The sequence below is a fragment of the Apium graveolens genome, chromosome 6 (assembly GCF_009905375.1).
Source record: "Apium graveolens cultivar Ventura chromosome 6, ASM990537v1, whole genome shotgun sequence".
NCBI classification, from domain to species: Eukaryota; Viridiplantae; Streptophyta; class Magnoliopsida; order Apiales; family Apiaceae; genus Apium; species Apium graveolens.
This window is the reverse complement of record NC_133652.1, coordinates 298,392,415-298,464,503: the sequence shown is the minus strand read 5'-3', so window position 1 is coordinate 298,464,503 and position 72,089 is coordinate 298,392,415. Positions and strand designations below refer to the sequence as shown.

The 72,089-nt window shown below is 36.0% G+C and overlaps 1 protein-coding gene, 1 non-coding gene and 1 pseudogene across 6 annotated transcripts; 2 read left to right on the top strand and 1 right to left on the bottom strand.

Annotated features, from left to right (window-relative positions):
• The first annotated feature begins 14,594 nt into the window (after nt 1–14,594).
• LOC141669715 (small nucleolar RNA R71) lies at nt 14,595–14,701 on the top strand. Its single transcript, XR_012553981.1, has one exon. It is a non-coding gene; the product is annotated as a small nucleolar RNA R71 (small nucleolar RNA).
• Nucleotides 14,702–15,278: 577 nt separating this feature from the next.
• Nucleotides 15,279–18,800, bottom strand: LOC141663546 (uncharacterized). Of its 5 annotated transcripts, none has more exons than XM_074469320.1 (8): nt 18,443–18,800; nt 18,100–18,199; nt 17,905–17,947; nt 17,441–17,527; nt 16,786–16,915; nt 16,223–16,490; nt 15,831–16,123; nt 15,279–15,610 (listed from the first exon to the last, which is right to left on the bottom strand). In XM_074469320.1, exons 2-6 carry the CDS (start codon nt 18,172–18,174, stop codon nt 16,418–16,420), a joined length of 408 nt encoding a protein of 135 aa, XP_074325421.1. In that variant the 5' UTR covers nt 18,175–18,199; nt 18,443–18,800; the 3' UTR covers nt 15,279–15,610; nt 15,831–16,123; nt 16,223–16,417. The 5 variants fall into 5 exon arrangements, 4 of the variants coding, with proteins under 4 accessions (XP_074325421.1, XP_074325420.1, XP_074325422.1 ...); XM_074469319.1 differs by having other exon boundaries at nt 15,279–15,559; XR_012551545.1 differs by having other exon boundaries at nt 15,279–16,123; nt 17,401–17,531.
• Nucleotides 18,801–34,859: 16,059 nt separating this feature from the next.
• Nucleotides 34,860–45,530, top strand: LOC141666279 (tubulin alpha-4 chain-like; annotated as a pseudogene).
• The last annotated feature ends 26,559 nt before the right edge of the window (nt 45,531–72,089 follow it).

Below are 72,089 nucleotides of genomic sequence, written 5' to 3'. Positions count from 1 at the left end.
GCAAAATCCGAGGGGAACAATTAAATTTGAAAGGAATGCAAAATCCTCCGTTTTGATATCACCAGAAAGAATTTGTATAGAAAAGGAGTTCATACACTTTTAGGAACTTAAAAGGAATATATGCTGAAATGTTGAGGACGAGAATGATACCACTGGTCACTATCCACATTGCACTTGTATTCATTTTTCGAGCTTGCTCGATCATTTCCCAATTGTATCACATAATAACTTTAGAAGTATGCTAAAATTGTCTTCGCAACTAAGCATGATGGTAGATTCTTACTTGTTAAGTCTCGCGTCTGTAATGTCGCACCTACATGTATAATACTTTAACAATTCAATCATAATGGTGTTCTTATCAGATAACTTTGAATTTCCTCTTTTTAATTTGGAATAACCATAAATCATTCAACATAGCGATCATTTTATTAATAATATTCTTCCTTTAGAAAAGTCTGAAAATTTTCTCAATCTTCTTAGATCATGCTCAGGCTTCCGTTTAATTAATGAATTCTTCGAATTCTGATAATCCCAGTAATTGGATGAATAGTTACTCCGTACGCTGGTTCTGTTGTTAATCCTATCAGATAATACTTGCACCCACTTCTTTGTAATCGCAGGTTATCTCATTCTCCGAATTAACAATACTGAATCTGAAACAACATCCTTCCAGATAATCCGGGTTCTTTAACAAACAAGAAACTCAAGTAGTAACTTGACAACCAAGGTTTAAAACTTATTTTATTCAAAAAGGCTTTTGGAAATTTTGTGAGGAAAATCTTTTTCGAAAACTTGTTCAAAATTTTGAAAATTTTGAAAATCACACCTCCGGTTGTCCTTACTGTATGAGTTGGTTGTTATCCTTCTTATGACCAGATACCAAGTCAAAGAAACAATCACTCAAGGGTCCGCACTTCTATTTATCTCCTTTCCTTCATTGGGGTCTATTATTCTCCGTAAATAAATGAAAAACTTCCGCCATCGTTGCATGTTATCTTATTCGTAGCTTCACATTAAGGCTCCCATACTGGTAGTATCCCCATTAACCACTTTGTAATCATTAAGTAGAATAGACTATCCAATAGTCAACAAGTCAGCTAATGTCGCATCATCTTGTTAGAATATATATATCATATCATTACAACACCATTTCCTAATTTCGAGAAATCTTCAGATCCCTAATCTCCTCTAACTCTCTCTCTTTAACACTTATCTACTCCATTCCACAAGCTAGTCATGAGTGGCCTAATTACCAATAGCTTCTTGTAATCTGATAACAGCCATCCTCCAGAACACTTGAATCTTCTTTCTAAACTCCTTTCTCACCTTGATTTGTATCTCAATACTCACCATTTACTGCAGCTATCGTGTCCCTTCTCGTAAATGCTGTTATTTCATTGGAAAGGTTTTTAAACTGAGGATATAGAATATAGTATATAGTAAATAGAAAAGATACATTCATGGTTGAATGTTCAAAAGAACAAGAATAAGCAAATGAAGGTTCTTGAATAGGTAGTCTCGTATCGAGAAATGATAGAATAATGCTGAATAACTTGGAGAGGCGCAACTGTCATAACAGAAAGTAATACCGCTAATACTGATGGAAGAACAAGGCACAAATCGAATCTAGGAGAAGATGATGATCCTTAAACGGAAGGCTCCAAACGATCAGTTGATGCAGGGAAATCAGGATCTGCCATTGCCGTTGCCTGGATATCACGTCGCTAGTTGAAAATCCCGAATCGCAACACGACCCATGCCGGAGACCTACTATACATTCACACTCAAACTCACGATAACCTATCTTTCTATTTCCTATTCCTAATCCTAACCCTCTACCCAATCCCGACAATCTAGGCTTGTTTCAGTGACTTATAACCTGTAGCTTTGATACCAACCTGTGACGCCCTCCAAACCCGGGTCAGAAGTTTGGGGTCCACAACACATACTCAATATATAAACCTGTATATAAATTATTATTTGCAATGACCCTGCTTTACATAACCACGGATCGCAATAGGTTAAAGTATAAAAACAAGCCACAACCTTAACTTTTATTATATCGTACCATATCCCAACTAATTTAATTTACAACTGATATGAAATTATTCTCACAACCTTACTATCTCACTACTGCAATAAGCTCCTGCTAGCTCGATCAACCATAATCTGGAATCCTAGCTCGAACATTGAACTAGGAAACCTTGCTATCAACTGTATCCTTTATAACTGTAGCATACATAAAAAAGATTTGCAAGAGTGAGCTAACTATCTCAGCAAGTCATATCATTATTCACTGAGGTTAAACAATAATAAACGAGATGATTCAAAGGAATCAAGTTTTTTGTTAAACAACCAATAGAATTGAATATTAATTTTAAGTTTTTAAAACCAAGGTTAGGCTGCTGATCAGTCACGCACTAACCCCGAGCAAAGCACACAACATTGCTCTAATTATTGGATCCAAGGCACACATTGGCCTAACTTGACCATTGATATGGTCTGACCACAAATCTGGTCTACACAAAGAAAATTATCCAATTCTTAAGTAGTTCAATACGATAAACAACAAAATTCAATAAAACCTGATCATAATCAATAACAATAAAACTTTTGTATAAAAGCATGGTAAAAATTCATGGTTACTGAAAGGGTATGTCAAAGTACATGAAAGAAGTGGCCTCCAGCCTGCAGGACAATCGGGTATTAGATGAATAATGTTTTTATAGGGTTTTAATACTTTGATGTCACAAGGTATGGTTAAGTATAAAAGTTTCCGTATGTTTAAAAAAATTTTGTTCCAGTGTTTGGTATGTGATGGTTATATATATGTGGAGTAGTATCGTATTTGTGTGGTTTAATATTTGGTAAATCAACAAGAAACGGTTCACAAAGAATAAGGCTTACAACTCAAGATCAAATGATGTGGCTCAGGTTCAAGGCTGAAGGATTCAAAGTATTTCCAATATAAAATAGAGCTATTTTGAGTATTAATAATATGTCACAAGAGAATTTAGAAATATTTGCAATATATCTCGAGAAAGGTTTAGAAGTACTTGCCTTATCATAATCGATTTCAACTTCACATGTACTTATCTACCAACTCCATTCAACAATCACTCGTCTGCTTTTCTTATGCCTCGCTTCTATTCTCTGATTACTTGCTGTATTTTTTACATAACAATTCTATTTTCTGATCACCTGCTTCCCTTTCTTACGCCTTGCTTATTCTGCTAGGCATTATAAATGTCTATCAATATTTAACTCATACGATTCTATTCGACATACACATCTATCTACCCTTCGTTTCACCCAAATCCGATTAACCGATTGAAAGTTATGCTATAAACAAGTAATCACCGAATATATAGACCGACAGTCAACCAACAAGTCACATATAACACATAGCACGTCATATAATCAATGATATATCACTTATAAAGAAGTCTCAGGTCATAAACAGGCTTTCAGGTAATAAAAGTGATTTTTAAAATATTTTTCGGAATTAAAACGGGTCGTTGGATCAATTTCAGAGTAATAAACAGGGTTCGGTTGGCCATATCTGGCTTCAAAACAATTTTATAATAATTTTTGAGCCTTAGAAATAATTTACAATAATATTTTAAATCTCGAAACAATTTTTCGGAATTTTAAAATCATTTTTAAATAATTAAATCTAATTAAATAATTAATTAAAATCAATTAATAATTAATTAAATCAATTAATCAATTAATTTTTGAATTAACTGACTAATTAATCAATTAAAAATTAACTGAAATTAATTAAATAATTAATTCAGATTTATTTTTGAATTAAAAATAATTTTTGGAATTAAAATAACGATTTTTGAAATTAAAATAATCATTTTCGGATTTTTCTGAAATTAAAAACAATTTTGAAAATAATTTATAAACAGAAATCCAAATTTTAAAAGAATTCAAAACAGGAATCTAGAATTTGTAAAATTCTGGAAACTTCAGGTACTAACTTGCAAAAATGCCAAAAATAACTTTGATTTAGGGATAATCTGGATCAAAACCGGGTTTTTAATAAAAAGAAACGGGTCAGGAACCGGGTCGCCGGGTCGGGATGAACCGCCGGACGAACCCAGAATCCGGTGACCCTTTCAGGATTCCGGTGACCTCAATCGGGGTTGAAAACAACCTCGTTTGCTCTATTTTTCAATGCAAAATCAGTCTAAGCACTTCCAGAAGCCTAACCATTCAACAATCTGTCCACAACAATCATTTAATCAATTTTTCGGCCAAAACACGAAGAACTCCGACGAGAATTTCAAACAACAACTCCGTTCAATCTAGAAATCGTGTGATAACATGTTATATATGATTAGATTGCAAATTTTAAGGGGAACAAAACCCATCCCTTTAGAACTTGTGATAATCCCTAAATAAGAAACCCCCAATTTTAATCAAGAACATTCAAACGAATATAAACCCTAATTATACAATTCGAGAATCAAACCCTAATTTGAACATGTTATTGAACTCCAAATTCGTAGTATAATATACCAAAATGATCAGGAAAACAAGCTCTACAACATACAATCATCAAATCATTCAAACAACCATCCGTACAAAAATTCATAGTTTAAATACCAAGAAATTCGAATATAAATAATTAAATAGAAAATCACCTGATGTTTCTGGGTTGAAATTGATGGAAGATTTGCATTCTAGATTTCAGTAGCTTCGTTTTGAGTATATGTACGCCAAAATCGGATATCGATAACGCCTCCGAATTTGTGTTTGATTATGAAGAACATAATATAGTTGTAGTATTTTCTCTGTAAAAACTCTGTAAATACTGTTTGCAAATGATTTCCGGTATAAAATAAAATACGATAGAGGCTATTTATAATTACGGAAAATTAGTATCCCGTTGGATCATTCTGGATATAAAACAGTACGTTTATTTATAAAAGCTGATCCAAACGGTACCGGTTTTTCGAGATAATTATCCAAATCAGTACAATTTGTACTGCGGTCTTGGTCTCAGCGCCTGGTTACACGTATTACGAGGTGATAATTATGATAGTTTAATAAAAAGCTCCCGTTTATCGAAAATACGAGTTTTATTGATTTACCGAAACGAATAATGTATCGAAAATGTTGCGCCGGGACCCGCGCAGGACAAACCGTACGCCGGATTGAAAAAGTCGAAACACGGAAAATGCTCGGAATATTGCAATTAGGTTAGGAAGGAGTTCTCGGAAGAGTTTCGGGTTCTAAAAATGTAAAAACGGATAACGGTGGTTGGTTCCCGTTTTTATAAAATAGATTTTAAATACCAGGAAAAAGATTTTATAAAATCCATATGATTCTTATAAATTCATAAATCAACATAAAAATAATTAGGAAGATATGACAATTATCTATATTTTATTTTGGACATATAAAAATTAAAATACTCAATTAATAATATTTTTAAACATCTAAACACATTTAACACTTAATAAATAATTCACAGAATAGATACTGAACACATATAATAATTATTTAATAGCAAAAATAATTACACGATATATCCCAGATATTACAGCGATCAAAACCAATACATATATTTTATTTAACTATTTATTTAATAATTACACTTTTAAATAATATAAAAGTATACGAGTCGTTATATCCTTCCCCCCTTAAAAAGATTCTGTCCTCAGAATCTGGTCTAACTATACACGAGGATATTTGTCAAGCGTATTTGACTCTAACTCCTAAGTGGACTTTTCCACTCGAGGATTCGTTCAAAGCATACTTACTATAGATTTAAATTCATTCCTAAGGATTTGCTCATGATGATCTAGGATTTGGGTCGATCATTCCACGCAGAACAATTTGGATGAGAGCCCATTGGTTCCTACTCAACAACTTGGTTCGAATCAAGAGCATATCACTTTAACAATGACATGCAGAATTTATTATAAATTGCTGCAATTGTAATGGCAATGCTAACTCATGAGTACTTCATCTATCTTCCTCGATACCTCCAACAGTTACATATATTTAGGGTTGAGCTCGCCCCTTCTAACTAAACCTAACCAATTCCTTTCAAGGTGAAATTTTATCAATACCCATGATCCTATTTTTATATCCATACTCTTTCGACGCAAATCTGTCTTCTTTCTTTGTCCATCCCAAGCTGCGTCAACCCTTTTTCGAATCAACACCACTACTGAATTTACTCAGGATCTAACAACGATTCTACTCCCACTTTCTCTCAATAAAGGGGAACTCATTCTTATTCGTCGTTTTGTTAAACTCCCGGTAATCATTACATACTCTCATAATTTCATTCTTCTTTTTAGCAACATCCTTGGTGTAAACCAAGGGACTATATCCGGTATGCTCATTTTCCTAACTAATATCTTTTACATTTATCGAACTAATTATTTCGCCCCACTGGCCTTCAAAGAGATTCCAAGGCAATTATATATTAGTCAACTTCCTCCGGCTTAAATGTTCTCAACTTCCTCCGGCTTAAATGTTTTCTTCTTCGAATCTTTATACAAGGTGGATCTACTTTATCTCTTTAGCTTATTAAGTACTTTCTTCACACAATTGGAAGAGCTTCTTATCTTGCTCCTTCCTTTAGAAACTCATCCTACTACTGACTTCCATACACTTTACTATTCGCTTCTCCTAAATTAATCTTTGTCTTATGAAAGAACAAACAATTCATTGCTAAAATCATGCCAAACTCCTCTAGCTCAAAGAGTGTCAGATCATCTGCACTATGTCCGAATTCTAAACACTTGATCTTTTGGTCACTCTGGAAGTTCTGCCTCTAACTATGCTGGATATTAGCCCTTGGGATGTAATACCTTGAGTAACCGTTCCACAACTCTTTGCAATATGCCCAACCTTCCCACATTTGTAACAAGTAACTCTTGGATTTTCTGGATTGCACTCCGACAAAAAATGACCCTTATGACCACATGTGACACATCGAATGTTCTTTGTTTCCAGGTCTGAAAATCACGTCAAAAATTGACTTACTTTAATTGGAACCGACTTCTATCTAACTAAACATTAGTTGGTACAATTAACCAACTCTTTCTTTTAATTGATTAATTGGAGTATCAACAGATACATCAGTAACACATCATAGTATACGTTGTAGCTTTAAAAGTAGGATATTTTCCAAAAATTTGGGCAGCATTTCCTCTATATTATTGACTACCAGTCGGACTGAAGCCGAAATCAACCATCAACCAACAACCATATCAACCCATCAACATCAACCAAACCACCAACAAGTATACTAACCCTCTTCCACCTCTCCACTCCACGGTTCACAATACTATGACACATACATATTAATAACCATATGTATCACTAACCAACTAATAAAACGGGGTTGGCTATTTCCGCCACAATTACCAACAAACAACCTCGCAAACTAGGTCAACTTAAGGACCTCTGATAGGCCTACTAGTCCAAGTTTCAGCCAACCATTCTTCTAAAGGCGGTTCCCTATCATTTGCCATAGACTCGCGTACCATTGAATTAACTTCTCTAAGATGAAAACCTTCGCCAATGGATTGCCAATCCTTTCTACTGTCGTTATAGCAACCGGATACAGAACTTTTATTTCTCCTAACGGTCAATTCTTCGTTTACTTTCCATAACTAGGACGGTCTGATCATAGTGGTTACCAAAGAAAAGTTATTGCCATAAAATACCAAATAAAATTCCGAAATCAAGATGATTCATTCTAAAAGAAACGTGAAGGAAATACGGATATGACTGGGAGCAACCATACAAGTACATAAGATAGCCAATCTTAGTACCCTACAGTTTACAACACATAATTCGGTGGCGTCCCACCAGACCCTTTGTCACACAGACAAATAGTCACATCATATATATTGTTTGCCCCAATAAATTGATAGAACCTCTGAGGAAAGAAATATAAGGGTTCAAGGTATAAACCCCAGTACTGATCCATATTCATTATAAGACTCGGCTGTCATGGCAGCCACTGACTATTACCCTTCCACCTGAACTTTCACGGCCAGATTCGCTTTCTCAAGAAAAAGAAACTAGAAACCTCAACTAGATCTTGCCAATGATCCCTATATATAAGGAAAACTTACTAAAACCTAGGGCAGTTCCGGCCAATCCCCAACAAACATCAGGGTTACGCCTTCGAACCCTTGACTAAACTCACAGACTCGCTCCTCTGGTTGAGTTGCTGACTCATATCTATCTTGCACTCTTCTGACTCTATTTCTAACCTAAATCAAGGACTCAAACCTGTAGCTCTGATACCAACTGTGACGACCTCAACCCCGGGGTCAGGAGTTGACGTCACCAACAACAATACTAATAAACAATATAACCCAAATTATTAATTATACATAATCTCGACCCCCTTTATCAAGACCTTTTCCAGGTTTAAGTATGACTTAGGTTACAACCGTCAAAAAACCAACTTACTAAAGACAATCCAAACAATACTATCTTTATTCAGCAACTCAACAGACCCGCTTGGGTCCAACATAACTACCTCAGAGGAGCCTGACATGGAAGGAACTGAAACTCTGCCCCGACTACCACTGAAGAATCTCCTAGGTATCTGCAATACATATATAAAACATTTTGCAAGGGTGAGCAATCAATTGCTCAGCAGTACCACTATATGAATAATAATCAAAAACAGTTTATGATAAACAATTATAGGAACAGAAATCATAACTTGCTAGAAAACAAGTAAAACATGTGTGAACTGGATATAAAAACTAGCATGCTCTGTAAAACCAAATCATTAGTTGTGTGTTGTGCATAAATATCAATTTCTATTTTAGCATGCTTCTTTCATTTTAAAATCTTCCGTCCCATCGCAGGACCCATAAACCATTTGTCCCATTACGGGGACCCAAAATCATTTGTTCCGTTACGGGAACCATAAAACTTATCCCATCACAGGATCTATAAAACTCGTCCCATCACAGGACCTATAAAACTTGTCCCATCACAGTACCTATACAATATGTTCCTCTCCGGGAACCTCAAAATCACTTGCTCAGATATAAAAGTATTGGATGATCCCTGGTGAGACAGCTGATCAGGCTATCCTATGAAACTTGTTCCGGAACTCAGAGGCTAGCTAGGTCTCTGTCACGCTGGGCTGGTGGTTATAATAGGGTGCGCAACCACTTCGCCTCTTACGCTAACTTCCAGGCCGTTACGGGCCTTCTGCGCACACTCATCCAATTATCTGATCATTTTTATCCAGTTTTCCAAATCACTTACCTATCTCTTGTCAAAACAATTATAACACAACACATTTTCCCAAAACATTTTCATTTTATTCAAAACTTAGAGATAGGTATTTTCAAAAGTTACTTTTCCCCCAAAACCAAGTTAACAAAACAATTTGAAACCTAGGGGATACGTAACTTAAATCGTTCTATTCCATTACGTAAATGTTAATCAACAATTATTCATATAGTACTGAACTGTAAAAGATTTGTCCAGGGATACTTGCCTTGCAGAGCTTTACAAATAGTATCGATTGACCTTGAGCTGACACGGACGCTTAGGCTTTAATGTCTAACCACTAGATTACCCTGGATTCGACTTGAACAATCAGGTCCTTCGATTGGAACCTTACTGAGCTCGTCGAGTGTCCACTAGACTATCTGATGCCAACTCTTGGGCCTTCCGACTAGAACCTACAAAGTCGAAATACCCTAATTTAGACCTTCGATTATGCTTGACATATCCTCGCTAACAATCTACCTGAACATTAATAAAATCCGACTCGTAACATATTCAATATTATAATACACGTATCAATTAGGGTTCACTTCTTCGAAAGTCGGTTCGGTGTTCGTTTTCAGAAAATAGGCATATTCATCCTTTTATGAAATTAGGGTTATTGATTTCAGCAAAGTATTTCATCACAACACATAATCAGATTTCGTACAAAATAGTTACATATAATCGATCGACGCTCCGATATCCATTGGGTACAGCCTTGTATTTCCGTAATTAAATTCTCCGGAAATCGGACAACACCTCCTTTGATTATCGGCTAACCCGTCGAACATCCCGACGTCAAATCAATCACAACCAATTCAAACCAAACACAATACAATTCCCAACCACCGATTCCAGTCAACACTGTCAATTCTCAAATTCACAAACACCAATTATTCATTATTATCTGCATTTTATGTCTTAACTCGCATTTTATAACTTTATTTGAAATTTGCATTTTAAATCGTATTTTGTATTTTAAATTGTAGGACTCAGAACAACGTCATCACAGTCCACCGTCGGCTCGCCGAGACTCATCGTCGACGGCAGTAAAATTTGCGGGTATCCGATTAATTTCGGACTTCCATCACAAATTTCACCGATTAATTTCTAGAATTTTCCCCGCAATAAAACATATATTTCATGAATTTAATTATATCGTTTTCTGTAGAAAATAACATAATCAATTCAATAAAATGATTCTCAAAAATCAACGCTTGTAACAACACGCACCACATAAAGAATCGAACAAAACAACGCAGAACGGGTCAAAAGGAGCAGACGACAAGGCGGCTACACGGCGGTTACACAACAGCACCCCCGCATACACCCAATGCCCACAACACGGAACACATATAAATTATGTATGTATATACATAATAATCCAACCGAAGCACATAAACACACAGTCAGGCACACACCCCACCACCGTCGCCTCACCGGTGAACCGCCAGCAACAGTCGGCGGGGAAAAGAGGAAGAACAGTAGCAATTACCACGAAAGTGGGAGTACAGGGAGCTGTAGAGAACCGAGCGGAAGAAATAGAGAGACGAGAGTGAGAGTAGAGAGAGATTCCAGTGAGAGATAAAGAGTGGGAGAGATTCAGGCGAGAGAGAGGGAGAGTAAGATCGAGAAGAGAGAGAGATAAGAGGTTTGTAGAGATTGACTCAGGAAGGGATAAACATGATCGAATATATCTGGTTTCTTTTGATTTTCATTTAAATCCGACACCGCATTCTTGAATTGAACGATACATTCTGCGGATAATACAAATCGAAATAATTACAAATAAATCTCAAAATTCCCAAAATAATTAAAATTAATAATATACGAAATTTTTATAATTTTTAAATAACTTTTGGAACGCACTTCAAACCTGCATTTTGCAAATTAACGAACAGACGTTCGGGTAATTAAAAGGCGAAAAACTTCCGAAATAATTTCAAAATTCTCAAAATATTCCAAACTTAATAAAATATAAATTTCAAAATTTTTGAAGAATTCTAGAATTAAATACGGATTTTACAAATAAAGGCACTCAGAAAATCATACAGGGCTAAATAATTGATAAAATATTGATTTCTAAATTTTAAAAAATCCCAAAAATAATTATTATAATTATAAAATCATAAAAACAATTTTAGAGACATTCCAAATATTTATGCAAATAAATTTGCACTAAATTCAATTTTAAAAGTGAAAATGATTCAATATGACTCAACAACTAATTATACAAACAACCTGGTACACCCTAATTCACACAGGGATCATAATAAAACAACACATAGCGATCAAAACCAATACATATATTTTATTTAACTATTTATTTAATAATTACACTTTTAAATAATATAAAAGTATACGAGTCGTTATATAAACACTCATCATCAAACTTGAAAGGGACATCTTTTTCTAATAAATTGCATAATGGTTTAGAGATTTTAGAGAAATCCTTGATAAACCGCCGATAGAAACCCGCATGACCAAGAAAACTCCGGATTCCCTTAACAGAAATTGGTGGAGGAAGGTTTTCGATAAGCCCCACCTTGGCTTTGTCCACCTCAAGACCTTTACTAGAGACCTTGTGCCGAAGAATGATGCTCTGTTGCACCATAAAGTGACATTTCTCCAAGTTGAGAACCAGATTGGTCTCAACCCACCTTTTAAGAACTGCGCCAAGATTTTGCAAGTACTCTTCGAAAGAATCCCCGAACACAGAAAAATCGTCCATGAACACCTCCACATTCCGACCAATCATGTCAGATAAGATGTCCATCATGCATCTCTAAAATGTGGTAGGTGCACCACATAACCCAAAAGAAACTCTTCTGAAGGCAAAAGTACCAAATAGACAAGTGAAGGTAGTCTTTTCTTGATCTTCTGGAGCAATGCAGATCTGATTATAGCCCGAATAGACGTCTAGAAGACAATAATATTCATGTCCAGCAAACCTGTCGAGCATTTAATTAATGAAAGAAAGTGGAAAATGATCCTTCCTTGTGGCTTTATTCAGCTTTTGATAATCCATGCACACTCTCCACCCCGTGACTGTTCGATTCAGGATGAGCTCACTCTTTTCATTAGCAACCACTATGATGCCTCCTTTCTTTGGCACACACTTAACTGGGCTCACCCAAGAACTGTTAGAAATAGGATAAATGATGCCTGCGTCTAGCCACTTAAGAATTTCCTTCTTCATGACCTCCTTCATAATAGGATTTAACCTCCTCTGTTGCTCAATAGTCGGCTTACTTCCTTCCTCTAACAGAATTTTATGCATGCAATAAGAAGGTATTATTCCCTTAATATCTACTATAGTCCATCCAATTACCGACTTGAACTCCCTCAGAATTCTCAAGAGCTTTTCCTCATCACTACCTGAAAGGTTAGATGCAATAATAACAGGCAAAGTAGATGCATGACCTAAAGACGCATACCTCAAGTGTTTAGGCAAAGGTTTAAGCTGGAGTGTAGGAGCTTCCTCAATAGATGGCTTGAGACACCCCTAAGCATTTTTGAGTTCTGACAATCCAAGAGATTCGAAAGGCATATCCAGCCTTCGCTTCCAAAGAGAAGCATTCAAATACTGCAACTGCTCACCACCTTCATCATCTTCACTATCTGAATCCCCCATCAAGGCTTTCTATAGGGCATCAGACCTTAGCATTTGATCAAGTTCTGAAGTAACCATAGAATCGACCAATTCCACTTTTAAGCACTCCTCTTCATCAGTAGGGAATTTTATGGCATTGTAAACATTAAAGGTCACATCCTGATCCTGTACTCACATAGTGAGCTCTCCCTTTTGCACATCAATCAAGGTTCAGCCAGTAGCCAAGAATGGTCTTCCCAAGATTATGGGAATCTTTTTATCCTCCTCGAAATCAAGAATTACAAAGTCAGCAGGAAAGATAAGTTTGTCCATCTTGACCAAGACATCCTCCACAATGCCTCATGGATATGTAATAGAATGATCGGCCAACTGCAAGGACATATATGTAGGCTTTGGATCAGGAAAACCCAACTTCTTAAGATATAAAAGGCATCAGATTGATGCTAGATCCCAAATAACATAAACACTTGTCGAACGACAAGTTTCCAATGGTGCAAGGAATAGTGAAGCTTCCAGGATCTTTAAGCTTCGGAGGCAACTTCTGTTGCAGCACAACACTGCATTCCTCCGTAAGAGAAACGGTCTCTAAGTTATCGAGCTTCACTTTCCGAGAGAGAATACCTTTCATAAACTTCGCATAGCTATCCCTCTGTTCAATTGCTTCAGCGATGGGTATGTTGATGTGAAATTTCTTGAAAACTTCCAAGAACTTAGCAAATTGCTTATCCAACTTCTGCTTCTGCAACCTTTAGGAAAAGGAGGTGGAGGATAGACCTTTTTTTCCCCTGTATTAACCTCAGGAGGAGTGTTGATAATAGCTTTTTTTCCTTGGTTCCACCTCGGCATCCTTCAGCACCTCTTCTTCAGCCACAACTTCATTTTCTAAAACTTGAGATTTTTCAGGGCTTGCAACCTTCCCAGACCTCAATGTAATTTCCTTAACCTGCTCTTTTGCTTCCCTTTTCCTGGAACTTCTGTGTCACTAGGGAGTGTACCAGGTTGTCAATTCAATAAAGCACTGACAATCTGCCCAATTTGATTCTCCAGAGTCTTGATAGAAACTGCTTGGCTCTTGCACATGAGCCTCAACTCCTCCAATTCAGATCTTTCATTAGATTGACTTGTACTTCCATGCGATAGTTGTTGAATTTGGAGTTGTTGTCTTGGTGCATATTGCGGTTGTTGAAAACCAAAAGGGTTGAATTGCTTTACTGCATACTGCTGATAAGGCTGTTACACCGCATCCTGATTGTTGCTCCAGCTGAAGTTAGGATGATTGCGATTGTTGGGATGATAAGTGGCTGGAATTGGTTGCCGCGACCTCTGAAAGTTTCTTACAAACTGAGCTGATTCACTAGAAATAGCACACTGCTCAGTTTCATGCGCACCTACACAAGGCTCACAAACACTTGTGATATGATTAACTCCATAATTAGCCAAAAAATCCACCTTCATCGTTAAAGCCTTAAGCTGAGCAGCAATAGCAGTAGCTGTATCCACCTCCAGAATTCCTGCTACCTTGCCTTGAGGTAGTCTCTGAGTTGGGTTCTGGTATTCATTAGCAGCCATCAGTTCAATTAACTCATAACCTTCATCATAGCTTTTAGCCCATAAGGCTCCACCTGATGCTGTATTGAGCATGGGTCTTGATTGTGCTCCCAAATCATTATAAAAGCAGTTGGTAATCATCCATTCAGGCATCCCATAATGAGGACACTTCCTAAGCATCTCTTTATAACATTCACAAGCTTCACATAAAGACTCTCCCGATTGCTGCGCAAATTGAGTAAGAGCGTTCCTGATTGCAGTTATCTTTGCCATATAGAATAATTTAATAAGAAACTTCTGAGCAAGATCTTCCCAAGTAGTGATAAAACCTGCTGGTAGAGAATGCAACACTACGCCATAGATTGGATTCCGCAACCCCAAGAAACCGTAACTAAAGGCCAAAAAAGCGTTGCTAAAGGCCAAAAAAAGGCTATGGCAACTCTTTTTTGGGGTTGCAATTTTAGGCGTTGCCATAGAGTTTTTTGCAACCCCGGTGACATCCTATTGCAACCCTTGTTTATCCGTTACAGAAACGTGCTATTGCAACATCAATGGGGTTGCAATAGGTCTTGAAAAGTGTTACAGTAAGGTTTGGACTATCAGTACAATATTTGTGGGCCCCACAATGGGGCCCACATGTGTGGTATCGATGCAACCTTTTTGCAACGCTTTTTAGTGTTTTTTACAACGCTTTTTTGTGTTTTTTGCAACACTTTTATTATTTTTTACAACGCTTTTTAGTGTTTTTAGCAACGTTTTTTTAGTGATTATTAGCAATACTATAAAGACCTATTGCAACGCTTTTATAAAAAAAAAATGCAAGGAACTGTTTGTAAATTGGCATGCCCATAAATAAGATCATAGTCTTAAAACCAAGACAATCAACCAATCCACTAACCATAACATAAATTATCACAAATAAACACAACTACCTTCACCATCACCGTACTACCGTCCTTATACCACCAATTGTCTACCAACCATAAAACAAAAGCGAAAGTTTTAACAAGTTAAAGTTACACACTTCAAAATATATATATCGCAGTACATGTTTTCACAGTTGACCGATATCGCCGAGAACTACCAAAGCTGCCCTGCCTCTCGTCTCACCTTTCCCTACAATCATCATCAACCTTCAATCTTTATTAACTTGGTGGAATTAATTTTCTAAAAAAATGTAAAAAAATTGATTTGGAGTTAGCAAATTAGTTATATAATCAGGAAGTGAATTACTATAAATAGCAAAGGGCCGGCCTGGTATTGTTCAACTGCTGAATAAATGAGAAATTACAAATGTGTATATTCAACGAATTATGAGTGGGGTGCCAAGTTGTTGGATGGAGTTTCAGGCCTCATTAAAATAGGGAGTGATCGAGTAGTGAGGGACCTGCAAATTTAATGTGAATATCCCCGGAAAATGAGCAGAAATTACAGGGCTGCTTTCATTTCAAGACTCCAAAAGTGACTCGAGGTTGTGAGGGCCTGTGACAGTAGAACTTCCTTCCCACATTAGCCTGGACAATTGCTGGTTAGCCATTTCACTGGGATGAGAAGAGTCAAAAAACAAATACTCGCTTCTATTGTTGCATAGTTCATACTAAATGTCTCTCATTCCACCGCAACTATTAAAGGCCTCTTATGGACCGCTGCCACAACATGCACTGTCCACGGTCTTAAAACCTTGACATAGTAAAAAAGACGTCAATTTAGGCCATAATAAAATTGTAACCACGATAAATTTTAAAAATGTGATACCATAGAGATTAGTTTCGGGGATACCATATTTCGATGGATTGATCATTCTGTCATTAAAGGCAGTGTAGAAATCAAAAAAGGAATACGTAAACCCTTCCAAGTGCTTCTCTAACTTGTGCAAGTTTACAGAAACTACTTTATTGTGTTCTTGTACTAGTGCTGTTAAATCTTCTGTGAAGAAGTCTTTGCGGGTTATTTTAATTTATGTTTTCTCCGCTTTCATGATTGGCACACTACTAAAGGCCGGTATGGTAACAAAACTGAATTTCCTTCCCCCGGTCGTGTATATTGCCTGTCAATTATCAAGAAAGTTGAATACAGTTTTAAAGGTATTTTAACAAGCTACAAATATTAAATTAAGTACATAGTTAAGCTAAGAACTTTAAGACAGAGATCAAGTTTCCTATGATCATGCTCCTATGTTGTTCAGAGTCTCTCTTGGGGGTGCTTAAGTAATCATTAATCCCACTGCTTATCATATAAACAGATTTGGAGACAAGGACTGAAGCTTGTTTATCTCCTAGTTGTTGCTTAAGTTGATCTGTCACATTCTTGAATTGATTCAACTGTGTGTTGAGGTTTATCACCTGTCAGAAGAAACAGATTTATGCATCTCAGCAAGTGTAAATGTTTTCACAGAAAGCAAAGACGTAGGCATGGCAGAAACGAGGGAGGTTGATTTTGAGCTTGTGGGGCTACTTAAGATAGACACAATTCCTGCAAGACAATAAAGATAGTAAATTAGTATAACTTGATTTGTTTATGTTTCCATGTAAGTTTGTTTTTAAAGGATTTTCTGGAAGGTTAACAGAGATACTGTTTAAACGGATCATACTTACTAACATATATACCTAGAAGTCTAGGACAATTATCTCTAATAAAATATCCAATAAGTCATATTGAAATGTATGTGGTGTTGACTGTTCAGTTCCATTTTACAACACAGGCACGTTATGACTTTGCATATGAGAAAGTTCTACTCGCTGACCATGGGAAGTTAAATATAGTGCTACAAGTTGATTATTGTAATGCATTACCACTCTGTCGCTTTCTATCTTTGTTCTGTTCATTTGTACTTCAAAGAACATTCAGATTTTATCTTGTATGGTACTTTGAAAATGTTGAATCATATTTAACAAAAGTAATAAACATACTAGAGCTCAGACATCTTAGCACTGTTTTATGTAATGTATTTAACTTACTAACAACACTGTTCCAATGGGGAGGAATTTTGTACTCTACCAGCTGCAATAACCTGGTTCTTATTAACATCAACAACAAGCGCATTTGTCAGCTTTGACTGCACTTCAGGTGTTTTATTCTTCACACCTACCTACAGAAATAGCATAACATAATGTCATAAAACACAAAACTATACTGTAGAATTATTAGCAACACATGGTTCCATTATATTAAACTCGGGATTTCCAAACGACTAAATCACAGGAGCAAACAACAGATACATAGTATGTATATTAGTTTTTTTAATCTACAATAGAATCCATATTTACAAACAACATATACACATTATTAAGCTCAAATCGTCAATCTTTCTAACACTCTCATACATAAGCAGCAACACTCAATCTGTTGTTTTTCGACTAAGAATGCATCAAATTCCTGAATTGGTTCCAACATCAGTTGAAGGATGTCAAGGTTGCACTATAAAATATAAATAAAACTCACAAATAAATCATTTAACTTACCATCTGTACCCTGGTCAATTGTAGGGTTCTTCTCGAGTAGTGCCTGTTAAATAAAATATCAGATTAATACATAGAATGGTGTGCTAAAAGCTTTTCATTTCAAGCAAACTGTAAGCATGCTTACTAATATCGAACAGAGCCTTTTCCAATGAGAAGATATAATATTTATTATTACCACACGGACCATAAACTCACCTTGCCATATCCTCCAATGGGGCAGGCCCTAGATAGTACTTGCCTCGAAGAACTCCATAATTGTCTTCTCGTCATACTCGCATTCTCTTCGCTCTATATACTGAACACGTAAAGATATAAGTAGCCTATTTAATCATGTCTGAACGCTGTGAAATTATGATCACAATGTTCAAGTACTTGTAAAGAGAAATTGATTTACTAGTTGAACACTATAGTAAAGAGGCATTGAACACTGTCCCATTCATATATACAAGGAGGTTATATAGAATTCACAATTTTAGAATACTATATATCAAATTTGAAGAAAATTGATTAATATGTTCATAACTTGAATATGACATACCTCCATTGTAGTTCTCTCTTTCTCCGGAGCACCTCGAACACAATAAGCTGCACCCCACTGAAAGAAACTCAAGTCTTAAGCAAAATGGAATTAATATGGATTAATGGATCCTTCAGCATACTCCAATGTGCAAGTTCTTGAAGGGTGCTCAGGTGTGCCTCTGTGATCAATGCAAGCTGAAATATACTAAACAAACATTAATACAGAAACCAAAATCCCTAAATCATCAACTTGAAAATACTAAATATTCAAACAGAGAGTTTTGGTTTTGCGAGAATGTGAGTTTTGGTTTTGTTAAAATTTCAGCAGAGGCGGAAAAACCGCCGCTTCCTAATTTTCACGCCCCCAGTCCCTAATTTTCAACCTGACCCAACTATTTTTGTTAGAATAAAATTAATAATTTCTTCTTTTAATAATTTGATTTTTATTATTTAATTATGAAAAATAAATTAATTCATAAATATGTTGTACTCCACTAATGATTTGTTAATTTTTAAAACCTTTAAAATTTTAATTACACCACATCTTTATTTGTTGCATAAAATAATTTATGTATTTGATATCTTTGGAATAAATATATTTATACTTTTATGAAATATTATTTATTTTCAAATTATCATTAAGTTTATTACTTTTATAAAAATTTTATTATTGACTTTAAAATCATAATATTAACTTTAAAAAATGAATAAAATATATATTTCAATTATTAATTCATTTGTATGTAAATAATTATTTAGTTAAATTAAAAATTAATAAAAAATAAATAAAAATTCATATTTACTGTATGCCATGGGTATGGTAACACAATATGACTATACCGCAACATCAAAAAAGAGGGGTTGCGATAGACATGGGTTTAGAAGGCTATTATTATACTTTTGTTTACAACCCTAGTGTGAATGGTTGCGGAATCCAATCTATGGCGTAGTGCAACCAGCACTTAGCTTTATCCCTCAGAGAGAATGGGAAAAGCCTCAGCTTAACAGTATTTTCAGAAACATTGTTCAATTTGAAAATGTTGCAGATCTCGATGAAATCTTTAATGTGCATGTTGGGATCTTCCATTGGAGAACCCCCAAACTGGACTGAATTATGCACCATCTGAATCGTGATAGATTTGATTTCAAAAGTATTAGCCGAGATGGCTGGTCTGACAATGCTAGATTGAATGTCATTAATCTTCGGTTGAGAAAAATCCATCAAAGCCTTCGAATTTGCTTGCTGGTTCTCCCATTGCAACAAAAACTTCTTCTTCAACTTTTTGCCTCAACAAAAACTTCTTCTTCAAGAACTTCTTTTCCTCATGAGATTGAGAACGCGTTCGCATACATGCTCTCTAGAGTACCTGAAACACAACAAGTACCCTTGTACGTTAGATATCCGAGTTCGTGAACTTTAACGACCGCTGATGTCAAGCACATAAACTTAATTAAACACCGAGTCCCCGGCAGCGGTGCCAAAAACTTGTTAGGACGAAAACACGCGCTAAAATTATACGCAAGTATACGCGTTCGCAAGTAGTATAAGATATAAATCAGATTCATACCCACAGAGTCTCTTTTTAGTTAACTTAAAAATATGCACCTATGCAATAATGGTATGGCTATCGCTCAATGATAATACAATAACAATTTGAGATGTTCATAACTAAGATTGAACTAACATGCAATTAACTAAGAATAAAAGTGATTGAATTAACTATATGAGACAAATATGGGATTCTAACTTCATTAAATACTTCATTCAAAGTTATTATTCTTAACCATAGCATGCAATGGTGATGACAACTAATTAAATAACACGAAACTAGTAAACGCCAACTTTTGTTGTACGAATACCCTACTACCAGAAATCCACAAAATAGATAGAAGCTGAATAGACACCAATTATGTTGAGACCCTATATATCTATAGAATTTGACAACATAAAGGTTTAATGAACAAGTTATCTATTGTGAATATATAGGGCAAGTAAGATGGTTAAAATTACCTACGAATCATGTATAATAAATACATGAACCTATGCTAGCATAACATGTTCTAAATCTCTATATTCATTGTCGCTTCAATAAAGATTAACAAACTATCTTATATGCTCGCGACGCACATAAGACAAATACGCACACCCAATACTATGATATCATACAATCACCATACACTTAGGTATTAAAATAATTAACTTTAGAAATCCATAAGTAAATCCGTTAGAACCCCATGACAATGATTAGTTCATAACCGAACTTATCGTCACCATGGGTTCCAATGAAAGCATGGTAAATAACTAAGATAAACTAGGTCTGAATAACTGAATAATTATAACAAAGTACGTTACAAGAGTATTAGGTTCAAATAACAAAGAAAACAAGCATCCAAGATTACAACTTACGCAAAGAATCATAAGTAAAAACAAGATCTTCTTTTCCTTCGTTGTATTGTGTTATTAGGTCTTCTTGCTGCTATCTCCTTGCTCTTCTATATGAAAAACATCTTTTAAAAGTCTTTAAATACCAGCCCAACAGATCAGGAGTCCAGCAAATCAATCTTATAATAGAATCAGGATTCCTGAAATTGGATATAGCGCGGCCGTCCTCAAATCCCGCGCGGCCGCCCTAAGTTTCTGACAAATGGGCGCGGCCGCTCCCAAGACTAGCGCGGCTGCCCTGACCCTCTGGAAATCCTAATTTTCTTGTTTCCTTGACTTGAATTGCTACTTTCTTTCGTCTAACTCCCGAGGCTCCATCCTAACACCCTTTTAGCATAAAAATAATGTAAAATCTAATCCTTCTTCCAAATATACCCTGAAATGCAAAACACTAAAAAACACATAAAAAACACAAATAACTTGAGTACACATCACCAATTCGAGTCTTTAAGAAGCGTTCTAAGTGGATATAAGTCCAGAGGCACGGTGCGCCCGTGCGGGAAGTGGGGCGGCCACGCCAAATTGACAGAAAGGTCGCGCGCTCGCGTGGAGTGTGGGAAGGCCGCGCCAGAGTCCTGAACCAGAATCCTGATTTGACTTGAATTTGATGATTTTGAGGGCCCAGGTCGTCCATAAGCATATATAAGCCAATACTAATTTGTTTTTAATAACAAGGAGCCAAGGGAGAGCATTGAGAAGACCTAGAGAGCACAAGAAGGCTACCGAAGAAGAAGACTTTTATATTCTTCGATATAGTTGATACTTCGGATGCTTGTATTTAAATTATCTTTAAACCCCAGTACTCTTATATTGTTTATTATCATGTTTTCATTGGAACCCATGGTGACGATGAGTTCGATTATGAACTAATCGTTGTAATGGGGTTCTAACGGAATTATTTATGGATTTCAAGTAGTTAATTGTTTTAAATCCCTTACGTGTAGGTGATTTTTGATTTCCTAGTTTGGTTGTGCTTATTCGTCTTTGATGCGTAGCAATGTCTTTAATATCGGGGTCCATTTACAAAAGAAATCTAGATTAACAGTACTAGAAATCACAGCAACAATGATAGTAGCGGAATCAACAACAGTTCAGGAAAACTAAAACACGAAGAAACTAAACACCATCGCACGACTCCTTAATATAACAGCAACTGACTAACTTCCTTTCACTACTCAATTACCACATCAACTTTAATATACTACAAGACTTGGCTGGCTAGATCAACCACCAATTACATTGAACAAACTGATAAATCAGGTCAATTTAAGGAATGCTGGGCTATTCTAGGCACCAAAGTCCAAATTTTAACCAACCATTTCTCTATAGATGATTTCTTTTCACCCACAAGCGATTCAATCAACCACTGATTTACTTTTCCCGAAGCTATAACTCCATCATTAGATCCTGAACTCTCGCAGTTACCATTATTCTTAAATAATATCCTGATATAGGACTCTCGGTCCTCCCGACAGTCACACTTATTTGCTCTCAATAACGAGGACCATCTAATCGCATAAATTCATTATCATAGAATATCAAATGAAATTTCCAAATCAAGTGAATCAAATAAGAAGATACAGTGAAGAAGATGTAGGTATGACTGAGAGCAACCATACGAGTACATAAGATGGCCAGTCTTAGTACCGCACAGTTCACAACACAAAATCGGTGGTGTCCCACCAGACCCTTTATCATACAAACAAATAGTCAAATCATATCCATTGTTTTCCCCAATCAACCGAAATAATCACTGAGGAAATATACGATGTTTAGATAGAAAATTCACAAATAGGAAGGGAAAATATGATTTATGATAAATCAACAGAACCTTAAGTCACTTGCTTCAAGTTTGACTTTCTTAGGGATAAACAAGCATCTTATTAGATGGTAAATAATTATTCTGGAAGAAAAAGGTGTCTCAAGAAATGCGTATAAGATTTAATATATAACAACAGTACTGATCCCCATACTTCACGGAACTTGGCTGTCATAGCAGCCATCGACTATTATCATATTGTCCGAACTCACCGAGGTCACACACTTGGTCCATCAACATCCCTCGATGTCGAAAATGCTATTTTTAGGGATAATATGGGTGTCTCTGTAACTAACACACCAAGGATCCGCGCAAAAGCTGAATTCTCGCGATCAGACTCGTTTTTTCTCTAGAGGAAAACTAAAAATATCTATCGAAGCTTACCAATAATACATATACGAAGGAGACGTATTCTAGGCTAGGGCAGATCCAGCCAATCCTCAATAAACGTCAGGATTATGTTTCGAAACCCTTGACTGAACTCATAGACTCGTTCCTCTGATTGAGTTGTTGACTCATATCTATATATAAACCTTCCTAAACTCTTCTGACTCTACTCCTATCCTAAATCAGAGACTCAAACCTGTAGCTTTAATACCAACTGTGACGGCCTCAACCCCGGGGTCAGGAGTTGACTGTTACTAACAACAATAATAAAAATAATATAACTCAAATCACTAGCTATACATAACCATGACCCCTTTACCAAGACCATTTCAAGGTTTATGTATGACCTAGTTTATATCTGCTATAAAAACAACCTACTACAAATAATCTGAACGATATTATCTTAATACAACAACTCAACAGACCATCCTTGGTCTAACACAACTACCTCAGAGGAGCCTAACACGGAAGGCACTGGAACTCTGCCCTGACTACCGCAGAAGAATCTCCTAGGCATCTGGAATACATATATAAAACATTCTGCAAGGGTGAACAATCAATTGATCAGCAGTACCACTATACGAATAACAAGTAAAACAGTATACTATAAAACAGTGACATGAATAGAGATTATAGCTCATTTGCAAAACCTTGTAAACATTCATAAACTAGATATTCAAAACTAGCATGCTCTGAAAAATAACAATATCAATCGTGTACTGTGTATAAATACCAGAGTTAAATCTTAGAATGCTATTTCATTCTCAAATCATTTTTCTCAACAAGTTGATTTATGAAACTAATTTTGAAAACCGAATCAATCAAATGTATTGGACGTTCAACGGGTGAAGATAGCTGATCAGTCTACCCTCACCGGACAACGACTAACGGCCATCCAGAATAAAGAAAGTGTTTCAGAACTTGGGAAAAGACTAGCTAGGTCTTTTCCCCAACGCTGGACTAATCGGTTAAACAGGGCGCCCAACCGAATTAGCCACTTACGCCTACTCAATTCCAATAGATCAACTGAATTCCCTTTTTGCCTCTTTCCAAAGTTCCACGACATAGGTGGATCAAAACATTCCACTGACAAAGGTGGATTAAAACATTTCACGACATAGGTGGATATAAACATTCTCTTTATCCAGTTTCCAAAATCACTATCACCTATCTGTTTTTAAAACCATTCTGTCACAGCGTACTATTCAAAACTTCTTTTCATTTTAATCACGTTTAGAGATAGGTGCTTTCAGAAGTTACTTTTCCCCAAAACATATTTTAACAAAATTTCCAGATACAGGGGATACATAAATTAAAACGTTTTTATTCCTTTACGAGATTAAAACATTAGTTATTCATATATACTGAACCATAAAAGAATGGTCAGGGGTACTTGCCTTGCAGAGCTTTACAACTAACACCGATTGACCTTGGACTAACTTGGACGCTCAGCTTTATCGCTTACTAGTAGACTATCCTGGATCCGATTTTAACACCCAGGTCCTTTGCTTGGGAACCTCGCTGCGCTTGCCAACTGATTACTAGGTTATCTTTAGTCCAATGTCACTTTCAGTTTCCCGACTAGAACCTACAGGGTCGAAACACTCTATGTTAGACGTCTAGGTATGCTTGACATATCTTCGCTAACAAACCTACCCATACGATATCAAATCCCGACTAGTAATTAAACATATTATTGTAATACACGCATCAGTTAGGGTTCATGTTCTCGAAAATCGGTTTGGTGTTCGTTTTCCGAAAATATGTATACTCGTCATTTTACGAAATTAGGGTTACTGGGTTTTGACCAAAATATTCACCACAACATACAATAAAGTTCGTATAATATATATATATATATACATTCGCTCGATGTCCTGATAATCATCAAATAAGCTCTCGTATTTCCGTAGTTTATTTTTCCAGAAATCGGGCAGCGTGTTCTTTGATTATCTGACTACCCGCCGAAACAGAAATCAACGTCACAACCGCAAAGTTCACAATAATAACAACTACAATAAATCACCATTCCATTCCAGAATTCCCAATCACCGATATAATTCAAAAATCCGATATTTCCTAATTAACTAATTCGATCCGGAATAAAAATATAACACTAATTTTATTTATTTTAATATATTTGAACTCAGAACCGGTTCATCATCGTCCACCGTCGGCTCGCCGAGGATCAGCGCCGACGGCGATAAGATTTATTGGTGCCCGATACTTGTTGGGTTTCCAAACAAATCCTATCGATTTAAAATACCGTCGCAAATAACTTCAATAGTTTAGGAAAAAAATTTATTCGAAATTCTTACTAAAATAGTCCGAACAAATAATATAGATATTCACTCGAGATTTTCAATAAGATTTTCGAATAATTTCAGTTTAACATCTCATATAAACAACCGCAACAATATAGGCAACAGGAGACCACACCGCGAGTCAGCGGCCACGCGCCACCACCATCCTCACCGTTTCCGGTGAGGGGCGGCGAGAGTCAAGAAAATAAAACACAGAATGAATTCACACAGCAAAACTCTCCACCCAACTGATGTATACATACAACCCACATATATATAGCAATTAAGCAGAAAATCGGAGCAAACAGCCACAGTGGCCGGAAAATCCAAGCTGCCGGATACCTACCAAAAAAAACAAGAAGGAATAAGAGAATAAGGAAGGAGTGAAGGAGGGATTAGAACACAGGGGAGATCGAGAGGAACAAAGAGAGAACCGAGAGAGAGTTTGAGAGAGAGATTGAGAAGGGATGGTGGAGGAGGTGAGAGGGGGGGGGGGGGTTAATAAAATGTAATAATATAAAAAATCACAGCCTGCCAAGTTTCAGGCAATTGAAAATTTAGAGCCTACCTGTTTTACACGTGTCCGGGCTCGCAATTATACAAATTTCTGATTCATTTTTCGTTTAATTTACGAATATACTATTCTTTAAAATTTATAAAAATAAATGCAATTTTACTACCAAAAATCTCTAAATATTCAAAAGTCCATAAAATAAAATTTTCATGATTTGTAGAGCATTTTTGAAATGCAACTCGTACCACATTTCATATTTAACGAGCCGAGCTGTATTTAAAAGAAATTTAGAAAATCACGAAGATAGTTTTAAAATGTTATAAATATCCCGAAGTTAATAAAAACATAAATTTCAAAATTTTAAAACAATCCAAATATTTATGCAAATCCCACAAATAATTATTGCAATTATAAAATCATAAATTTTTTTTAGAAACAATCCAAATATTTATGCAAATAAATCTTCCATAAAACCACTTTTAAAAGTAATAATGAGACAATACATCTCAGCAAACAATTATATAAATAATCCTCGTAAACCACAAACCACGCATAACCAATAATAAAACAACACACGACTGACAGAACCCATACACATATTTTATTTATCTAATTATTCAATAATTACACATTTAAATAAGGCAAAAAAAATATACGAGTCATTATATCCTTCCCCCCTTAAAAAGATTATGTCCTCAGAATAAGATCTAACTAAGCAAGTGAGGATATTTTTCAAGCATATCTGACTCTAACTCCTAAGTGGACTCTTCCACTCGGAGATTTCTCCAAAACATATTTACTATAGGAATAGACTTATTCCTGAGGTCTCGCTTTCTATGATCTAGGATCTAAATTGGGTCATACACTCTGTTTTAATTAAATAAACAATATATTACTTTGACATAAAGACACAAAACATACTAGGAGTATGCTGCCGCTATGGCAACAACACTAGCTTATAGAAAACTTTACTTACTTCCCTCAATACCTCACACGATCCGAAATTCCTAGGGCTTAGCATACTTTTATGCTCAAATCTTACTACTTTTCCAAGGCGAAACTTCCAGCGATATTAATGTTCCAACTTTTATCTCTATATCCTTCCGACATGAATCCTCATTCGCCCTTTGTATATCAAGAGTTAGTTTTAACCATTCTCAAATTAATATTCCGTATTTACGATCTAGTAAACTAGTCTAGGACCTGACAATTTCTTTATCTTTTCAATCAATTTAGACTGAGATAAACTTCATACAGAAGCTTCTTTTCACCTTTGATTGGTCAAACTTCAATCCTTACTCTTTCCGATTCTTTTGTTAGTTCTTCAGGGATCTTAATTACATATCTTTTACTACACTGGTCTTGCTTGAGTAGTCGTTAATAGGTACCATAATCTTTTGGTAATCTCAACCAAAATTCATACCTTGAAATCTTAACATACAGCTGCTCCCTGTTCAACCTTCGTAGGGAAATCCTTCGGCGTTCTTTATGGATTTTCTAAATCCTAAATAGCTGAGGATGTTATCAATAAATACAATTACACTTATGCAAGTGCTTCTCATACACTTTGTTCAATAAACCTTTAAACGCGACTATTGCATTTGTTAATCCAAATAAAATCACCGAAACTCGCAATGTCCCCCTCTCATTCCAAACAGGGTCTCTAGTATGACCTCAGACTTAACCTTCCACTAACGGTAGCCTGACCTTAGGTCTTCCTTCAAGAACCAACACGTTCTTTTATTTGAATCATATAGAAATCAGTTCTATACAGGGATTACTTATTTCTTTTCGACAACTTTTCCAACTTCTAATAATCAGCAACGTAACGTCATACATCCATTCTTCTTTTCTATAGCCCATATTAGTGCAAAATACGGAATACACCTTGGATACTCATCCTATTGTTAGCTTCCATAGATATTACTATTCGCTTCTTCTGGTAATCAATCAGTGCCCTGGTTCCTTGTCAGGGTCTTGAGCAGCTGATCTTTTACTCATATTATAAATCTTAGCCTTGGATGCACTGGACGTCAAACCTTTTGATGCACTACCTCCCATGCTATCTCGGGAAACACTTCTATAGTTCTTGGCAACATGCTCCACCTTGCCACAGTTGTAACAGGTGACTCCTGGGGTTTCCACTCTACATTCTGACGCGTAGTGTCCTTTTTGTCCACACCTGAAACATTCAGTATTTGCCTTACATCTTCCACCATGCCTTTTACCACATTTCTTACACTCCGTTATAGGTGACTTGACCGATTTGGCTTGGTTAGAGCTAACTGAGGTGTTACGAATCATGTTTAAAGAAAAACTTTTCCATTTAAATTCTTTATTCTTATTTTTTCCAATTTTTTTCTGAGACTTCTGGCTAGATACTTCTTGACCTGATGCTCCTTCCACATCATCCTATCTTCCGCTTCTTATCTTCTTTTTCTTTAGCAGCTAACTTCTGATTAATTTCAATTACTAAGGCGGCCTGAACTACGGAAGGATACGTCTTGAGTTGCAACGCCACAACTTCGCTGTGAATCTCTTGCTTCAATCCTTGTTGAAACCTTCTTGCCTTCTAAGCTTCAGAGCGTACATAATCTGGTACAAACCTAGCCAACTGTGTGAACTTATCCTCATATTGAGCTACACTTCTATCGCCTTGCTTCAACTCTAGAAACTCAATCTCTATTTGACTCCGCACACAATCTGGGAAATACTTTTCCAAAAACAATTCAGTAAATCTAGCCCATAGAACAGGGCCTTCTCCTTCTAACGCTCTGGTTGACTTCCGCCAGTAATTCGCTTTATCCTTTAAGAAGTAACTTGCATAATCAGTCTTACGATTCTCACCTACTCGGACAAGATTGAAAACTTTCTCCATCTCTTTTAACCATGCTCCAACAGCTATTGGATTAGGTTCACCTTTAAACTCAGGAGGTTTAACACTCTGGAAAGATTTGAAATTAGTACTTTGGTTTACTCCTAGTTGTGGCTGCTGCAATAGTAGTTGCTGCTGCTGAACCTGTTGGATTAGCTACAACTGTTGTTGCTGCTGCTGGCACAACATGTCTAGAATTTCATTCATAGTTGGACCCTCCGTAAAACTACTACTATTTTCTTTAGAATGGGTAGCTTTCTTGGGTGGCATCTTCCTGAAATATATAAATGAGTTTATTCAAAACATAACAAAAATATTTTACAAAAGATATCACTATTTAAATGGTGCATATGTATCAGGAAAATACTGCCCAATCACAGTACCGATGTCTTTAATATCGGGGTTCATTTACAAAAGAAATCTAGATTAACAGTACTACCAATCACATCAACAATGACAATAGCGGAATCAACAACAGTTTAGGAAAACTAAAATACAAAGAAACTAAATACCGTCGCACGACTCCTCAATATAACAGCAACTGACTAACTTCCCGTCACTACTCATTACCACATCAACTTTAATATACTACAAGACTTGGCTGGCTATATCAACCACCAATTACATTGAACAAACTGATAAATCAGGTCAACTTAAGGAACACTAGGCTATTCTAGGCACTAAAGTCCAAATTTCAACCAACCATTTCTCTAGAGATGATTTCTTTTCACCCACAAGCGATTCATCAACCACTGATTTACTTTTCACGAAGCTATAACTCCATCATTAGATCCTGAACTCTCGCGGTTACCATTATTCTTAAATAATATCCTGATATAGGACTCTCGTTCCTCCCGACAGTCACTCTTATTTGCTCTCAATAACGAGGACCATCTAATTGCATAAATTCATTATCACAGAATATCAAATGAAATTTCCAACTCAAGTGAATCGAATAAGAAGATACAGTGAAGAAGATGTAGGTATGACTGAGAGCAACCAAGCGAGTACATAAGATGGCCATCCAGAATAAAGAAAGTGTTTCAGAACTTGGGAAAAGACTAGCTAGGTCTTTTCCCCAACGCTGGACTAATCGGTTAAACAGAGCGCCCAACCGAATTAGCCACTTACGCCTACTCAATTCCAATAGATCAACTGAATTCCCTTTTTGCCTCTTTCCAAAGTTCCACGACATAGGTGGATCAAAACATTCCACGACATAGGAGGATTAAAACATTTCACGACATAGGTGGATCAAAACATTCTCTTTATCCAGTTTCCAAAATCACTATCACCTATCTGTTTTTAAAACCATTCTGTCATAGCGCACTATTCAAAACTTCTTTTCATTTTAATCACGTTTAGAGATAGGTGCTTTCAGAAGTTAATTTTCCCCAAAACATATTTTAAACAAAATTTCCAGATACAGGGGATACGTAAATTAAAACAGTTTTTATTCCTTTACGAGATTAAAATATTAGTTATTTCATATATACTGAACCATAAAAGAATGGCCAGGGGTACTTGCCTTGTAGAGCTTTACAACTAACACCGATTGACCTTGGACTAACTTGGACGCTCAGCTTTATCGCCTTACAAGTAGACTATCCTGGATCTGACTTTAACACTCAGGTCCTTTGCTTGGGAACCTCGCTGCGCTTGCCAACTGATTACTAGGTTATCTTTATTCCAATGTCACTTTCAGTTTCCCGACTAGAACCTACAGGGTCGAAACACTCTATGTTAGACGTCTAGGTATGCTTGACATATCTTCACTAACAAACCTACCCATTAGATATCAAATCTCGACTCGTAATTATACATAATATTGTAATACATGCATCAGTTAGGGTTCATGTTCTCGAAAATCGGTTTGGTGTTCGTTTTCCGAAAATACGTATACTCGTCATTTTACGAAATTAGGGTTATTGGGTTTTGACCAAAATATTCACCACAACATACAATCAAGTTCGTATAATATATATATATATATACATTCACTCGATGTCCCGATAATCATCAGATAAGCTCTCGTATTTCCGTAGTTTATTTTCCCGAAAATCAGGCAGCGTCTCCTTTGATTATCGGACTACCCGCCGAAACATAAATCAACGTCACAGTTCACAACAATAACAACTACAATAAATCACCATTCCATTCCAGAATTCCCAACCACCGATACAATTCAATAATACGATATTTCTTAATTAACTAATTCGATCCGGAATAAAAATATAACACTAATTTTATTTATTTTAAAATATTTGGACTCAGAACCGCGTCATCATCGTCCACCATCGGCTCACCGAGGATCATCGCCGACGGCGATAAGATTTATTGGTGCCCGATACTTGTCGGGTTTCCAAACAAATCCTATCGATTTAAAATACCGTCGCAAATAAGTTCAATAGTTTAGGAAAAAAATTTATTTAAAATTCTTACTAAAATAGTCCGAACAAATAATATAGATATTCATTCGAGATTTTCAATAAGATTTTTGAATAATTTCAGTTTAACATCTCATATAAACAACCGCAACAACACAGGCAACAGGAGACCACACCGCGAGTCAGCGGCCACGCGCCACCACCATCCTCACCGTTTCCGGCGAGGGGCGACGATATTTAAGAAAATAAAAGCACAAAATCAATTCACACAGTAAAACTCTCCACCCAACTGATGTATACATACAACCCACATATATATAGCAATTAAGTAGAAAATCGGAGCAAACAACCACAGTGGCCGGAAAATCCAAGCTGCCGGATACCTACCAAAAAAACAAGAAGGAATAGAGAAAAAGGAAGGAGTGAAGGAGGGATTAGAACATAGGGGAGATCGAGAGGAACAAAGAGAGAACCGAGAGAGAGTTCGAAAAGAGAGATTGAGAAGGGACGGTGAAGGAGGTGAGATGGGGGGTTAATAAAATGTAATAATATAAAAAATCACAGCCTGCCAAGATTCGGGCAATTGAAAACTTAGAGCCTACCTGTTTTACACGTGTCCGGGCTCGCAATTATACAAATTTCTGATTCGTTTCTCGTTTAATTTACGAATCAACTATTCTTTAAAATTTATAAAAAAATTGCAATTTTACTACCAAAAATCTCTAAATATTCAAAAGTCCATAAAATAAAATTTTCATTATTTGTAGAGCATTTTTGAAACGCAATTCGTACCGCATTTCATATTTAACGAGCCGAGCTGTATTTAAAACAAATTTAGAAATTAACGAAGATAGTTTTAAAATGTTATAAATATCCCGAAGTTAATAAAAACATAAATTTCGAAATTTTAAAATAATTTTTGAAATGCAATTTATACCCTGCTTTTCACAATTAAACGAATCAACGCGCGGGTGAAATTAATCCCAAAAATTCCTAAAATAATTTTAAATTTTTTGAAATATTCTGAACTTAGATAAATATTAGTTTCATATTTTTTTTGAAGAATTTTAGAATTAAATACAGATTTTTTGAATAAATGCAATCAGAAAATCATACAAGGCTAAATAATTGATGAAATATTGATCTCTAAATATTATAAAATCCCAAAAATAATTATTGCAATTATAAAATCATAAATTTTTTTAGAAACAATCCAAATATTTATGCAAATAAATCTTCCATAAAACCACTTTTAAAAGTAATGATGAGACAATACATCTCAGCAAACAATTATACAAATAATCCTCGTAAACCACAAACCACACATAACCAATAATAAAACAACACACGACTGACAGAACCCATACACATATTTTATTTATCTAATTATTCAATAATTACACATTTAAATAAGGCCAAAAAATATACGAGTCATTATATCCTTCCCCCCTTAAAAAGATTCTGTCCTCAGAATCTGATATAACTAAGCAAGTGAGGATATTTGTCAAGCATATCCGACTCTAACTCCTAAGTGGACTCTTCCACTCGGGGATTTCTCCAAAGCATATTTACTATAAGAATAGACTTATTCCTGAGGTCTCTCTTCTATGATCTAGGATTTAAATTGGGTCATACACTCTGTTTTAATTAAATAAACAATATATTCCTTTGACACAAAGACGCAAAACACACTAGGAGTATGCTGCCGCTATGGCAACAACGCTAGCTTATAGACAACTTTACTTACTTCCCTCAATACCTCACACGATCCGAAATTCCTAGGGCTTAACATACTTTTATGCTCAAATCTTACTACTTCTTTTCCAAGGCGAAACTTCCAGCGATATTAATGTTCCAACTTTTATCTCTATATCCTTCCGACACGAATCCTCATTCGCCCTTTGTATATCATGAGTTAGTTTTAACCTTTCTCAAATTAATATTCCATAATTACGATCTAGTAAACTAGTCCAGGACCTGACAATTTCTTTATCTTTTCAATCAATTTAGACTGAGATAAACTTCATACAGAAGCTTCTTTTCACCTTCGATTATTTAAACTTCAATCCTTACTCTTTCCGATTCTTTTGTTAGTTCTTCAGGGATCTTAATTATATATCTTTTACTACACTAGCCTTGCTTGAGTAGTCGTTAATAGGTACCATAATCTTTTGGTAATCTCAACCAAAATTCATACCTTGAAATCTTAACATACAGCTGCTCCCTATTCAACCTTCGTAGGGAAATCCTTGGGCATTCTTTATGGATTTTCTAAATCCTAAATAGCTGAGGATGTTATCAATAAATACAATTACACTTATGCAAGTGCTTCTCATACATTCTGTTCAATAAACCTTTAAACGTGACTATTGCATTTGTTAATCTAATAAAATCACCCGAAACTCACAATGTCCCCCTCTCATTCCAAACAGGGTCTCTAGTATGACCTCAGACTTAACCTTCCACTGACGGTAGCCTAGCCTTAGGTCTTCCTTCAAGAACCAACACGTTCTTTTAATTGAATCATATAGAAATCAGTTCTATACATGGATTACTTATTTCTTTTCGTCAACTTTTCCAACCTCTAATAATCAGCAACGTAACGTCATCCATCCATTCTTCTTTTCTATAGCCCATATTAGTGCAAAATACAGGAATACACGTTGGATACTTATCCTATTGTTAGCTTCCGTAGATATTACTATTCACTTCTTCTGGTAATCAATCAGTGCCCTGGTTCCTTATTAGGGTCTTGAGCAGCTGATCTTTTACTCATATTATAAGTCTTAGCCTTGGATGCACTGGACGTCAAACCTTTTGATGCACTACCAGCCATGCTATCTCGGGAAACACTTCTATAGTTCTTGGCAACATGCTCCACCTTGCCACAGTTGTAACAGGTGACTCCTAGGGTTTCCACTCTACATTCTGACGTGTAGTGTCCTTTCTGTCCACACCTGAAACATTCAGTATTTGCCTTACACCTTCCACCATGCCTTTTACCACATTTCTTACACTCCGTTATAGGTGACTTGACCGATTTGGCTTGGTTAGAGCTGACTGAGGTGTTACGAATCATGTTTAAAGAAAAACTTTTCCCTTTAAATTCTTTATCACTACAAGAAAAAAGTCCATAGACATCGGTTTTTTGCCGATGTCTATGTTGTTTGGCAACCGATGTTGATGTTGGTGATGTCTATTCTAGACATCGGCCATAACCCGATGTCTTTACTTACATAGACATCGTTTCTGGCAAAAAAAATGATGTCCATGCATTGTTTTTTTACAAAAATTGTTAGAAATAAATAATTTAATAAATAAATTACACCTATTACAAGAGATTAAACATATTACGAGCTATGTTTTTTTCCACATAGACATCGAGTATTTTCATCTGGGTGATGTAAAATCAGATATTAAACATCGATTTCTTTAGTGAAAGGTGATGTCTATATCGACATAGACATCAGTTTTATCCCAAACAAAGTGTTGTCTATGTTTAATTTAGACTTGAACATGTCAGTCTTTGACATCAATTATTCATCTTAAAGCGATGTACATTAAATTTTTTGACATCAGTTTTTCTTCTTTAAAAGTGATGTCTATATTGTCACATAATAGTATTCATGTAAAGCAAAGAAGACCATAATAGTATTCATGTAAAGGAGACACCAAGAGATTTTTAGCAGACCGGTGAAGGTGATTGTGATGGTGAACCCATCGGACCTGGTAGAGATGGTGGTTACTAAAACAGCAGAGCTGGTGGCGGTGGCCATTAGAGTAGCGAAGGTTGTAGTGGTGAGAGACGAGTGAGAAAGAGAGACAGAGAGAGAGAGAAAGAGAGAGAGAGAGAGATTCGGTGGGAGTTGAGAGACGAGAGAGAGATTTGTGAGAGATTTTTTTTTTTGTTTTTAGTTTCTCTGGACAGGGGGAATAATTGGCAATCAAACGAGGGAAAGTTTTGTAAAATTTCACTAAGGGGGGAAACAAATTGAAGTGGCCCGCGCTGATTTATTTTAGAGAACTTTAGACATCGGTTGTTAAATAATCGATGTCTTCAAATAACAAAGACATCAGAAAAAAATGGGGTGATGTTATTAGCTCTTTTAACATCAGTGGCATCCGCAACCGATATCTAATGTGTGATGTCTATTCAACTTTTTCTTGTAGTGTATTCTTATTTTTCCAATTTTTTTTCTGAGACTTCTGGCTAGATACTTCTTGACCTGATGCTCCTTCCACATCATCTATCTTCCGCTTCTTATCTTCTTTTTCTTTCGCAGCTAACTTCTGATTAATTTCAATTACTAAGGCGGCCTGAACTACGGAAGGATACGTCTTGAGTTGCAACGCCACAACTCCGCTGTGAATCTCTTGCTTCAATCCTTGTTGAAACCTTCTTGCCTTCTGAGCTTCAGAGCGTACATAATCTGGTACAAACCTAGCCAACTGTGTGAACTTAGCCTCATATTGAGCTACACTTCTATCGCCTTGCTTCAACTCTAGAAACTCAATCTCCATTTGACTCCGCACACAATCAGGGAAATACTTTTCCAAAAACAATTCAGTAAATCTAGCCCATGGAACAGGGCCTTCTCCTTCTAACGCTCTGGTTGACTCCCGCCAGTAATTCGCTTTATCCTTTAAGAAGTAACTTGCATAATCAGTCTTACGATTCTCACCTACTTGGACAAGATTGAAAACTTTCTCCATCTCTTTTAACCATGCTCCAGCAGCTATTGGATTAGGTTCACCTTTAAACTCATGAGGTTTAACACTCTGGAAAGATTTGAAATTAGTACTTTGGTTTACTCCTCGTTGTGGCTGCTGCAATAGTAGTTGCTGCTGCTGAACCTGTTGGATTAGCTACAACAGTTGTTGATGCTGCTGGCACAACAAGTCTAGAATTTTATTTATAGTTGGACCCTCCGCAAAACTACTACTATTTTCTTTAGACTGGGTAGCTTTCTTGGGTGGCATCTTCCTGAAATATATAAATGAGTTTATTCAAAACATAACAAAAATATTTTACAAAAGATATCACTATTTAAATGGTGCATCTGTATCAGGAAAATGCTTCCTAATCACAATACGCATGTCTTTAATATCGGGGGTCCATTTACAAAAGAAATCTAGATTAACAGTACTAGAAATCACAGCAACAATGACAGTAGCGGAATCAACAACAGTACAGGAAAACTAAAACACAAAGAAACTAAACACCGTCGCACGACTCCTTAATATAACAGCAACTGACTAACTTCCTTTCACTACTCAATTACCACATCAACTTTAATATACTACAAGACTTGGATGGCTATATCAACCACCAATTACATTGAACAAACTGATAAATCAGGTCAATTTAAGGAATGCTGGGCTATTCTAGGCACCAAAGTCCAAATTTTAACCAACCATTTCTCTATAGATGATTTCTTTTCACCCACAAGCGATTCATCAACCACTGATTTACTTTTCCCGAAGCTATAACTCCATCATTAGATCCTGAACTCTCGCAGTTACGATTATTCTTAAATAATATCCTGATATAGGACTTTTGGTCCTCCCGACAGTCACTCTTATTTGCTCTCAATAATGAGGACCATCTAATCGCATAAATTCATTATCATAGAACATCAAATGAAATTTCCAAATCAAGTGAATCGAATAAGAAGATATAGTGAAGAAGATGTAGGTATGACTGAGAGCAACCATATGAGTACATAAGATGGCCAGTCTTAGTACCGCACAGTTCACAACACAAAATCGGTGGCGTCCCACCAGACCCTTTGTTATACAGATAAATAGTCAAATCATATGCATTATTTTCCCCAATCAACCGAAATAATCACTGAGGAAAGAAACGATGTTTAGATAGAAAATTCACTAATAGGAAGGGAAAATCTGATTTATGATAAATCAACAGAACCTTAAGTCACTTGCTTCAAGTTTGACTTTCTTAGGGATAAACAAGCATCTTATTAGATGGTAAATAATTATTCCGAAAGAAAAAGGTGTCTCAAGAAATGCGTATAAGATTTAATATATAACAACAGTACTGATCCCCGTACTTCACGGAACTTGGCTGTCATAGCAGCCATCGACTATTATCATATTGTCCGAACTCACCGAGGTCACACACTTGGTCCATCAACATCCCTCGATGTCGAAAATGCTATTTATAGGGATAATATGGGTGTCTCTATAACTGACACACCAAGGATCCGCGCAAAAGCTGAATTCTCGCGATCGGACTCAGTTTTTTCTCGAGAGGAAAACTAAAAATATCTATCGAAGCTTACCAATAATACATATACGAAGGAGACGTATTCTAGGCTAGGGCAGATCCAGCCTAATCCTCAATAAACATCAGGATTACATTTTCGAAACCCTTGACTGAACTCATAGACTCGCTCCTCTGATTGAGTTGTTGACTCACAACTATATATAAACCTTCCTAAACTCTTCTAACTCTACTCCTATCCTAAATCAGAGACTCAAACCTGTAGCTCTGATACCAACTGTGACGGCCTCAACCCCGGGGTCAGGAGTTGACGTCACTAACAACAATAATAAAAATAATATAACTCAAATCTCTAGCTATACATAACCACGACCCCTTTACCAAGACCATTTCCAGGTTTAAGTATGACTTAGGTTATATCTGCTATAAAACCAACCTACTACAAACAATCTGAATGATATTATCTTAATACAGCAACTCAACAGACCATCCTTGGTCTAACACAACTACCTCAGAGGAGCCTAACACGGAAGGCACTGGAACTCTGCCCTGACTACCGCAGGAAGAATTTCCTAGGCATCTGGAATACATATATAAAACATTCTGCAAGGGTGAGCAATCAATTGATCAGCAGTACCACTATACGAATAACAAGTAAAACAGTATATGATAAAACAGTGACAGGAATAGAGATTATAGCTCATTTGCAAAACCTTGTAAACATTCATAAACTGGATATTCAAAACTAGCCTGCTCTGAAAAACAATAATATCAATCGTGTGCTGTTTATAAATACCAGAGTTAAATCTTAGAATGATATTTCATTCTCAATTCATTTGTCTCAACAAGTTGATTTGTGAAACAATTTTGAAAACCGAATCAATCAAATGTATTGGACATTCAACGGGTGAAGATAGCTGATCAGTCTACCCTCACCGGACAGCGACTAACGGCCATCCAGAATAAAGAAAGTGTTTCAGAACTTGGGAAAAGACTAGCTAGGTCTTTTCCCCAACGCTGGACTAATCGGTTAAACAGGGTGCCCAACCGAATTAGCCACTTACGCCTACTCAATTCAAATAGATCAACTGAATTCCCTTTTTGCCTCTTTCCAAAGTTCCACGACATAGGTGGATCAAAACATTCCACGACAAAGGTGGATTAAAACATTTCACGACATAGGTGGATATAAACATTCTCTTTATCCAGTTTTAAAAATCACTATCACTTATCTATTTTTAAAACCATTCTGTCACAGCATACTATTCAAAACTTCTTTTCATTTTAATCACATTTAGAGATAGGTGCTTTCAGAAGTTACTTTTCCCCAAAACATATTTTAACAAAATTTCCAGATACAGGGGATACGTAAATTAAAACTTTTTTATTCCTTTACGAGATTAAAATATTAGTTATTCAAATATACTGAACCATAAAAGAATGGTCAGGGGTACTTGCCTTGCAGAGCTTTACAACTAACACCGATTGACCTTGGACTAACTTGGACGCTCAGCTTTATCGCTTACTAGTAGACTATCCTGGATCCGATTTTAACACCCAGGTCCTTTGCTTGGGAACCTCGCTGCGCTTGCCAACTGATTACTAGGTTATCTTTAGTCCAATGTCACTTTCAGTTTCCCGACTAGAACCTACAGGGTCGAAACACTCTATGTTAGACGTCTAGGTATGCTTGACATATCTTCGCTAACAAACCTACCCATACGATATCAAATCCCGACTCCGTAATTATACATATTATTGTAATACACACATCAGTTAAGGTTCATGTTCTCGAAAATCGGTTTGGTGTTCGTTTTCCGAAAATAGGTATACTCGTCATTTTACGAAATTAGGGTTATTGGGTTTTGACCAAAATATTCACCACAACATACAATCAAGTTCGTATAATATATATATATACATTCACTCGATGTCCTGATAATCATCAGATAAGCTCTCGTATTTCCGTAGTTTATTTTCCCGAAAATCGGGCAGCATCTCCTTTGATTATCGGACTACCCGCCGAAACATAAATCAACGTCACAACCGCAAAGTTCACAACAATAACAACTACAATAAATCACCATTCCATTCCATAATTCCCAATCACCGAAAAAATTCAAAAATACGATATTTCTTAATTAACTAATTCGATCCAGAATAAAAATATAACACTAATTTTATTTATTTTAAAATATTTGGACTCAGAACCGCGTCATCATCGTCCACCGTCGGCTCGCCGAGGATCATCGCCGACGGCGATAAGATTTATTGGTGCCCGATACTTGTTGGGTTTCCAAACAAATCCTACCGATTTAAAATATCGTCGCAAATAACTTCAATAGTTTAGGAAAAAAATTTATTCGAAATTCTTACTAAAATAGTCCGAACAAATAATATAGTTATTCACTCGAGATTTTCAATAAGATTTTTGAATAATTTCAGTTTAACATCTCATATAAACAACCGCAACAATACAGGCAACAGGAGACCACACCGCGAGTCAGCGGCCACTGCGCCACCACCATCCTCACCGTTTCCGGTGAGGGGCGGCGAGAGTCAAGAAAATAAAAATACAGAATGAATTCACACAGCAAAACTCTCCACCCAACTGATGTATACATACAACCCACATATATATAGCAATTAAGCAGAAAATCGGAGCAAACAGCCACAGTGGCTGGAAAATCCAAGCTGCCGGATACCTACCAAAAAAACAAGAAGGAATAAGAGAATAAGGAAGGAGTGAAGGAGGGATTAGAACACAGGGGAGATCGAGAGGAACAAAGAGAGAACCGAGAGAGAGTTCGAAGAGAGAGATTGAGAAGGGATGGTGGAGGAGGTGAGAGGGGGGGTTAATAAAATGTAATAATATAAAAAATCACAGCCTGCCAAGTTTCAGGCAATTGAAAATTTAGAGCCTACCTGTTTTACACGTGTCCGGGCTCGCAATTATACAAATTTCTGATTCATTTTTCGTTTAATTTACGAATATACTATTCTTTAAAATTTATAAAAATAATTGCAATTTTACTACCAAAAATCTCTAAATATTCAAAAGTCCATAAAATAAAATTTTCATGATTTGTAGAGCATTTTTGAAATGCAACTCGTACCACATTTCATATTTAACGAGCCGAGCTGTATTTAAAAGAAATTTAGAAAATCACGAAGATAGTTTTAAAATGTTATAAATATCCCGAAGTTAATAAAAACATAAATTTCAAAATTTTAAAACAATCCAAATATTTATGCAAATCCCACAAATAATTATTGTAATTATAAAATCATAAATTTTTTTTAGAAACAATCCAAATATTTATGCAAATAAATCTTCCATAAAACCACTTTTAAAAGTAATAATGAGACAATACATCTCAGCAAACAATTATACAAATAATCCTCGTAAACCACAAACCACGCATAACCAATAATAAAACAACACACGACTGACAGAACCCATACACATATTTTATTTATCTAATTATTCAATAATTACACATTTAAATAAGGCAAAAAAATATACGAGTCATTATATCCTTCCCCCTTAAAAACATTCTGTCCTCAGAATCTGATCTAACTAAGCAAGTGAGGATATTTGTCAAGAATATCTGACTCTAACTCCTAAGTGGACTCTTCCACTCGGGGATTTCTCCAAAACATATATACTATAAGATTAGACTTATTCCTGAGGTCTCGCTTTCTATGATCTAGGATCTAAATTGGGTCATACACTCTGTTTTAATTAAATAAACAATATATTACTTTGACACAAAGACACAAAACACACTAGGAGTATGCTGCCGCTATGGCAACAACACTAGCTTATAGAAAACTTTACTTACTTCCCTCAATACCTCACACGATCCGAAATTCCTAGGGCTTAGCATACTTTTATGCTCAAATCTTACTACTTCTTTTCCAAGGCGAAACTTCCAGCGATATTAATGTTCCAACTTTTATCTCTATATCCTTCCGACATGAATCCTCATTCGCCCTTTGTATATCATGAGTTAGTTTTAACCTTTCTCAAATTAATATTCCGTATTTACGATCTAGTAAACTAGTCCAAGACCTGACAATTTCTTTATCTTTTCAATCAATTTAGACTGAGATAAACTTCATACAGAAGCTTCTTTTCACCTTTGATTGTTCAAACTTCAATCCTTACTCTTTCCGATTCTTTTGTTAGTTCTTCAGGGATCTTAATTACATATCTTTTACTACACTGGTCTTGCTTGAGTAGTCGTTAATAGGTACCATAATCTTTTGGTAATCTCAACCAAAATTCATACCTTGAAATCTTAACATACAGCTGCTCCCTGTTCAACCTTCTTAGGGAAATCCATTCGGCGTTCTTTATGGATTTTCTAAATCCTAAATAGCTGAGGATGTTATCAATAAATACAATTACACTTATGCAAGTGCTTCTCATACACTCTGTTCAATAAACCTTTAAACGCGACTATTGCATTTGTTAATCCAAATAAAATCACCCGAAACTCGCAATGTCCCCCTCTCATTCCAAACAGGGTCTCTAGTATGACCTCAGACTTAACCTTCCACTGACGGTAGCCTGACCTTAGGTCTTCCTTCAAGAACCAATACGTTCTTTTATTTGAATCATATAGAAATCAGTTCTATACGGGGATTACTTATTTCTTTTCATCAACTTTTCCAACTTCTAATAATCAGCAACGTAAGGTCATACATCCATTCTTCTTTTCTATAGCCCATATTAGTGCAAAATACGGAATACACCTTGGATACTCATCCTATTGTTAGCGTCCGTAGATATTACTATTCGCTTCTTCTGGTAATCAATCAGTGCCCTGGTTCCTTGTCAGGGTCTTGAGCAGCTGATCTTTTACTCATATTCACTACTAGAATTCTGTCAATAGACATCGGTCCTTAGACATCGGTTGCTCAGACGACCGATGTTAAAGTTCTTTTAGACATCAGTTATTTTAAAACCGATGTTAATGCTTATATTAGACATCGGTCGAGAAAATAACCGTTGTCTATAGTTATTTTTCAAAAATGAGAAACGTTAGTTAGACATCGGTTTTTATATAACCGATGTCTTTGTCTTATAGACATCGGATGTATTTTACAACCGTTGTCGATGGTTAGCTTAAAAAAATTAAAAAAAAATATGCGGAAACTTTCCCCCCTTTATTCCCCAAATATTCCCCCTTAACAAAAAAAAACCCGTTTCCCCATTACCAAATTATTTTCCTCTCTCTCTCTCTCAGTTCACTCTGGTCTCTCTCTCTTCCATCTTTCTGGTGCTCTATCTCTTCCATCTCTCTGGTTCTCTCTCACACACACACCATGTCAGTTGATTGCAAGTATATATGGTTTCAATTAAACCCCGAATTGAAGAACACCTTCAATTACTCAAACTCCATCTACGAGAAACCCTAATTTCTGAATAGGTTTGTTTGTTCAATTAGGTTTAAGATAGTTGAATTGAAAATCTGTTTTTATCCTTCAATAGTGGCCAATGAGCGGTTTCGCGATTTATATATATGCATAAATGTTATGATATTTTTGGATTTTATGATTTCATTCTATTATGTTCGGGTTAACAGGCGATTGAAGATGCAGTAGCATAGGCATTTGTGGAGCACTACTAAACATTCGATATGGACAGATCTGGTTTGCTAATATATACCAAGACAACTCTATGTTGACTTTCTAATTTTCTGTGTTTTTTGGTGATTAATGGATGTTTTTTGTTTTAGTTCTTAAAGTATGTAACGGGTTTTGATTTTGATACCTTGTTGACTAATATTGAAATTTGGTGTGTGGGTTTCTGATGTATTGCTTAAAAATTTAATCCTGATATTCTTCATCTCGATTTAGTTCTTAATTATTATTGGGTTTTGTTTTTTAAATTTTGTTTCTCTCTTTTTTTCAACAAGTTCAGAGGTTCGTTGAGCTTCACATGTTTGTATTCACTTTCGTAGTCTTAAATTTTCCATTAACCTTAAACTGAGAGAGAGATAGAGATAGATGAGTCAGAGAGAGAGAGAAAGAGTGTCTATGTGTGTGTTTTGCTGATTATAATAATTGGAGAATTTGACAGATCTTGGATAAGCAAGTGTTAACAGTATTGAAAGTGGTGGAAGATAAGATAGATAATGAGATCTCAGCTCTAGATCGTCTCGATTTGGAGGATATCAAGGTTTTGAGAGAGCAGAGGTTACAGCAGATGAAGAAAATGGTCGAGAAGAGGAGACAAGGGGTTGTGTTAGGTTATGGTGAGTATTTGGAGATTTATGTCGAGAAGGAGTTCTTTTCTGTTGTTAAAGCTAGTGATAGCGTTTGTCAATTTTATCACGAAAATTGGCCTTTCAAGGTATGATTATTATGTGTATCTCCGTGTTCGTAATTAATTTTATGTTTTGTGTTGTATATTTTGTGTAATGCATCAAGTTTGATAGTGTATTAGTATTTGATGATTTTGTGGTGGAGTGGAACTACCCAACTGTTATTGTGTCAGTTTTTTTAATAAAAAGAATTTGTCAAATTATGGTTTCGGATTAGAATTAGTTTGTTAAATGGACTGTTATAAGAGTTGGCAAATAGCTATCAATTTATGCAAAGTGAGGCTAGATACATGGTATGTTCTACAGGTAATACAAGGTATGTTCTACAGTTTCCCTTGTGATGATTATCAATGGGTATCTTGTCCTGGATTTTTTCATTTCTAAAGTTAACGAAATGTTGTTTGGGTTTGTGGTTTATACTGAAACTAGCTGCATACGTGGCAATGCTTTCTTGATAGATTCCAGAGGTGTTGTAGTGATTCAAAGTCAAAGGAGACAACTTTGTGTGCAAATAATGATAACTTTGTCAAACATGTTTTTGGTGGTCGCCTAGTAAGCAAGGTAATCTTGTAATTAAATGCTTAGTTTTTACATAAATCTCTTTTACTCATTCACATATAAATGACTCTTTGTATGTGTTAAAAAATTTCAGCTGAAATGTTGTAATTGCGAGCACTTATCTAATACTTATGAGCCCTCCATTGATTTGAGCCTGGAGATTAAAGATGTAACCACCCTCCAGGATGCTCTTGAATCGTTTACAAAGCTTAAAAAGATAGAAGATCCAGATACAAAGTTCATTTGTGAAAACTGCAAGGAAGAAGTGTTGATTGACTATGGGAAAAAATCCAAACTTAGGTTTACTGTCTACCCATCACCACAGGTTTCAGCTTCTGTCGTTGAACCCTACAACAATGTCCTTTCAACCCATTCACTCCTGGAACACAATGATGTCTCTATTCTTCTGGACAATTAGGCCATTTATGACTATTTGGAGGCGCTCGCTAGACATTGAGCGTCCCACCTACACCAACCTTAACAGGCTTGTTTCTCAGGTATCACTCTTCATGATTTTATCTAAATTTTGTTGTTTTTTCCATTCTTATCTGGACATGTGTACATTTTTTGAACTTCACTGAAACACACCCAAACATTTTTGCTCATTCTCTTCGGGAAGATGATATAGAATCATTATATTTTCTGAATTTGTTCTAATGCTAGTTCTTTAGTATTCCTAATCATTTGGTCTGTATATGTTTAATTCAGGTGATTTCCTCCTTAACTACATCTCTGCGATTTGATGGTGCTATAAATGTGGATATGACTGAGTTCCAGACCAACTTGGTCCCATATCCACGGATCTATTTCATGCTTTCATCATATTCCCCTGTCATATCAGCTGAAAAGGCATACCATGAGCAACTCTCTATGGCTGATATAACCAACACCGCGTTTGAGCCATCCTCCATGATGGCCAAGTGTGATCCTCATCATGGGAAGTACATGGCTTGCTGTCTGATGTATCGTGGTGATGTTGTCCCCAAGGATGTCAATGCAGCTATTGCAACTATCAAGACCTATCGGATAATTCAGTTTGTTGACTGGTGCCCAACTGGATTCAAGTGTAGAATCGACTATCAGTCCCCTACTGTTGTTCCTGGCGGAGACCTTGCCAAGGTTCAGAGAGCTGTCTGCATGATTTCAAACTCCACCAGTGTGGCTGAGGTGTTCTCCCGCATTGACCACAAGTTTGATATCATGCATAATATTGGCAATTTTTTAATGCTTCATGTTCTATAACCATTTAATTATAACTTTAGTATCCGCTCACCATTTGTGTATTTATAGTAGTTTTGAGATCTATATGCTACTTCAGGGCATTACTACTCTTTCCTTCATTCTGCTCCAAACACCTGGTACAAGTTTGATGACTCAAGGGTGAGCACATGTCCTCCATTTATTTAGTAGTCACCTACCTTATTAACTGATACATACTAATTGATTCCCTCATCACTGTTTCAGTTTATGCATCAGATATCTTTTAAAGGATTGGAAAATTTTTAGGCGAGACATATATCTTTTTATTGATTGGAAGCATGGTAAAGAAAATTGGAGCCCACATGAAAGGGGATGACTTGAGTACTAGAAATAGAAATATGGTTGATTTTACACATTAGTTGTACTTTGTTTAGAATGATGAACATATTTGATATTAGTTGTACACATTGAGAATTTGTTGATCTTGAATTCAATTGAGTAATAATATATATGTATTGGTTGAGTTTTGAGATTTAAGTTTTTTAATACATTGTCTAATATTCGATGTTAATGAAGGGATATTAGCACATATAAACAAGGCAATAACATCAATTCAAAAATAAACACCTGATGTCTATTTATCATATTAACATCGGTTATTTAAAAAATAAACGATGTCTATTGTTCAAATTGACATCGGTTATTTAGAAAACAATCGATGTCTATTGTTCAAATTAACATCGGTTCTTTAAATACAACCGATGTCTAATAGGTTATAGATATCGGTTTTTTATTTGTAATCGATGTTGTTTTATAAATATTGCTTGTGTGTTATAGTTTTAAATAGGTCTAATCATCATAATATTACATTTCTGAACTTGACATTACACAATTATATAACATCAATGTGAATTAGACATTAGAAATTTTCCAGAAATGATGTGTAATATTACATAGAAATCGGTTTTTAACCGATGTCTATGAGAAAATACATTTAACATCAGTCGCGAAGACATCATACATTTTTTACATAGACATCGGTTTTTAACCGATGTCTAAGGTCTTTTTTCTAGTAGTGATTATAAGTCTTAGCCTTGGATGCACTGGACGTCAAACCTTTTGATGCACTACCTCCCATGCTATCTCGGGAAACACTTCTATAGGTCTTGGCAACATGCTCCACCTTGCCACAGTTGTAACAGGTGACTCCAGGGGTTTCCACTCTACATTCTGACGCGTAGTGTCTTTTCTGTCCATACCTGAAACATTCAGTATTTGCCTTACACCTTCCACCATGCCTTTTACCACATTTCTTACACTCCGTTGTAGGTGACTTGACCGATTTGGCTTGGTTAGAGCTAACTGAGGTGTTACGAATCATGTTCAAAGAAAAACTTTTCATTTTAAATTCTTTATTCTTATTTTTTCCAATTTTTTTCTGAGACTTCTGGCTAGATACTTCTTGACCTGATGCTCCTTCCATATCATCTATCTTCCGCTTCTTATCTTCTTTTTCTTTAGCAGCTAACTTCTGATTAATTTCAATTACTAAGGCGGCCTGAACTACGGAAGGATACGTCTTGAGTTGCAATGCCACAACTCCGCTGTGAATCTCTTGCTTCAATCCTTGTTGAAACCTTCTTGCCTTCTAAGCTTCAGAGCGTACATAATCTGGTACAAACCTAGCCAACTGTGTGAACTTAGCCTCATATTAAGCTACACTTCTATCGCCTTGCTTCAACTCTAGAAACTCAATCTCCATTTGACTCCGCACACAATCTGGGAAATACTTTTCCAAAAACAATTCAGTAAATCTAGCCCATGGAACAGGGCCTTCTCCTTCTAACGCTCTGGTTGACTCCCGCCAGTAATTCGCTTTATCCTTTAAGAAGTAACTTGCATAATCAGCCTTACGATTCTCACCTACTCGGACAAGATTAAAAACTTTCTCCATCTCTTTTAACCATGCTCCAGCAGCTATTGGATTAGGTTCACCTTTAAACTCAGGAGGTTTAACACTCTGGAAAGATTTGAAATTAGTACTTTGGTTTACTCCTAGTTGTGGCTGCTGCAATAGTAGTTGCTGCTGCTGAACCTGTTGGATTAGCTACAACTGTTGTTGCTGCTGCTGGCACAACATATCTAGAATTTCATTTATAGTTGGACCCTCCGCAAAACTACTACTATTTTCTTTAGAATGGGTAGCTTTCTTGGGTGGCATCTTCCTGAAATATATAAATGAGTTTATTCAAAACATAACAAAAATATTTTACAAAAGATATCACTATTTAAATGGTGCATCTGTATCAGGAAAATGCTGCCCAATCACAGTACCGATGTCTTTAATATCGGGGTTCATTTACAAAAGAAATCTAGATTAACAATACTAGCAATCACAGCAACAATGACAGTAGCGGAATCAACAACAGTTTAGGAAAACTAAAATATAAAGAAACTAAACACCGTCGCACGACTCCTCAATATAACAGCAACTGACTAACTTCCCGTCACTACTCATTACCACATCAACTTTAATATACAACAAGACTTGGCTGGCTATATCAACCACCAATTATATTGAACAAACTGATAAATCAGGTCAATTTAAGGAACGCTAGGCTATTCTAGGCACCAAAGTCCAAATTTCAACCAACCATTTCTCTAGAGATGATTTCTTTTCACCTACAAGCGATTCATCAACCACTGATTTACTTTTCACGAAGCTATAACTCCATCATTAGATCCTGAACTCTCGCGGTTACCATTATTCTTAAATAATATCCTGATATAGGACTCTCGTTCCTCCCGACAGTCACTCTTATTTGCTCTCAATAATGAGGACCATCTAATTGCATAAATTCATTATCACAGAATATCAAATGAAATTTCCAACTCAAGTGAATCGAATAAGAAGATACAGTGAAGAAGATGTAGGTATGACTGAGAGCAACCATACGAGTACATAAGATGGCCAGTCTTAGTACCGCACAGTTCACAACACAAAATCGGTGGCGTCCCACCAGACCATTTGTTGTACAGATAAATAGTCAAATCATATGCATTGCTTTCCCCAATCAACCGAAATAATCACTGAGGAAAGAAACGATGTTTAGATAGAAAATTCATAAATAGGAAGGGAAAATCTGATTTATGATAAATCCACAGAACCTTAAGTCACTTGCTTCAAGTTTAACTTTCTTAGGGATAAACAAGCATCTTATTAGATGGTAAATAATTATTCCGAAAGAAAAAGGTGTCTCAAGAAATGCCTATAAGTTTTAATATATAACAACAGTACTGATCCCCGTACTTCACGGAACTTGGCTGTCATAGCAGCCATCGACTATTATTATATTGTCCGAACTCACCGAGGTCACACACTTGGTCCATCAACATCCCTCGATGTCGAAAATGCTATTTTTAGGGATAATATGGGTGTCTCTGTAACTGACACACCAAGGATCCGCGCAAAAGCTGAATTCTCGCGATCAGACTCATTTTTTCTCGAGAGGAAAACTAAAAATCTCTATCAAAGCTTACCAATAATACATATACGAAGGAGACGTATTCTAGGCTAGGGAAGATCCATCCAATCCTCAATAAACGTCAGGATTATGTTTTCAAAACCCTTGATTGAACTCATAGACTCGCTCCTCTGATTGAGTTGTTGACTCACAACTATATATAAACCTTCCTAAACTCTTCTAACTCTACTCCTATCCTAAATCAGAGACTTCAAACATGTAGCTCTGATACCAACTGTGACGGCCTCAACCCCGGGGTCAGGAGTTGACGTCAATAACAACAATAATAAAAATAATATAACTCAAATCACTAGCTATACATAACCACGACCCCTTTACCAAGACCATTTCCAGGTTTAAGTATGACTTAGGTTATATCTGCTATAAAACCAACCTACTACAAATAATCTGAACGATATTATCATAATACAACAACTCAACAGACCATCCTTGGTCTAACACAACTACCTCAGAGGAGCCTAACACGGAAGGCACTGGAACTCTGCCCTGACTACCGCGGAAGAATGTCCTAGGCATCTGGAATACATATATAAAACATTCTACAAGGGTGAGCAATCAATTGATCAGCAGTACCACTATACGAATAACAAGTAAAATAGTATATGATAAAATAGTGACAGGAATAGAGATTATAGCTCATTTGCAAAACCTTGTAAACATTCATAAACTGGATATTCAAAACTAGCATGCTCTGAAAAACAATAATATCAATCGTGTGCTGTTTATAAATACCAGAGTTAAATCTTAGAATGCTATTTCATTCTCAAATCATTTGTCTCAACAAGTTGATTTGTTAAACAATTTTGAAAACCGAATCAATCAAATCTATTGGACATTCAACGGGTGAAGATAGCTGATCAGTCTACCCTCACCGGACAGCGACTAACGGCCATCCAGAATAAAGAAAGTGTTTCAGAAATTGGGAAAAGACTAGCTAGGTCTTTTCCCCAACTGCTGGACTAATCGGTTAAACAGAGCGCCCAACCGAATTAACCACTTATGCCTACTCAATTCCAATAGATCAACTGAATTCCCTTTTTGCCTCTTTCCAAAGTTCCACGACATAGGTGGATCAAAACATTCCACGACATAGGTGGATTAAAACATTTCATGACATAGGTGGATCAAAACATTCTCTTTATCCAGTTTCCAAAATCACTATCACCTATCTGTTTTTAAAACCATTCTGTCAAAGCGCACTATTCAAAAGTTCTTTTCATTTTAATCACGTTTAGAGATAGGTGCTTTCAGAAGTTAATTTTCCCCAAAACATATTTTAAACAAAATTTCCAGATACAGGGGATACGTAAATTAAAACAGTTTTTATTCCTTTACTGAGATTAAAACATTATTTATTCATATATACTGAACCATAAAAGAATGGTCATGGGGTACTTGCCTTGCAGAGCTTTACAACTAACACCGATTGACCTTGGACTAACTTAGACTGCTCAGCTTTATCGCCTTACTAGTAGACTATCCTGGATCCAACTTTAACACTCAGGTCCTTTGCTTGGGAACCTCGCTGCGCTTGCCAACTGATTACTAGGTTATCTTTAGTCCAATGTCACTTTCAGTTTCCCGACTAGAACCTACAGGGTCGAAACACTCTATGTTAGACGTCTAGGTATGCTTGACATATCTTCGCTAACAAACCTACCCATACGATATCAAATCTCGACTCGTAATTATACATATTATTGTAATACACGCATCAGTTAGGGTTCATGTTCTCGAAAATCGGTTTGGTGTTCGTTTTCCGAAAATACGTATAATCGTCATTTTACGAAATTAGGGTTATTGGGTTTTGACCAAAATATTCACCACAACATACAATCAAGTTCGTATAATATATATATATATACACATTCGCTCGATGTCCCGATAATCATCAGATAAGCTCTCGTATTTCCGTAGTTTATTTTCCCGAAAATCGGGCAGCGTCTCCTTTGATTATCGGACTACCCGCCGAAACATAAATCAACGTCACAACCGCAAAGTTCACAACAATAACAACTACAATAAATCACCATTCCATTCCAGAATTCCCAATCACCGATACAATTCAAAAATACGATATTTCCTAATTAACTAATTCGATCCGGAATAAAAATAAAACACTAATTTTATTTATTTTAAAATATTTGGACTCAGAACCGCGTCATCATCGTCCACCGTCGGCTCGCAGAGGATCATCGTCGACGGACGATAAGATTTATTGGTGCCCGATACTTGTTGGGTTTCAAACAAATCCTATCGATTTAAAATACCGTCGCAAATAACTTCAGTAGTTTAGGAAAAAAATTTATTCGAAATTCTTACTAAAATAGTCCGAACAAATAATATAGATATTCATTCGAGATTTTCAATAAGATTTTTGAATAATTTTAGTTTAACATCTCATATAAACAACCGCAACAATACAGGCAACAGGAGACCACACCGCGAGTCAGCGGTCACGCGCCACAACCATCCTCACCGTTTCCGGTGAGGGGCGGCGAGAGTCAAGAAAATAAAAGCACAAAATCAATTCACAGCAAAACTCTCCACCCAACTGATGTATACATAAAACCCACATATATATAGCAATTAAGCAGAAAATCGGAGCAAACAGCCACAGTGGCCGGAAAATCCAAGCTGCCGGATACCTACCAAAAAAAACAAGAAGGAATAAGAGAATAAGGAAGGAGTGAAGGAGGGATTAGAACACAAGGGAGATCGAGAGGAACAAAGAGAGAACCCAGAGAGAGTTCGAAGAGAGAGATTGAGAAGGGATGGTGGAGGAGGTGAGGGGGGTTAATAAAATGTAATAATATGAAAAATCACAGCCTGCCAAGTTTCAGGCAATTGAAAATTTAGAGCCTACCTGTTTTACACGTGTCCAGGGCTCGCAATTATACAAATTTCTGATTCGTTTCTCGTTTAATTTACGAATCTACTATTCTTTAAAATTTATAAAAATAATTACAATTTTACTACCAAAAATCTCTAAATATTTAAAAGTCCATAAAATAAAATTTTCATGATTTATAGAGCATTTTTGAAACACAACTCGTACCGCATTTCATATTTAACGAGCCGAGCTGTATTTAAAATAAATTTAGAAAATCATGAAGATAGTTTTAAAATGTTATAAATATCCCGAAGTTAATAAAAACATAAATTTCAAAATATTAAAACAATCCAAATATTTATGCAAATCCCACAAATAATTATTGTAATTATAAAATCATAATTTTTTTTAGAAACAATCCAAATATTTATGCAAATAAATCTTCCATAAAACCACTTTTAAAAGTAATAATGAGACAATACATCTCAGCAAACAATAATACAAATAATCCTCATAAACCACAAACCACACATAACCAATAATAAAACAACACACGACTGACAGAACCCATAAACATATTTTGTTTATCTAATTATTCAATAATTACACATTTAAAGAAGGCAAAAAAAATATCCGAGTCATTATATCCTTCCCCCTTAAAAAGATTCTGTCCTCAGAATCTGATCTAACTAAGCAAGTGAGGATATTTGTCAAGCATATCTGACTCTAACTCCTAAGTGGACTCTTCCACTCGGGGATTTCTCCAAAGCATATTTACTATGGGAATAGACTTATTCCTGAGGTCTCGCTTTCTATGATCTAGGATCTAAATTGGGTCATACACTCTGTTCTAATTATGTTAGGTCACACACACATTGTAGAGGGGGTGAATACAGTGTATAGTACACTCAAATCGAACTTTAAGAACTTAAGTAACAGAAAACAAACTTTATTGAAATAATAAACTCTGTTACAGTATGGAACTGTTACCTCTCAGTGATGAACAAATATCACGAGAGCTGCTAGGGTTACAATGAATAATCTTCTATAATAATGATAACACTTATAGTGTAAACCCTATGTCTGTGTTTATATACTACACAGTTACAAGATAATCGCTAATTGATATGGAATATAATTCTGCTTCCTAAAATATATCAATCAGATATCTTTTCTTCCAAGTATTCCATTCTTTACGGAATTCCTTCTTCATGCATATCTCTTCTTATGTTTATCTTGATCTTCTTTCCTTTAATCAACTACTGTCCTTATCTGATTGTCCTTCAGCACTTAAGTTCTGATATTTATCTTCTGATGATTATCTCCTGATAACATAAGTACTGATATCCTTAAGTCCTGACTTCCAATATAAGTACTGATCAACAGTTAAGTACTGATTTATCCTGTTCAAGTAAGATCTGAAAGCTAAACATAAAACATATTAGCCATGACATTATCAAATATATCTAACAATCTCCCCCAACTTGTAAATTAACATAATATACAAGTTTAACAGATATTTGATGATGTCAAAAACATTAAGTACAAATGCATGAGAATTAGACTAGATAACTACAACTTACAGTCCTTAAAGCTTTTACCAATTTCAACTTCTGATAACAACTTCAGTCTGTATAAATTTCAGTATTTAAGCAGTTGTAGATCTTCGACTTGGCTTCATCATTTTCTGATCTCTCTGATGTCAGGAGTTGTTCTGAGATAGTTCTTCAACAAAGATTTCTCAGCATATCTTAGTTCATAAATCATTCTCCTTTTGACATCTTTAAGCTCTGCAGTATCTTTACTAGTTTGAAAGATTGCAGCTCTGAGATCATTGATCTTTGCTTTTCTCAACTCCTGATCTAGTCTTATGACATAAGTTTTGGCAGACTCCAGATTGAATTCAAGTCCCTTAATACCAAGATATGTTCTGATCTGTGCAGTATTAGGCTTCATATCAACAATATCACCATTGTGATCTCTGTACTTTGGAACATATATGCTGTCAGACTTGACAGAATAAAGCCTTTTCTGTATCTGAATCTGTTCTTTTAAGTAGTTTGCAGCAGTCTCTGTTATTCTGTCATCCACATGAAGTAAGAAAAGTACATGCTCCAATTCTTCAAAATACTTCAATGAAATGGCATTTTGTCTTATATGATAAACCCTACCATCTGTCATGAAATACAACATGATGTATTCTTTCAAGTAGGTATGGTAAACCATCTGTACCGATTCCAGTTGATTCAATCTCTCAGGAGTTGCTCCAATACCTGGTTCACTCAAGGAAGTTGGATCATTGGTAGTGTTGTGTACTCTTCTTTCATCAGCATTTCCCAATTCGGTTTATCTCTAGCTTCCTTTCCAGTAACTACTCTTGCTTCAAAACCACTTGCAGTAGTCTTCAAAGATTGAGTCTGTTTTGCTTTAGTGAATCCTGGTAAGAGTGTCTTTGATCTATTTTCTGATATCAAGTTAACTTGAGCTCTGTCAGAGGTTACTTGCTTCTTCTGAATATCAGAACTTACAATTTCTTGACTCTGAACAACTTGAGCCATGTCAGAGGTTGTTTTAAGAACTTTTCTTGAAGTCAGAGCAAGATCATCCTTTTCATCAGTAATTTCTTCTTCCTCAGGAGGTACATAAACCTTGATAGGTTCACCAACCTTTTCTTTACCCTTGGATCTTGGATCTATCTGTGGTTGTGATCTAGCCAACATTGCTTCAGTATGTGTCCTTTCTTTGATCACAATGCCTTTGAGTTTTGGAAGTGAATTTTTACCAAAAGCTTCAGATTTAGATGTGACTTTCTCTGATTTAAGTCTAGCTTCTTCTTCCTTTAAACTTTCCAAGTCCATTCCTGGATTTTTTTGAAGAAATAACTGTCTTGACATTTCCTCATCAAGATCTAGAAGTTCATCAAAACATATCCTTTTACCAGCAGCAGAACTTATTCTTTTCCCAGTACCAGAACTTGTCCTGTGACTAGCTTGTCTTGATATAAACCTTCTACCTTGACTATGACCGCTACCCATTCCAGAGTATCCTTGATCATCATTTCCATCATCTTTTCCTTGCAGTGTCTTGTTAGTGTTGCATTTGGACTTAATTACCTTCTCCCCCTTTTTGGCATCAACAGGTAGTAAAAGAGAGATAAGTAATTCCACTGAGGATTGGATTTCAGTAAGTTACGATTGCTGAGAAGCTTGATTTGTCAGAATGTCATCAATCTGAGCTTATTGTTTCTCTTGAGTTTTCTCAATATAAGCAATCCTGTCAATGGTAGGTTGAAAGAACTTTTTCTTATCAATTTTCCAAACTTGTTCTTGTTTGATAAAGTTCTCCTGAATCTTGTGTAGCTCTGCATGAGTAGTTGAATGAAGACCTTGTAGATGTTTAATACTCAATGCAGTGACTCTAAGCTGGGTTTTTAAATCATCAGAATTTAACATTTCATCAGCTTTAGTCAAGTGCTCAGCAAGATGTATTGCAGTTGGAACACATGAAACTGAGTTCCATTCCTTAGTCCACTCCTGACCTGCAGGAGTTTCACTCCAAGGTACTGGTGCAGCCCCGGTAACAAACTTCTTTACCAGTTCAGACTTAGGAAAAGTCTGTTGAGGAGTATGTCCTGAAGGACCTGCTTCATCAGTATCTACAGTTGGAGCAGCATCACCTAGTATCTCCAATATTTGCAGCATCAGAACTTAAAGAATCAGTATCTTCTGATAAGACAACAGTGTGAGTAGCAATGGAGGCTTCAACATCCTCTAATTGCTGATCTGATACTAAGTTCTGATCAACAGCCATATCCTGATGCTCACCTAAAGTCTGATCATCAGCATCTTGATGCAGAGAAGGTGTTGTTGATAACTCTGGAGTTTGAACAACATCAGTAACAGGTGTTGTGGAAGGATTATTTGCTGTAGGAGCTTCTAAGAGAAATACTTCAGACACAACCAAGTGTTGAACATCAATATCAGCACTTGTGCCTGGATCAACAAGAGACACAGATGGTGAGTTAGCCTTGTCAGATACAGCTTCCTGAGATGGAGTTGATGGAGAAGAAGTGACTGGAGCAAATTCCTTGTCTTGTGAGATCAGAGATTCCTGATCCCCTTTCTTAGCTGCTTCCTCTTCATCATCTGAAACTGGCCTTTGTGCCCTCTGTTTCTTGTACTTCCTTGTTGATTTGGATTCCTTGGAAGTTTCAGGAACTGTCATTCAGTCTAAGCCTCTTGAGAAGCCTAGAACCCCCAATTTCAGAATCCTTCTGAGAAATCTCTTTCTCAGCTTCAGATACAACAGGTTCTCTAGAAGAAACCTGTTCCTCAGAATCAGATTCATCTCTCAATGCAATCCTCCTTCTCTTTTGAGATGTTTGAGGAACATTCTTTGTCCTCGTTGACTTGGAAGATGAAGATTTCACAGTAGGTGCTGAAGATGAAGGTCGAGTGTAATATCCGGGATATATCGTGTAATTATTTTTGCTATTATATAATTATTATGTGTGTTCAGTATCTATTATGTGAGCTAATTGTTAAGTGTTATCTGTACTTGAATATTCAAAAATAATATTAATTGAGTATTTTAATTTTTATATGTCCAAAATAAAATATAGATAATTGTCATATCTTCCTAATTATTTTTATGTTGATTTATGGATTTATAAGAATCATATGAAATTTCTAAAATCTTTTTCCGGGTAATTAAAATCTATTTTATAAAAACGGGAACCAACCGACGTCAACCGTTGTTACGTTTTTTGGAACCCGAAACTCTTCCGAGAACTCCTTCCTAACCTAATTGTAATATTCCGAGCATTTTCCATGTTTCGACTTTTTTGATCCGGCGTACGGTTTGTCCTGCGCGGGTCCCGGCGCAATATTTTCGATATAATATTCGTTTCGGTAAATTAATAAAACCCGTATTTTCGATAAACAAGAGCTTTTTATTAAACTATCCCAATTATCACTTTGTAATACGTGTAACCAGGCGCTGAGACCAAGACCGCAGTACAAATTGTACTGATCTGGATAATTATCCCGAAAACCGATACCGTTTGGATCAGTTTTTATAAATAAACGTACCATTTTATATCCGGAATGATCCAACGGGATACTAATTTTCCATAATTATAAATAGCCTTTTACCGTATTTTATTTCCTATCAAAATCATTTGCAGATAGTTAATTATATAATTTTCAGAGAAAAGCCCTAATTTCTTAAAACTGTTCTAAGAATCAAACAGCAAAACGAAGGCGTTACCGATCTCTGTTTTCAAAGCTTGAGTAACCAAAACGAAGGATTTGAGGTGTTCTATCAGATTCTGAGCTTTGTTTCACTGCAGAAATCAAGGTTATTTTTCTAAAAATTTATTTATTTTCGAATTTATTTTATTAAAAATATGAATTTTTGTTCGGATGATTGTTTGTATGATTTGATGATTGCATGTTGTAGAGCTTGTTTTCCTGATGATTTTCATATGTCATACGTCTGATTTGGAGTTCAATAACATGTTCAAATTTGAGTTTAATTTTCGAATTTCAAAATTAGGGTTTATAACCCGTATGAATGTTCTTAATTGAAATTTGAGGGTTTCTTATTCTGTGATAGATTGATGTTGTGTTATAGTGGGTTGTGTTCTCTGTGAAATTTGCAATCTAGTCGTATAAGTTTCATGAACCAACGAGGTCTTTAGAGAAGGGAGTTGTGTTTTGAAGTTTTCCGATGTTCGCCGGAAACTGGAAAATTTCACGGCCAAATTCCGGCCAACTCAGGGATTGTTAGGTTGTTTTGATTGCATGGTTGTGTTCCTGGTAACCTGTAGATGTGATCTGGAGCTTGTGGCAAGGTGAGGAGGCCGGAATCGTGTTCTCCGGCCACCCCTGTGTTTTCCGGCGACGGGATGTAAAATTTACAGTTTGGTCCCTGGACTTTTGGGGACGATACAGTTAGGTCCCTGAAGTTTCCAAACTTTGCAAAAATTGGATTCCTATTTTAAAAATGTTTAAAAATCATATTTCCTAATTATTTTTATTATAAAAATTCATTTTTAATTTCTGAAAATTCTAAAAATTATTATTTTAATTCCGAAAATTATTTTTAATTCACAAATAAATCTGAATTAATTAGTTAATTAATTTCAGTTAATTTTTAATTGATTAATTAGTCAATTAATTCGAAAATTAATTGGTTAATTGATTTAATTAATTATTAATTGATTTTTAATTAATTATTTAATTAGATTTAATTATTTAAAAATGATTTAAAAATTTGGAAAAATAGTTTCGAGCTTTAAAATATTATTCTAAATTATTTTCAAGGCTTGATAATTATTCTAAAATTGTTTCGGAGCCAGAATTAGGCCAACCGAACCCTGTTTATTATTCCGAAATTGATCCAACGACCCGTTTTAATTCCGAAAAATGTTTTAAAAATTATTTTAAATACCCGAAAGCATATTTATGACCCGAGACTTCTTTATAAATGATATGTCATTGATTACGTGATGTATTATATGTTATACGTGACATGTTGTTTGACTATCGGTCTATATATTCGGTGTTTACTTCGTTATTGCATAGATTTCAATCCGTTAATCGGATTTGGGTAAAATGAAGGGTAGATAGAAGTATGTGTTGAATAGAATCTTGTGAGTTGATGATTGATAGATGCTTATGATATGTGAGCAGAAGAGGCAAGACGTAGGAAAGGAAAACAGATAGTTGAAGAGTAAGACGGTTGTGATTGGAAGCGAGTGCAGAGTAGTAAGCTAATACCAGGCAAGTGTTCTGAACTTTCTCGAGATATTGTACTTCTTGATAGTCTTGTTGACATTGCAAGTGCTTTGAAGCACGAAAACCTAAATCCTGATTTCAATTATTGTTCTTGAGCCATGAACCATATTCTTTCTAAGCCATTGATTATTATATACCCAAACACGAACCACAAATCTACGATACTACTCCACAAATACATACAAACTAAATACCAGACACTGAACTGGATTACTATATACTCAATCCATGATATCTTATGCTTTGAAAGACCAAATCCTTGAAACCCTGAAATGTTGTTTCCTTTGTTATCCAATTCTTTCATTACCCAGCATTCAAGCTTTAAAGTACCTGGTTGATCCTTACAAGGATTGAAACCCTTTCATTGTTAAACATTTATTGTTGTTAATGATTTCAGTTATTGTTTACTATTGCATATTCTGTTATTATGTTAGAATTGGATTGTTTTTATAAAATTGTGGACCAGATTCATGGTCAGGCCATATAATGGTCAAGTTAGGCCAATGTGTGCCTTGGATCCAGTAGTTAGAGCAATGCTGTGTGCCTTGCTCGGGGTTAGTACGTGACTGATCAGCAGCCTAACCTTGGTTTTTAAATTAAAAGTATAATATCCAATTCTAAATCATAATCCATTGTTCACTTGATATCATAAACATATTCACCTGATGATCATTATTCTCAGTTTTGTCATTGTGACTTGCTGAGCTAGTTAGCTCATTCGTGCGATGTTGTTTATATTCTTTCCAGTTAAAAAGGAACCAGTTGGTAAAGAGGATCCCCAGTCCAGCGCGAGAGCTAGGGGTTCAGGTTGAGAAAACTGAGCTAGTAGGCTTCTTTTGGAATGATTTAAGTTTGTAAAAGTTTGTAATAATGTTTAATACTTAGTTTGAGTTTGAAATAGTTGGGATTTGAACGGTTTGTAATATATTAGTGTATTTGGCTTGTGTGCATACTTTAACCTGTTGCGGTCCGTGGTGGTTGGTAAGTAGGGTCACTGCATATATTATTATTATCTTTATTATTGTTATAAGCAGGTTATAAATAAGGTATATGTGTGGACCCCAAACTTCTGACCCGGGTTTGGAGGGCGCCACAGGTTAGTTTGGTATCAGAGCTACAAGTTATAAGTCACTGACACAAGCCTAGGTTGACGGGAATGGGTAGAGGGATATGATTAAAAGTAAGGTATAGGATGATAGAACGTCGAGAGGTTGAGTGTTATGGTATAACCGGTATTAGTATAGTTTGCGTCGTGGTACGAGATTCTTATATTACGATATGATTTCAGATAGCAGAGATGGCCGACTCTTTTATTCCCGTATCAGCAGATCACTCAGAGCCTTCAGTTGGAGTGCCGTTTTCGCATCCACGTCCTGTTGTTCCACCACCATTGGCTATTCTACCTCCACCTGTGTTGCAGCCCGTACCACTGCAGGCTATTCCACCTCCAGGCATGAGGCCACCTGTCAGAGGACCCCCACCAGCTGATTCAGATTCCACTGGGCATTCAGTAGCGAGTGCCCCATTCCAGTCTACATTACCCCCAGTTTCTTATTACCGGTATGAGGCTCTTCTATTGGAGCGTGATTCCTTGTTGGCTCAGATTAGAGAGTTACAGCATATCATCAGGACTACATATGTTGATCGTGGTGTGAGGGAGCTTCGAGAGGAGATTCATGTGACACGGAGGGTTCTTGAGGCTAGGCTACATGGAGCTACACTACCTGGCAGAGGCCCTGATGCACTGCTGGGCTGGGCTACTGAGGTGATGGAGGACTTTGAGAGGCTGGCAGGACCAGAGTTTCCTTGGAGCTGAGTTAGAGATTCTGAGATGGAGATGCTGAGCAGTGTTGTTATGGTTATGTAGTATGGACAGTAGTGTGTAGTGTGTATCAGTAGACTTTTGAGTTGTATTTATAGACTAGCGATGTTGACTAGTGAGTAGGTTATTGTACCCTTTTTGCTTTTACTTTCGAAGCGTCTTTACGCTTGTACTACCTAAAACTTTTGATCTATATATCAGTACCTTTTCTTTTCCAACATTATCATTTACTTTATCGTACCTGTTTTACTTTACCTTATTTATTGCACCAGTATACCTTGTGATACAATGTACCCTGTTTTTCATAACTGTTTATATTCTGTAAAGAAGCATGCAATTTACTTAGTTACAACTATTTTCGAAAAGAGATATTCCTGTTTTACAAAACTTTTCTTTTATACAAAGATTTGATTCAAAAGCTAAATAAATTGATTGATTCTTTACAGAAAATGCTTCCCAAAAGAAATACCCGCACCAACACCCAGAATGAAGAAACCAACAACAACAACAATCAAGATGATACAAACCCGAATGTGAACCCAGGATCTATGGACCCAGCAATAGCCCTAGATTCTTCAAATCTTGGCCCAACAAACAGTTCACCTGGCACAACAACAACAAAGATAGACCAATCCCCTAGGTAACCTTCAAAACTTTTTAGGCAATAAACCCACCAGAATTCAAGGGTTCCTTAGAGCCAATTGAAGCAAATGTTTGGTTAAAGGAAATAGAGAAGGCATTTGCCTTAGTGAAAGTAAAGGAAGAACAGAAGGTTGAGTTTGCAAGTTACTATTTGAAGAATGAGGCCACCTATTGGTGGGAAATGGTGAAGACATTGGAAGGCACAGATGTTATTAGTTGGGAAAGGTTCAAGGAATTGTTTTTAGAAAAGTATTTTCCTCAGTTTGTTCAGGATCAAATGGAGCTGAAGTTTTTAGAGTTAAAGTAAGGGAATATGTCGGTAACAGATTATGAAGGGAAGTTTGAGGAATCGTCAAGGTATGTGCCGTCGTATGTTGATACTGATAGAAAGAAAGCTAAGAGATTCCAGCAGGGTTTGAAACCATGGATCAGGGGGAAGGTAGCTATTTTTGAATTGGAGACTTATGCAGGAGTAGTACAGAAGGCTATGATCGCAGAGACGGAGAGTGAGATGTTCCAGAAGGAAAAGGAAAGCAAGAAAAGGAAAATTGAAGGAAGTGAGGGTCAGTCACAAACAGGGAAGTTTCCAAATTTTAAGAAGGGCAAGTTTTAGCCAGGGAGAAATTTTAATTTCAGGAGACAAAATGCAGAAGACGGAGGCCAGGGCAATCGTCCAGCTAATGTGAATCAGCCGAATCAGTTGAGATTAACTTTTCCAGATTATCAAGTTTGTGGAAAGAAGCATGGAGGAGTTTGTAACAAGTTGAATGTGGTATGTTTTAAATGCAACCAGAACGGGCACTATTTAAGGGAGTGCCGAAATCAGCCAGCAAATAAGGATCAGCTTATCCGGAATCCAGCAGTGAAGGTTCCAGCCATTGGATTTATATGCTTTAAATATGGGAAGCCAGGACATATGTCCAGGGATTGCAAGACACCAGCCCCAGTTAGTAATGCATTGAGAATTATGGGATCTACCCCAACAGTGAATGAGACTCCAAGGGCTAGAGTTTTTGACATGTCGGTGAAGGATGCGATCCAGGATATGGATGTCGTGGCAGGTACGCTTAATGTGAATTCTTTATGTGCCAAAGTGTTAATAGACTCGGGAGCAACTCGATCATTTGTTTCACAAGATTTTGTTAGTAAATTAAACTGTCCAGTTGAGTGCTTAAATGAAATAATGACTGTGGAATTAGCAAATCAAGAACGTGTAACTGTGAACCAAGTTTGTGGAAATTGTGAGATTGAGATTTCTGGTAGTAAGTTTTGTGTAGATTTGATACCATTTAAGTTAGGAGAATTTGATGTGATATTAGGGATGGATTGGTTATCTAAGCATGATGCTCAGATAGATTGTCAAAATAAGAAAGTAATGGTGAAAATGCCAGACGAAAGAATAGTAACGTTCAAAGGTCAGAAATAAGTAAAGAAGTTCTTAACGATGATTCAAGCCAAGAAGTTACTACGACAAGGATGTGAGCATTTCGTAGCATATGTGATCGACAGAAGTTAGGAGCCAGCAAAACTTGAAGATATTCCAGTAGTGAATGAATTTTCAGACATATTTCCCGACGAGTTACCAGGACTTCCTCCAGATAGAAAAATTGAATTTGTGATCGACTTAGCACCTGGAACAGAACCAGTGTCCAAGGCCCCGTACAGAATGGCGCCTGTTGAGATGAAAGAGCTAGCAAAGCAATTGCAGGAATTGTTAGAGAAAGGAGTAATTAGACCCAGCGTATCCCCGTGGGGAGCCCCGGTATTATTTGTCAAGAAGAAAGATGGAAGCATGAGACTGTGCATCGACTATAGGGAGCTCAACAAGCTGACAATCAAGAACAAGTATCCGTTACCCAGAATCGATGATCTGTTTGACCAATTGAAGGGAGCCAAGTACTTCTCCAAAATTGATTTAAGATCGGGATATCATCAACTAAAGATCAAGCCAGAAGATATACCAAAGACAGCTTTCAGAACAAGGTATGGGCATTATGAATTTCTAGTGATGTCTTTTGGATTGACCAACGCCCCAGCAGCGTTTATGGACCTGATGAACAGAATTTTCAAAGAGTATTTGGATAAGTTTGTTATTGTGTTTATAGACGATATTTTAATCTATTCCAAGACGAAAGAGGATCATGCGAAACATGTGAGAACGGCTTTGGAGATTTTAAGGAAAAAGAAGTTATATGCTAAATTCTTGAAGTGTGAGTTTTGGCTACAAAAAGTTCAGTTCTTAGGACACATAGTCAGTAATGAAGGGATCAAAGTGGACCCGACAAAGATTGAGGCAATTACGAATTGGGAGAGACCGAGAACACCCACAGAGGTAAGAAGTTTCTTGGGATTGGCAGGATATTATCGACGATTCGTTCAGAATTTCTCAAGGATTGCCACACCATTAACAAAGCTTACACGAAAGAATGAAAATTTTATATGGAACGACTAAGTGCGAAGAAAGTTTTCAGGAGTTGAAGCAAAGATTAATTACGACACCTGTTTTGTCACTTCCAGACGATCAAGGGAATTTCGTAATTTATAGCGATGCTTCTCATAAAGGATTAGAATGTGTTCTTATGCAGCACGACAAGGTGATTACTTATGCGTCAAGGCAATTGAAACCACACGAACAAAAGTATCCTACTCATGACTTGGAGCTAGCAGCTATAGTTTTTGCTTTGAAGATTTAGAGACATTATTTATATGGAGAAAAGTGCGAGATTTTCACGGATCACAAAAGCTTAAAGTACATATTCACACAAAAGGAACTTAATATGAGGCAAAAGAGATGGTTAGAGTTGATTAAAGACTATGATTGCTCGATTAATTATCATCCCGGTAAGGCGAACGTTGTAGCAGACGCGTTAAGTCGGAAAGAAAAGTTAAATGAGTTATCAGTACCTGAAGATATATATAAGGAATTTCAGAAATTGGAATTGGAAATTAAAGTTTGCAAACCTGAGGAAGCGAAAATGTACAGTATGACTTTCCACCCGGAGTTGTTGGAGAAAATAAAGAAATGTCAGGAAAATGTAATGGATCAAGATATAAATCGTTTGGTAGGTGAAGAATTATGCACGCAGAAGGATGATCAAGGCATTTTGAGATTTTCATCTAGAATTTGGATTCCACCGGTGACGGAGTTAAAGAATGAAATTTTACAAGAAGCACATAGTTCAAGATATTCCATCCATCTAGGGAGTACCAAAATGTACAGATATTTAAAGAAGAATTATTGGTGGCCAAATATGAAGAGGGAAATTGCGGAATGGGTTAGCAAATGCTATACCTGTCAGAAAGTTAAAGCAGAGCATCAGAGACCAAGCGGATTGCTACAGCCATTGGAAATTCCAAGTGGAAATGGGAACATATTACCATGGATTTCATAGTCGGATTACCAAGGACAAGGGCTAATCATGATGACATTTGGGTTATAGTGGATAGACTTACCAAGTCAGCTCATTTTCTGCCTACAAATGAAAGATTTTCGCTCGACAAGTTAGTCCATATGTACTTGAAAGAAATTGTAGTTCGTCATGGAGTTCCAGTGTCTATCGTATCTGATCGAGATCCAAGGTTTAATTCAAGATTCTAGAAGAGTTTTCAAGAATGTTTAGGAACAAGACTGAATATGAGTACAGCTTATCACCCCCAAACGGATGGCCAAAGATAAAGAACGATCCAGACAATCGAGGATATATTACGTGTTTGTGCGATTGATTTCAAAGGAAGTTGGGACGAACATTTACCTCTGGTAGAGTTTGCTTACAACAACAGTTATCATGCCAGCATTGGAATACCACCCTATGAAGCCCTTTATGGATGCAAATGTAGATCTCCAATATATTGGGACGAAGTAGGAGAACGCAAGATACTTGGACCTGAACTGGTACAACAGACAAAGGAAGTTGTTGAACTTATCCAGAAAAGATTAACAGCCGCTCAAGATCAGTCAGAGGAAATATGCAGACCAGTCAAGGAAAGACATGGAATTTGAAGAAGGAAGCTTGGTATTACTGAAGGTATAACCATGGAAAGGACTAACGAGGTTTGGAAAGAAAGGGAAGCTAAGCCCAAGATATGTCAGACCTTTTGAGATCCTAAAGCGCGTTAGCAAAGTAGCTTACGAATTGGCGTTACCTCCGCACATGGAGCACATTCACAATGTTTTTCATGTATCGATGCTCAAGAAATATAATCCAGACTCCAGGCATGTAATAGAATATGAACCAATAGAGCTTCAGGCAGATTTATCATATGTAGAGAGTCCGATAGAGATTCTAGAGGCAAGAGAGAAAGTATTGAGAAATAAAGTGGTAAAGTTAGTAAGAGTATTGTGGAGAAACCCAAAGGTTGAAGAGTCAACCTGGGAGTTAGAAAGTGATATGAGAGAAAAGTACCCTCATTTGTTTTCTTAGGAGATTCTGAGGATAAAATCCTTTTAAGGGGGGAAGGATGTAATATCCGGGATATATCGTGTAATTATTTTTGCTATTATATAATTATTATGTGTGTTCAGTATCTATTCCGTGAGCTAATTGTTAAGTGTTATCTGTACTTGAATATTCAAAAATAATATTAATTGAGTATTTTAATTTTTATATGTCCAAAATAAAATATAGATAATTGTCATATCTTCCTAATTATTTTTATGTTGATTTATGGATTTATAAGAATCATATAAAATTTCTAAAATCTTTTTCCGGGTAATTAAAATCTATTTTATAAAAACGGGAACCAACCGACGTCAATCGTTGTTACATTTTTGGAACCCGAAACTCTTCCGAGAACTCCTTCCTAACCTAATTGTAATATTCCGAGCATTTTCCATGTTTCGACTTTTTCGATCCGGCGTATGGTTTGTCCTGCGCGGGTCCCGGCGCAACATTTTCGATACAATATTCGTTTCGGTAAATAATAAAACCCGTATTTTCAGTTAAACGGGAGCTTTTTATTAAACTATCCCAATTATCACTTCGTAATACGTGTAACCAGGCGCTTGAGACCAAGACCGCAGTACAAACTATACTGATCTGGATAATTATCCCGAAAACCGATACCGTTTGGATCAGGTTTTTATAAATAAACGTACCATTTTATATTCGGAATGATCCGACGGGATACTAATTTTCCGTAATTATAAATAGCCTTTTACCGTATTTTATTTCGTATCAAAATCATTTGCAGATAGTTAATTATATAATTTTCAGAGAAAAACCCTAATTTCTTAAAACTGTTCTAAGAATCAAACAGCAAAACGAAGGCGTTACCGATCTCTGTTTTCAAAGCTTGAGTAACCAAAACGAAGGATTTGAGGTGTTCTATCAGATTCTGAGCTTCACTGCAGAAATCAAGATTATTTTTCTAAAAATTTATTTATTTTCGAATTTATTTTATTAAAAATATGAATTTTTGTTCGGATGATTGTTTGTATGATTTGATGATTGCATGTTGTAGAGCTTATTTTCCTGATGATTTTCATATGTCATACGTCTGATTTGGAGTTCAATAACATGTTCAAATTTGAGTTTAATTTTCGAATTTCAAAATTAGGGTTTATAACCCGTATGAATGTTCTTAATTGAAATTTGGGGGTTTCTTATTCTGTGATAGATTGATGTTGTGTTATAGTGGGTTGTGTTCTCTGTGAAATTTGCAATCTAGTCGTATAAGTTTCATGAACCAACGAGGTCTGTAGAGAAGGGAGTTGTGTTTTGAAGTTTTCCGATGTTCGCCGGAAACTGGAAAATTTCACGGCCAAATTCCGGCCAACTCAGGGATTGTTAGGTTGTTTTATTTGCATGGTTGTGTTCCTGGTAACCTGTAGATGTGATCTGGAGTTTGTGGCAAGGTGAGGAGGCCGGAATCGTGTTCTCCGGCCACCCCTGTGTTTTCCGGCGACGGGATGTAAAATTTACAGTTTGGTCCTTGGACTTTTGGGGACGATACAGTTAGGTCCCTGAAGTTTCCAGACTTTGCAAAAATTGGATACCTGTTTTAAAAATGTTTAAAAATCATATTTCCTAATTATTTTTATTATAAAAATTCGTTTTTAATTTCTGAAAATTCTAAAAATTATTATTTTAATTCCAAAAATAATTTTTAATTCACAAATAAATCTGAATTAATTAGTTAATTAATTTTTAATTGATTAATTAGTCAATTAATTCGAAAATTAATTGATTAATTGATTTAATTAATTATTAATTGATTTTTAATTAATTATTTAATTTGATTTAATTATTTAAAAATGATTTAAAAATTTCGAAAAATAGTTTCGAGCTTTAAAATATTATTCTAAATTATTTTTAAGGCTCGATAATTATTCTAAAATTGTTTCGGAGCCAGAATTGGCCAACCGAACCCTGTTTATTATTCCGAAATTGATCCAACGACCCGTTTTAATTCCGAAAAATGTTTTAAAAATTATTTTAAATACCCGAAAGCACATTTATGACCCGAGACTTCTTTATAAATGATATGTCATTGATTACGTGATGTATTATGTGTTATACGTGACCTGTTGTTTGACTATCGGTCTATATATTCGGTGTTTACTTCGTTATTGCATAGATTTCAATCCGTTAATCGGATTTGGGTAAAACGAAGGGAAGATAGAAGTATGTGTTGAATAGAATCTTGTGAGTTGATGATTGATAGATGCTTATGATATGTGAGCAGAAGAGGCAAGATGTAGGGAAGGAAAACAGATAGTTGAAGAGTAAGACGGTTGTGATTGGAAGCGAGTGCAGAGTAGTAAGCTAGTACCAGGCAAGTGTTCTGAACTTTCTCGAGATATTGTAATTCTTGATAGTCTTGTTGACATTGCAAGTGCTTTGAAGCACGGAAACCTAAATCCTGATTTCAATTATTGTTCTTGAGCCATGAACCATATTCTTTCTAAGCTATTGATTATTGTATACCCAAACACGAACCACAAATCTACGATACTACTCCACAAATACATACAAACTAAATACCAGACACTGAACTGGATTACTATATACTCAATCCATGATATCTTATGCTTTGAAAGACCAAATCCTTGAAACCCTGAAACGTTGTTTCCTTTGTTATCCAATTCTTTCATTACCCAGCATTCAAGCTTTGAAAGTACCTGGTTGATCCTTACAAGGATTGAAACCCTTTCATTGTTAAACATTTATTATTGTTAATGATTTCGGTTATTGTTTACTATTGCATATTCTGTTATTATGTTAGAATTGGATTGTTTTTATAAAATTGTGGACCAGATTCGTGGTCAGACCATATAATGGTCAAGTTAGGCCAATGTGTGCCTTGGATCCAGTAGTTAGAGCAATGCTGTGTGCCTTGCTCGGGGTTAGTGCAAGACTGATCAACAGCCTAACCTTGGTTTTTAAATTAAAAGTATAATATTCAATTCTAAATCATAATCCATTGTTCACTTGATATCATAAACATATTCACCTGATGATCATTATTCTCAGTTTTGTCATTGTGACTTGCTGAGCTAGTTAGCTCATTCGTGCGATGTTGTTTATATTCTTTCCAGTTAAAAAGGAACCAGTTGGTAAAGAGGATCCCCAGTCCAGCGCGAGAGCTATGGGTTCAGGTTGAGAAAGCTGAGCTAGTAGGTTTCTTTTGGAATAATTTAAGTTTGTAAAAGTTTGTAATAATGTTTAATACTCAGTTTGAGTTTGAAATAGTTGGGATTTGAACGGTTTGTAATATATTAGTGTGTTTGGCTTGTGTGCATACTTTAACCTGTTGCGGTCCGTGGTGGTTGGTAAGTAGGGTCACTGCATATATTATTATTATCTTTATTATTGTTATAAGCAGGTTATAAATAAGGTGTATGTGTGGACCCCAAACTTCTGACCCGGGTTTGGAGGGTGCCACATCGAGCAGTCTGTGAAGTGGAGAGATAGGATTTGAGATATGTTATGAGGGTAGGTTGAGTAGAATGAGAGGTAGGTACTGAGGTTGATGGATTTTGGGTGTTTGGAGTTGGTTGGATATCAGAGTAAACAGATCTACAAGTATCAGGATCAGCATTTACCAGGATCTGTTTTACAGACTTAGGAATCTGTAATGGTCTAACCACTTTTTTCTTAGTATCAGCATTTACCAGGTCATTAAAGTATCATTTTGCAACCTTAAAAAGTGGAGTTTGAGTGCTGACTAAATGAGGTTCATCAGTACAATAAGTGTAAATAAGTTGACAGAATCTAGCAAAATAAATAACATCTCGATCCTCTGTCATCCTATCCCCAATAAAACCAATTAAAGCAGTTGCAAAATCAAAATGAGCTTGATTGATAATTGCATACCCGATGTGCTGACTCATAATTGGAATAGCATCAATATTCGAACATTTGTTCCCAAAAGCTTTGGTGATGCAATCAAAGAAGAAACTCCATTCTCTTCTGATATTAGCCCGTTTCAACTGTCCAAGTTTCGTCAGACTCTTTTCATATCCCAATTCAGCCATTAACTCCCGAAGGGCTGAGTCCTCTGGAATTGAGAAGTACAATCTTCTGGAAGATGTAAAGCCCTGCGTACTGTACCAGGAGTGACTACAAAGGATGAATCACCCACTTGGAAGATAATACTGGGAGTTCCACGTTGACCACCATCATCAAAAAGTCCAGTCCTCCAAAACCTCAGAACTTGTTGGCTTGAAAAGAATTCAGGCTGTGTTAATGCATACCCAGCCTCACTATGTGCAAGAAGATCTTGCACAAAGTGCAATTCAGATGGAGCTTCAGTGTGATCAAGAACTGCAGCATAGTTGTTGGGGACAAACTTAGCTCCATCAATGATTAAATTTTTTGGTGCCATATGAAAAAAAATGAGATTCAAGTATGCCTGTTAGGTGTTTGAGATAATGTCTGTAGGAAAAACCAACGTGAGAAATAAAGAGAAAGAGAGTAAAAGTAAGGAGAGAGATAAAATATGAAGAAAATAAAAGATTAAAGAAATCTTCTCTCTGTTGTACTTATACTCTGAACAAAATGTTACCGTTGGACACCTGTCAGATATGCAGTAATAACAGACAGTTACTGGGCTCGAGAAAACAGGAATCATTACTTACCCATTTGCCTAGTTTCAAGGAAAAACCGTTCCATTTATCAAGAGAAACAATTTTAATTCAAAATTTAAACCGTTATCACTGATTGAATTATTTTTCACTGCATCATTGATATTCTGAAAATACATCACATGAAAATGACCAAGATAAATTAGATAAGTAAGTGCTGAAAATGAATCAGAACTTAATATAAAACAAAATTTACATGGTCATCAGAATATCAATAAGGATTTATCAACACAAGATAAAATAACTCAGAGACAAAATCTTGAAGTAAAAAAAAAACTTTCATTAATATATCAAGACAATACATTATGAAATGGAAATTACATCAATACTTATACAAGATTTTCCCTAAGCTTCTAAACCTAACATCAACAGCCTTAGTCCTAGCTAAGAAGCCTGACAAAGCTGATGATGAAGAAAAACAGGAAGAAGACGAGATTAAGTCATCTTCTTCATCCTACTCTCGACAAACAGAATGGCGAGTCTGATGATTCGCTCTTGCTGGCGGAGAGCTTCCAGCCTTTCCTCCTTCAATCGCTCCAGATGGCGATGGTAGTCCATATAGAAGAACAGAAGGTGTGTCAGTACCTCCTGTGGGACAGAGTCCCATATCTCCTCAGGAATGGCTGTGACATGCCATTCCTGCTGCCACTCGGCACAGCTTAGCTCCATATTGAAGTTTTGGTAGTTCAAAAACATGTTGTATCTGACCATTGTGTTTTTTGAAAGAAGAATTATGAAGATAAGTGTGTGAGAAGAATTTGATGGAAAGACTGATGTGAAGTGGCTGCTTATATAGGCAAGAGAATGCCAGGAGACGCAAAGAAATTGAATGCTGACAGATAGAATTAATTCTACCTCGTCTCCCTAGACTTTGAAAAAGAATAACATTCATTGGAAAGAGGAATCATGTTTTAAAACGCACAAGAAACAAGAAACAATGGACTGTTCAAGTACGGATACCATTAATCCTAATCATAGTGACTATTAATCTTCCACTTCAACATATTCTAGTTCGAACTGAGACCGTTATCAAATTTTATTCACAGATAAGCCAAGTAAAGGATTAGACTGAGAAATCAGAACTTAGACCTATACCAGAACTTAACAGTCATCAGAACATAATTTCTTAACTCGAAAAAGAAATGCCCATCTTAGTAAATCCTCATACAAGTTCTGAGTTATAGACTTCAGAACTTAATCATCAGAACGTGTAACTAGAACTTGTCCTCAGAATTTGTGCAGTAATGACACAATGACTGTTTATCTAAAATAACATAGACCACCACAGAAATTTTCATCATTCAGATGGAGTGATTAGTGTGTGCATTAAGCTAAATAACAGACAAAGACTAAAGTCTGATTCACTTCAGTACATCTTAGAAATAAGGCATAACTAAAATTTTGCTAAAGAGCTGTCATTGTCCTGAAACCTACTGATGAATGAGTTCATGCTTGAGTCCACCTCAACTGTTTTGTGCTAATTTTATGCATCTTTTGAAATTCTATTTTACAGTGGCTTCTCAGTGTAAGTGAGTCACGACTGTTTATCAGAATTTATGCTATTATCAGAGTATTTCTCCAGTAATCATAGAGTGTGAAAAGTCACCAAGAAAATATTTTGCTTTTCTAATGCATATCTACTTAATACCAGCAATGCACTTGGGTCGTCCCTTCCACATTTTTACTCTAGATCTCAAAGGAGTACCTAATTTTATTCTTTGATCTTTTTGCTTTTTCTTTTGATAAGTGAGGTTTATCAGCACTTAGTACATTCAGCAGTTTTACTAGTATCAGAACTTAACAGATGAGTAGCATTATTCTAATTTGTGACTTAGTAATAAGATATACAAAGTAAACTTAACTAAGCTCAATTA

Bases quoted from the DNA above. Each gene is read 5' to 3' on its own strand.
- LOC141663546 (XM_074469318.1), bottom strand. From the start codon at position 18,174: ATGACGAGAAGACAATTATGGAGTTCTTCGAGGCAAGTACTATCTAGG. The intron at 17,528-17,904 runs GTAAGTTAAATG...TTCTGTAGGTAG, and splicing joins AATTGACCAGGGTACAGATG to GTGTGAAGAATAAAACACCT. The intron at 16,491-16,785 runs GTGATAAACCTC...GATAATTGACAG, and splicing joins AAATCTGTTTCTTCTGACAG to GCAATATACACGACCGGGGG.